Consider the following 67475-nt stretch of genomic DNA (forward strand, 5'->3'; position numbering starts at 1 on the left):
ACCCCAAGGAGCTCATGGAACAGATCCTCCATATCCTCCCATCGCGGGGAAGGGCTTGGGTCCTCCGGCACCGGCCCCCGACGGTAGCTGCTGCCGTCGCCCTCATGGAGAACTTCCTTGCGGCGGAAAACCCGGTCGGGCTGGGTCTGCGGGACCGTCCCCTAGGGCTCGAGCGCCCCAACCCCGAAAGACGAGCGAGCACCTGCGCCGAACCGCGGATGCTCCCGCGGAGCCAGAACCCCAGTCTAGGCGGCCCAACGGTCCCCCTCGGCAAACTCCTACAGGCCCCAGGCCCGGGGTTGGCTGCGTCCCGCGGAGCCCCGCTACGAGCCCGAAAGGTGGTGCGACCCGACCCGGACGATCCGAAATCGGACCCTGTTTCTCCTGTGGGAAGCAGGGACACCTCCAGCGGGACTGCACGGAGATGGATTGCAGCTTTGGGCACGTCTGCACCGGAGAAAACCGGGCCCGGGTGCCGCAGGCTACCAAAGTCACCGTGCCCGTAATCGTCAGGGACTGCCAGACGCGGGCCCTGATTGACTTGGGCCCTGATTGACATCGTGGACTATGCCACCCGCTTCCCCAAAGCTGTCCCGCTCTGGAGCATCACGGCGAGGATCATTGCTGATGAACTGGTCAAAGTCTTTGCCCGCGTGGGCCTGCCCCGGGAAATCCTTACTGACCAGGGCACCAATTTTACCTCCCGGCTACTGCAGCAAGTCTGTGAGCTTCTCGGGATCAGGCAGCTGCTCACCTTGGTGTACCACCCACAGACCGACGGCCTGGTGGAGCGGTTCAACCGCACCCTGAAAGACGTGCTACGCAAGTTCTCCCCGGAGGACCTGCGCCAATGGGACCGGTTGATCCCACTGTTGCTCCTGGCTGTCCAGGAGGTGCCCCAAGCCTCCACCAAATTCTCCCCCTTCGAGTTGTTGTATGGCCGGCATCTGAGAGGGCTCCTGGACCTCATGAGGGAGACCTGGGAGCAGGCCCCCTCACCCACGCAGGGCCTTCTACAATATGTCCTCCAGCTTCAGGGCCGCCTCACCCGAGCTGGAACGCTCTCTCAAGAGAACTTGAAGGTGGCGCAGGAAGCTCAGGCCCAGACCTATAACCGAGGGGCCCAGACTCGCGAGTTCTAACCTGGAGACCGGGTGCTGCTTCTCTTGCCCTCCAATGAATCCAAGTTACTGGCCCGGTGGCGGGGGCCCTATGAGGTGGTTCGGAAGGTCGGGCCAGTCACCTATGAGATTAACCAGCCCGACTGTCAGAGGAAGACCCAGAGGTACCATATTAACCTCTTGAAACCCTGGCGGGAACGAGAAGGCCTCCTGATCAACCCCTGCCCACCAGAGCTGGAATTAGGGCCTCGGGCTGCCCCGCCTGAGGACCCCACGACACCTCAGCTCGGGGAGTCGCTCACTGATGAGCAACGAAAACAGACCGGATGCCTCCTGCATGCATTCCGTAAGACGTTCACCACCCAGCCGGTCTACACGACCCTCGAGTACCATACCATCCAGACTGAGCCAGGAATGGTGATCCGAGGGGCAGCGAGGCCCTTACCTTATCGGATGCGGCAGGTTGTCGAGGAGGAAGTTCGGGCAATGCTAGAACTGGGCGTTATCGAACTGTCCCAGAGCGAGTGGCACAGCCCTGTAGTCCTGATTCCCAAACAAGACGGCACCCAGCGCTTCTGCATCGACTTCCGCTGCGTCAATTCTATTTCGAAGTTCGATGCGTACCCGATGCCACGCGTAGATGAGCTGCTGGATCGGTTAGGCGAGGCCTGCTTCCTTACCACCCTGGATTTAAGCAAGGGATACTGGCAAATCCCCCTTGAGCCTGCATCAGGAGAGAAGACCGCCTTCGCCACCGCTTTGGGCCTCTACCAGTTCACTCGGATGCCCTTCGGTCTACATGGGGCCCCTGCAACGTTCCAGCGGCTCATGGATCGCCTCCTTTGTCCACATCAAGAGTACGCGGCCACGTACCTGGACGATGTGGTCATTTACAGCGACCGCTGGGAGAACCATCTGGAGCGAGTGGCGGGGGTCCTGCGGTCCCTACGAGCCACGGGGTTGACCGCCAATCCGAAGAAGTGCCGTATCGGGTGGCAGGAGACAACCTACCTGGGGTACACTATTGGGAACGGACAGGTGAAACTGCTCGTGGGGAAGGTCCAAGCCCTAGCCGCATGTCCACCCCCTACGACGAAGCGTCAGGTGCGCCAATTCCTAGGACTGGCAGGCTACTACCGGAGGTTCATCCCCGACTTCACCTCCATCGCAGCCCTGTTAACAGGACTCCTGACTAAAGACTCTCCCCGACGGGTGGAGTGGACCTCAGAGTGTGACCATGCCTTCCAGGCTCTCAAAGAATGCCTCTACCGCAAACCCGTCTTATACAGCCCGGACTTTTTCCAGGGGTTCGTCCTTCAAACGGACACCTCCGAGGTGGGCCCGGGAGCGGTCCTGTCCCAAGAAGCGGATGGGGAGGAGCACCCTGTTATATATCTTAGCCGGAAGTTGTTTCCACGAGAAGGGCACTACACCGTGATCGAGAAGGAGGCCTTGGCGGTGAAGTGGGCTTGCGATGCCCTGCGATATTACCTCCTGGGGGCCCCCTTCATACTTGTCACCGACCACGCCGCACTTCGATGGCTGGCCCAAATGAAAAACAATATGCGGCTTACGCGATGGTACCTGGCGCTACAACCGTATGCTTTTACCGTCCACCACAGGGCCGGTAAGGACCATGCTAACGTGGACTTCTTGTCCCGCCTGGGGGAAGTGGAGGGGAGCCAATGGTGGTCGAGACCGCTGGTGATGCCACGACGACACAGGTACTCGATAATGGGGAGAGGGGAAGTAGCCCGGGGGTAGCCGACCCCAGTCTGGCTGCAGCACTGCCAGAACCAATGTCAGTGTGTTGTGGCCTGGATCCCCATTGACAGCATCTGCTGCTGCTAGGGCCCCGGGCTGGGACGCAGCGGAGTGGGAGGGCCTGCGTCCCCCCCTGCCACCCAACTCCTGGGTGGCAGACTCCCCCTTTTCTTTGGCCTGAAGAGGCCGAAACCTCATTACTGCTCAGCCTGAGGGCCTGAGCCCATTGACTCAGGGTTTGTTGACCCGCCCTAACCGAGGACCGAGCTTCAGGCTATTAGTAGCGAGGCTGTGGGGTCCCCCACAGGCCCGCTGAGGGACAAACCGCGGCCGAGCCGCGTCACAGTCCCCCTTTATTTTGTTTGCTTTGCTGGTTCCTTTTTAAGTTGTGGCCCACTGTTGGGCAAAGGTATCAGCAGTGCCCCTTGAGGTTTTTTCTTTGAGGGTGGCCCTTTCTGTATTTTACCTACAACTTTTCCTAGACTGTTTAAAGCAGTATATGAATTATTAAACATTACTGCTGTTTTCATTGTTAAGCCAAGTTGTGACACTAACGTTCCTTCAGACTGTGTTACATCACATTCTATGGTACCTTCCCATCCTGAGTCAACTCAGGATTTCCATGCACTAATTTCACCAATTGTTTCTCTACAGAATCAGAATCTCCTCCTGGGAAGAAAAACTTCATTTCTTTTCAGGTTATTGATATTACTTCCATAGGGAAGACCAGAAAAGTTTGCTGAACTTGTACGAGAGCTAACCCTGTTCTTTTCCTCCAATTTTCTGAACCCAACTTTCTTAATGCTCACTACAGCACTGCTTCCCTGAGCTGCACTGTTTACTACCTTCATAGCCTGCAGCTCTTCCTATAAGCAAGCTGCTTCCTGTTGGCAATATGCATGGTTAGCCAGTCTGCTGGTTCTGAGTGTTCAGAACCACTTTTACTGCTTGCTGCCTTTGTGGCCATTTTCCTTAAACAGCAATCTTGCTCCCTCAATATTTCAAACCATTGCTTATCACAAGTGCATTACAGCTTTTTAATCTTCAGCTCATCCTTTAAACCTCTCTCTTGTAATGGCTCAGCTTGAGAACTCCACTTCTCCCTAAATCAAAATTCCAGTTGCTACAAGAGCAACTGCTGAACCTGGTCTCAGGAATCTTCTAACCTTTTAGATTCTTCTAACTCAAACATGCAAGGGTTATTTAGTTCTTTTGCAACCATGGTTGAGACATCTGTTCCTGTTGTCCCAGGTATATCAGACATTTTAGCCAACCACCTGGATATTGTATTCCTAGTTAGAGGACCTGTGGACTTGCCAAATACCCTAATTTGTTCCATGGCGCAAGGTCCATGAGGGAACTCTCGGGGTTGTCTCGTGTATCACTCCCACTCAGCCCTTCTAGACTGTCAAAGCATCACCTCATTAACCCGTCCTGGGCCTTGGAGGTGGCCCGTTTTACAGACCTTCCAGGCACAGGGAGATAATGAGGCTCAGTGGCAGGACTAGGAATAAAACTCAGCTCTGGTGCTTCCTGCCCCATATTCATTCCCAGAGAGCGCCCCAAGGCTCCTGCCCGTCCATTCCTACCCAAGGGCAGGGGAGTCAGATCCCTGGCAGTGCAGCATCTACCAGGGACAGAGGCACCCACGCAATTGCCAAACACACCCTGCCATCACGTAAATGCCTGGTAAGAGAGGGACTGATGCAAACCCTGGTTACTGGCATGGCTGGGCAGAACTCCGTGGCTGCTGCCACATCCACCCTACACCCACTGGAGAAGGAGCAGCTCAGCCTCAGTGGGCATCCTGCCCCTCTGCTATGGGCTCCACCATTTACTATAGTGAACCTGGCCGGGCAGGCTCTTCTGCATGGGCCTGTTATTATGGCAGTTGCAAGACTCACCTTGTGGGACGGATGCAGCAGCTCAGCGGGTTGCTAGGCTGCTGGTGCAGCCAGGTGACAGGATGTGCCCGGCAGGGCTGGAGGCAGAAGTCCAGCAGCTGACAGCTGCCAACTGCAGGAGACAGGGTGATCTATTGCTACAGGCATCAGCCTGGCAGGAAGGATCAGTCAAAGGCCCTGTTATCTGATACATGTCTGGCCACCCCTCTAAGTGTCCCTCATGCCCAGCCTTAATCCTCACTACCATCCCCTTTCCTTTCACCTCAGGCCTACCTCACCACTCTCTTTCTTTCTTTTTACAGATCTATCCCTCACCCAACTCCATGCTGCCCCCTCCCAGCAATTCACTCTTCACACACAGGCTCCCCCATTCCTCTCTAGCCCCCCTGCTTCCTTGTCCCCTTAGAATTTACCTACAGCAGTGGTGTCCAATCTTTTTACGCACAAGATCACTTTCTGAATTTAAGATCAACCCAGGACCTACCCTGCCCCTCTCACTCCATCCCCCCCACACTCAATTTCACCGGGCTGAGGTAGAAGTGCAGGCTCTGGCATGAGCGGTTCGGCGTGAGGGAGGGGTCTCTGGGATGAGCCTGGGGCAGGGGTGCAGGAGGGGGTGAGGAGTGCAAGCTCTGGAAGGGAGTTTGGGTGTGGGCTCAGGACTGGGGCAGGACCTTGGGGTGCAGACTCTGGACTGGGGTTTGGGGTGCAGGAGGGGGTGTGAGGTATAGGCTCTGGCCAGAAGGCGCTTGCCACAAATGGCTCCTGGTTGGCAGTGCAACGGGGCTATGGCAGGCTCCCTGCCTGCTCTGGCCCCACGTCGCTCCTGGAAGCAGCTGGTATGTCTCTGCAGCCCCTGGAGCGGGGGTGGGAACAGGCAGGTGGCTCTGCGCATTGCCCCTGCTCCTCTACACTGACTCCACGGCTCCCATTGGCTGGGAATTGAAACCAATGGGAGCTGCATGGGTGGCACTAGTGAGTGCGGGCAGCGCACGGATACCCGCTGCTCCTTCTGGGGCCACAAGCCTTCTCCCCATGCTGAATGGCTCCTGGACAGCGTGTCTGGCTCCCTCCTGTCAGCCCCACCACAGTTTGTTGTGGACACTCCCTGCGCCTTACATTCCTCTGGATGAAAAGGAGAGAAGAGGACACAGACTTGGCTGGTATTTTCTGTTTCATTTTTTTGGCCAGAGCAATATTTCTGCATGGATCAACAAATCCCTTCTCAATTATAGCCCTGACATGGTTGGAAGCAATCCACCCTCATCATCCTCTCCTAGCTGTTGCCAGGAACCTCTTCAACGAGTTAGTGGGTCACCTCAGGCTGATTTCCAACAGGAGTCCAGCAAAATAAAAACCCACCCTCCTGTTGTCAGTCTCAGCAGAAAGGCCAAGGCAAGAAGGACGAACACCCACCTCAAACCTGGGGAAGAAGCAGATTGATGGGAGAGAAGCTTGGCCTATTCTAGGCAGCTGGGACTTCTGTCCTTTACCGCAGACCAAGGTGACAGCCCATTAAAAACATAAGACAGCAACAGACACAGCACCCAGCCCACAACCCAGGTCCTTACAAACCCAAATCTTTTTCCATGTGGTTCCTCCTAACAGAAGATCAAATTATTGAGGCACAGGCCAAGACAGACACCAGAAGCAGCTCCCTGCTCCAGCCCTGCTCCCACCAGCTACACAAGCAAGTGAGCGTGCGCTGATTAAGAGGATTCAGGCCCTTAACACCAGGGGCTCCAGTTCACACATTGGCTCAGTCTTTGGTTTATTTGCCCCAAGTCAGGCAATATGAGGACATCTCATCCCTGTCCCATCGGGGCTTATGACACCTCCCGGCGCCGTGGACTGCAGCATCCTGCCTCGCTGGTGCAAGAGAAGACAATGCAGGTTTCCATTTAAGAGCAGCCGTGCAGACTGTGGGTTTGTATAACCTCCTGCTCTTGCGTGTGAGCCAGCAGCGTGTACTCAGTGCAGTTGATCAGCCCACAGCAGGGAGGAGAGGTGATGGGGAGTCCCCAGTGAAGGCATAAGGAGGCGGTGGGCAGGATAGCAGGGAAAGCAGTGTCAGGACAGATGGACCCCAGAGAATCAGCTGCCCTGAGGCTTTATTACCCTTCCCCGCTGTAGCCTCACTCCTTGGCCTCTTTGCGCTGCACCTGGCGTTTCTGCAATAGTGCCAGCGTATCCCGCTTCTCAATCCGGCGCAGCTGCTTCTTCTTGGCACGCTTCAATTTGAGCGGATTCCGGATCTGCAGGGGTGGAGCAAGAGAGAAAAGCTGTGAACCTCAGCCATGGAGCAACACAGACCAAGGACAAAACAACTCTTGGGGACAGCTGGTCAGAAAAAAATGCTGCTGTGGTATCTCATGAGAGTTATAGTTCAAGTGCCTCATAATCCCACTTCTCCTCTATAGGCTGGGCTGCCTGGTCAGACTACATCTCCCATGATGCATCACACTGTCCCTTCATGAAGCTGTACAGAACGGCCAGTCCTGCCTGTGGTGCATTATGGGAAATGTAGTCTGGCTGGGGAGTCCAGCCTATAGAGAAGAAAGGGAGCATGAGGTAACTCAACTACAACTCCTAGGAGGCATGATGGCAGCTTTTCCAAAAGGAAACATTTCAGTTTTTCAAATGGAAAAAAAAAAGAAAAGACAGTTCTCACCCCCCACACTCCCAAAAGTTAATCCTCCAATTTTCAGTCAAAAACAGTTTCAGTGGAAAGTTTTCAGCCACCCATAGCACTGGGGCAAGTCACACATCTTGGAGCCAAAGCAGGGCTGTTTGCTAAAGCAGGGCTCTGCCTAGTCTAGTTCTGAATAGTTTTAGTGACAGGCTTCCCACACAACAAAAGGCTATTCCACAGGCTCATAGATTCCAGTATGAGGCTGTTTTTCCCACTATCCATCTGGATTTCTCTCTCTCTCCGTTCATTTTCACCCTCTTGTGCCTGCCGTGGGCACTCAACAAGAACCAGTCTCTGCAGAGAGGAAAAACTGGGCTGACCCCAGCAACTCACAAAAATCTGACATGAGTACGTGTCAGGCCTCAACACAAATATGGTTTCCTGAGCAGCAACCGGGACACAGTGAGTACAGGGGGAGGAGCCCCTCAAATGAATCTGTCCCATGTTGGAAAGGTGGGTTCTGGGTCTCCCTGCAGGAGAGGCTAAAAAGCCAGGACACTCACCACTTGTACGATCTCCGCCTTCCGCTCGTTCTCCAGGCGTCGTTTCAAGTTCTCTTCCCGGCGCTGTTTCTTCTCCTGCAGAAACAGCACAGTGAAGCTTTGATTTTATATCCTGCCATTCAGGGAAACTGCATTCTAGGGTCATGCCCAAGAATGGGAGCAGAGGGGGAAGAGGCAGAAAAGGTGAGAGAGGTCCACAGCAAAGATCGTAAGAGAGATAGAATCAGCGAGGCAAGAGAGCAGAGAGGGCAAGAACTGCAGAGGAGAAGGCTCTTGCACCAGGCCCAGTGAGGTTCTCTCCAGGTACTCTAATAATTAGTTGTGTGCCTGTGTGTAGAGATCCTTCTTGGGGGACAGGGGAGCCAACGCAACGAGTGGGTGAGAGCTCCATAATCTAGGGACCTCTGCTATGGAAGTTCTGACTCCTTTCATAAGCCTCTCCCACTGGGAGGTGCGTTCACTGCTTCAGTGGAATGCTGGGATCGGAGTTGCAGGAAGGAGAGGCGATCTCAGGTGGCCAGAGAGTCCTACACAGGGCTTTGAATAGCAGGACACACCCCTCACTTTGCACTCTGTATCCAATGGGGGGGGGGGCAGAAAAGACAGTAAACATCAGGAAACTGGGGTGATGAGTTTGTGGGGACCTGTGCCACTGAGCAGTTAGGCTACTGTGTTATGTACCAGAGGGAGCTTATGTATCAGCTGTTGGGCTTAATTCCTTGGAGTGGTTCCAGCAGGTGGCACTCTCCTGTACTCTCGCAAGTTCTTTTTCTTAGTGCACAAGTCTTATAGATTTAAAAGCCAGACAAGACCATTGTGATCATCTAGTCTGAGCTCAAATTTGCACTTTATTTCTAGTATGCATTTATCTAGCTTCAATTTCGTCACTGGATCTTGTTATGCCTTTGTCTGCTAGATTAAAGAGCCCTCTATTATCAAATTTCTGTTCCTTATGCAGGTACCTACTGACTGATAAAGAGAAGATCAAGGAGTGGCTTGAAGTATAGAATATTGGAATTGGAGAGCGTCCCTTTAAACAGTGTGACTCTTAGACAGATATGCTGGGTCATTTAGTTTTGGGTTATGCAGGGTTCTGAGAGCAGTGATCCTGGGAAGGAGGAAGCCACATCAATGGTGGGAGAGGTTGCTCACTGCTCTGTTCAGTCAATTCTGGAGGCAGAGTTGCTTCCTGGGAACCAGGCTCTAGTGCTGTTCAGAAATTCCCGGAAGAATAAATTTGCCCTGTATGCTGTTTGACCATCTCTGTTCCAGGACTGGTGTATGGGTAAGCTTGGAAGTATTAGATATTTATCAATAAATGTTTATTTCACCATACACACTGAAATTGATGAAAAAATATTTCTAGCAATAATAATTGAAAGGTACAGATGGGCAAAGTAAGAAAAGTGCTGCTTGAGAACTTATTAGGGTTTGATTTAAAGCTATTTACTTTGCATATTTTGACATGATGTTGATAATTTGTGTTTTAACAGCCATAAAGCTTTAGCTCTTTGAATTCCAGTGTTTGACTGTCACTAAATAAATTGTCTGACTCCCCCATAATTTCATACAATTGTGAAAATGTAAATAAAAAACAGAAAAAAATGTTTAAAAATAAACATTGATATTATCCATCAAAATGATAAAAAAAATTGAATTCTGCCAAACCTATGTATAGTATAAATACATCAAAGTCACACTTAGATTATACCCACACTGTGTCACTGATTTCTCCTCTACTGGAAAAATAACTGGCAAGGCCCCAAACATTTGCTACCATCCAAAAGAGGGGTGACGCTGGTGTCAGAAGAAGAGGTAATACAATTAAGTTGCATGGTGTGAAGGAAGAGAGAAGGCGGCTAGAGCAAAGAGGAGACAGTCCATGAGATAGCCTGGAGCTAGGATGTGACAGGTTTTTAAAACAAAACTGGATCAGGAACGGAAAAGAAAACCAGTGGAATTGTTTCAGGACAGAAGTGAGGGGATTGGCACATGCAAACTGCCACCCCAGATCAGAGGTGAGATCCATCCAGCCCAATATCCTGTCTCTGACAGCAGCCCGCACCAGATGCTGCAGAGGAAGATGCAAACAACCCACACGCCACATATGGAACAACCTCCCCAAACAGAAGTTTCTCCTGGAGCCCAGGGTGTTCTTAGTGGTCATCTTAGATCCTGACACAGCAGGACTGGCATCTCAGATTTGTATCCCTTCGTATTTATCATTATCCCACAAAGGGGAATGTGGAGAGATGAAACACAGGGAAATCTTAGGAAGGAGAGCCGAAGATCGGGGTGGAGCTGAAGCAGCAGCATGCACAAGCAATGCTGCAATGGAGGCAACAAGGAAGGTCCCAGACACTGGACAGGAGGGACGTGGAAAGGAGAGAGGTCAGGCTCAAGAATAACACTTAAGTTAGAGGCAAACAAGAGGTGAGTTGAGGTGGGAACTAGAGCTGGGGGGTCTGAGGGAGGCTTCTATAGCCTGAGAGGCACATTTCTGCACTGGAGACTTAGAGCTGAAGGAACTGAGACAGAACAGCAAGGTTACTTGATCATGACAGGCAGAAGGGTGGCAATTCCAAGGTCAGGATACCATGAAATCTTGGGGTTCATTAACCATTGCAGGCCTCCTCTTGGAGCCTAGTTTACCGCTGTGATAACATGTGGGTGCAGGGGAGGGGAGACACACATACACACACACACACACACAATAATTGGGCAGTGAGCTGTGCTGCTCCATCCCCTCCCTTTACCTCACGCTCCCTCTGTTTTTCTTCCTGAAGATGCCGGGCAAAATCCTTGACTATTTTCTTCTCCTGGCGCTCTTTCATCTTTCGCTCCCAGGAGGTGCGGAGCGGCTTGTCCTGAATCATATGAGAAAACCTAAAGAAGAAGAGGGGAGAGAAAGAATTCCCATCAGCCACCAACACACAGAGGGGAGCATTTACACTAAGACAGCTTCACACAGCAACAGGCCAGAGTCAGGAACAGATTCCAGAGCACTTTTACAAAGGGGAGAGGTGTTATCCTGGGTGCCCATTTAGCATTAGCGCCCATCTCCAATTCCATCTGTTTGTAATACATCATGGGGAAAGTCACAAGCCTTCCTAGATCCCAGCGCCATAAGCTTCCTTATGCCACCACAACCCTACCCTAGTCTCCCCCCTCTCCCAGACCCACACTCCATGGTCTTACTCCTGGCTCCCCCCACCCGTACCCCACCTTCTCGCCCGGCCTCCCCGCTCACCGCTTCTTGCCGGGATCCTTCCACACCCGCCCGGATTTAGGCTTCCCCTTGGGAATCGCCGGCGCCTCCTTGCCCTTCTTGGCCGGATTCCGCCGCTGCAGGGCAGGGGCCGGGGCCGGGGCCACCCCCAGGGTCTCGCCGCGGCCGGGCTCCCCGGGGGTACCCGCTTGCCCGTCCTCGGGGCTGAGCGGCGGAGCCCTGGGCTCCTCCTGGGGTCGCTCGAGCGCCGGCTCTATCCCCTGCGCCTGCAGCCTCCGGCTCCTCCGCAGCCGCCTGGCGCCTGGAGCCGGCTCCATCCCCACGTGTCCAGCTGCAGCCTCCCGCCGCGCCCCTCTCAGCGCGGAGCAGCTGCCAGCGACGTCATTGGCGCGCGCGACAGGAACCGTTCCGGACTCTACGCGTGCTCAGAATCAAACCAGACCGACGTCAGGTGCCATGTTTGTGAGGGGAACCATTGAAGAACCCACCCCCTGTCCGCCATGTTTGTGAGGGGCATCATAGGGCAAGGTAGGGCCAACTTTCCAATGGCAGAAACCTGAACATCCCGGCCCCGGCCTCGGCCCACCACGTCTTTGGGGCCCCGGCCCCTCCCTCGCCCTTCCCCAAACTTGCTCACTTTCCCATTTTCACGGGGGGGAGGGCTTTGGTTGGGGGTGTGGGCTCTGGGGTGCGGGGTTTGGGGTGCAGGAGGGGGCTCTGGACTGGGGCCAAGGGGTTTGGAGGATGGGATGGGGCTCAGGGCTGGGGCAAGGGGTGGGGGTACAGGCTCCAGGAGGGAGTTTAGGTGTGGGAGGAGCTCAGGGCTGGTGTTGAGGTGCTGGAGGAGGTCAGGGGTGCAGGCTCCAGGGATCAGGGAGCAAAATGAGGAACAAAGCATTTCATAAAATGAGAGCACTTTTAATCTGAAAAGGTAATTGCATGGGAAGAGGCTGATATATACTGAAATGATAACACAGTTGTTCAGAATGACAGCATTATACGGTTATTCTCTTCAGTGCTAATGCTAATATTGCCATGTGTTGGTTATATGCTGGGGTGGCCAACCTGAGCCTGAGAAGGAGCCAGAATTTACCAACGTACATTGACAAATGGCCACAGTAATATGTCAGCAGCCCCCCATCAGCTCCCAAACCCCACTCCCAGCACCTTCCACCCACTGGCAGCCCTGTGAATCAGCACCTTTCCCCTCCTTCCCCACACCTCCTGATCAGCTGTTTTGTGGCATGCAGGAGGCTCTGGGGGGAGCGGGAGGAAGAGCGAGGGAATGGCAGGCTAAGGGGAGGGGGTGGAGTGGGGGCATAGCCTGTGGCAGAGCCCGGGGTTGAGCAGTGAGCACCCTCTGGCCCACTGGAAAGTTGGCACCTGTAGCTCCAGCCCTGGAGTTGGTGCCTATACAAAGAGCCACGTATTAACTTCTGAAGAGCCGCATGTGGCTCCGGAGCCACAGGTTGACCACCCCTGTTATATGCAGAAAAGACATTAATTGTGTGATTGACATAATAAAAGGTGTGAGCTCTAAGCAGAATCCTGATGCTCACCCGTTTACCAGCTTAAACAAGGCAGTGTGTCCCATGGACCTCATTTTCCAAAGATTTAGATTCATAGTTTTTAAGGCCAGAAGAAGCCATTAGACCATTTTGGTCTGACCTTCTACATAACATAGGCCACATAAGTTCACCAGTTACCTCTGTATTGGTGTAAAACAATGTAAAACTGTTTAAGCAGTTCACATTGTCACCACTTTATTGATTCTTTTATGTTACAGTTCGTGGGCAACACGATATTGACTATTGATATGCACTATTCCAGAATAAAAGTGATTTCATTCCAGAATAGTTACTCCACTTTGGAAGCACATTCTGGAGTAAAGTAACTTTTATTCTGGAATAGAATGTCCAGATGGGGAGCTATTCTGAAATAGTTATTCTGGTCAGTTTCCTTATGTAAACAATCCCTTTCCTAAGAAATCAATGTCCAGAGTATTTTAAAGTGACATTTTGCAACAAGCCTTTTTGTTGACATTCCATAACTAAAGGAACATTTATTCTTTCATTTTTGACTTAAAATGTTGTTTTGATTCAGATACTGAAAAAGTTCAGTTTTCCTTTGGGTTTGGGGATGTTTTGGAAATTCCTCTTTTGGTGACTTTCTCCTCTTTGTTTTTTTCAATGGAGGAAGCAAAAAAGGTGGTTGAAATCCCCCCCCCCCCCTTTTAACTTCTTCCAACTCAGAAGAGTTAAACAGTGAAAAGTTCTTTTGAACTGAAAAGATGTGAATTTTTTTTTTACAAAAGTTATTAAAAGTGCTACTTTCTTTAATTTTTAATTTCTTTTACAACTGAAAAAAACTGTGAACAAGTGTTTCATTTTATTTTTACTTTTCTCAACTTGTTCCCCATTTTTCTTCACTGGAAAACGTGAAAAAAGGGAGTGGGGGGTAACCATCCCAATTTCTTCAGTTTTCAAAAGCTGAAATGAAAGAGTATAAATTGAAATACATTTAAATTTTTAATTTCAAATCTACATTTTGAAATGCAACAATATATCTCTTGTTTTGTTTCAAAGTGGCATTTCAAAACAAAATGAGTGGGTTTTTTTTTGTTTTGTTTTAGTTTTGAAATGCCCCACAGAAAACCAACGTTTTCCAATCAGAAAATTTAAAAACAGAATTTTTCCTTTGGAAAGATCCAGGGGACAAATTCTGGTATTCTGATCCAGTCTATATAACACTTTCTGCTGTCGTTGTCTAACAGCTGACCTTAAGCAGCACTGAATATATGCAATGCCCAATGCAGTGAACTAGAACTCTGAGTACTCAGTAGTAAAACTGGGTAGAAAACGGTTCCCATCTGGATAAAATTTTTGAGATTTTGACATTTTTCTTAGCCCAAATCGGGATGAAATGTCAAAATCTCAAAACATTTTGCAAACTGAAAAATTTTATTTTTTTTTCGTTTGGGTCGATCAAAACATTTCATTTTGATTTTTACCTTTTTAAATTAACTTTTTTTTGCTATCATTATCTTAAATTTCTGAATGAAAAGTAGTTTTGCACTGAAAAAAATGATTTTTTTTGTTTGAAAAATAAAATTCTAACTCTTTTGTCCCAAAATTTTTCTAAACAAGAAGTTCCTCAAAACCACCCTTTTCTCACAAACCGTTTTGGTTTCAGTGAATTGGCATTTCCACACCAAAAAATATTTTTTTTTGCTAAAAAATTCCTGACTAGCTCTGGTCAGAATCCAGATTCCACTCAGAATCCAAGACTAGTAAGGAACACTTCTCAAATTTGAGAGGTAAGCTTGGTTTTGAATGAACAGATAGGGATGTAGCTAGACATAACATTCTGTGGGAACATTTGTTATAATAATACTGTAAGCTCAAGTTAATATAGCAAAAAAAAAATGCATCTTTAGCGTTTGCACGGTACGCAGTAGAATGAACCTGGCAACCCACATGAGAGGTGGATTCTTGCTGGAGCTGTGAAGGGAACAAGGAAATCTGATACATTTATATTGCCCTAGAGGTGTGGCTTTCCCGTTGTGGCACACTGAATCCTTCCTGGTGGGTTACAGAATGAGACATTTTAAGATCCAAGCAATGGGAGCGGTGGGGTACTGGAAGGGAAGGGAGATCAGTGAGATCTTTCTTTTATGACATGATCCTCAGAATGAAAGAGCTGGATGACCACTGCCATAAAACCAAAGAAGATTTGAAAGAAGTTAGGAAGTGAGTGAATGCGATTCTAAACAGCAGTAACCCTGGTGGTCCTAAGCACTTTATTCTGCAAGTCCTGAAGGCTGCTAAGGATTTGACTTTCCCTTAGAAATATGTTGTTTGAGAGCATCAGCAGTAGCTGAAGAAATCATTCTAAGGACCTGGAAATCAGCAAAGAAGTCAAGTGCTAAGGGCCAGTCCATAAAACATGTGATCTGGATGGGATAATACAACATGAAAGGAGAACGAGTGAGGATTTTCTGGACGCAGAGTGGCCAAGTTCTTGGTGGAAGCCCAAGACATCAGGAGTTACTGAGGGCTGAATGTGGCATTTACATGGAGATCATGGCATCACTGCTCTGTTCTGGGACAATCAGGATGTCATATCTCTAGTGGGTTTTTTTTTTATATCACATGCTGCCCTGTATGTTCCATCATGTAACAGATGAACAGTGATTCTCTTATGTTACAGTTCGTGGGCAATATGATATTGACTATTGGCTACAGAATCTGTTACCTTCTATCCACAGCCCATTGCTTACTGCACTCCTTTACTGCAACACAAATAAAAAAAAATTAAACAGACCCCCACTCTCTGCCTTGGTGCAGTTAAGTTGTGTGAGGGGACCAGGGGGCAAAGACCAAGAAAAAGGGATGGATCAACTTCTACTCCATAATCCTGTTGGCTCCCACTGTTTTCCCCATCCGTCTTGTTTGCCTGTGCAGATGGGAGGGTTTGTGGAACTTGGGGAGAGGCGTGAGCAGGACGGAAGGATGGCTTTGGAGCTTGCTGTCTTGTGCTCCGGTTGCAGAGAGTTCCAGGGATCACAGGAGGATTTGGGGGTGGGGGAGAGCTGGGTTCAGTCTCATTCCAGCTCCTCCCCCTTTACTGACTGGTGAGTTTGAGGGGCCAGGGAAGGCGTGTGTGGGTCAATTTGTTTTCACCGTCCCCATACAGGCTGGAGCGTTTGGAAATCAGGCAAGGGTTTTGGGGTGCAGAAAGAGTTAACTCCTGCCTTCTAGTTTTGGGGGAGGAAGTTCAGGGATAAGAGTCCATGAGGGGATTCTGTGAGGAGGGTTCTGAGAGAGGTCATGGGCTGCAGTAGGTTACAGACAGGAGAGTTTGCAGGGAAAGTCAGAGGATACTTTGAGCGTTAAAGCTGCTCTCATCTCTCAGTTGAGGGACTCAGGAATAGTGGTGTCTGGCTCAGCATTTGCCCCTATCCCCTAGACACAGAAGAGTTGGGGGGGCTGCATGAGATGTTGGGGCTCAGAGTTTGCTCCCTCTGCCGTCCTGCCTGGGAAGATGAAGAAGTGGCCAAGAGTCCATGTCGCTGTGGCTCCAGTGCAGGAAATCTCCATCATGTTCTCAGTACACCTGGGGGGTGGGAGGAGCAGAGCCGGTCTCTGCTCCATCACAGCAGCTGGGGAATAATCAGAGAACAGAATTCACCTTCCCATCTCATCAGGATTACACCAAAAACCAGCATTTGGCCCTCTCCACCTCCACCTTTTCTGACTAGTTCATCCAAGGGAGGGTTAGAATCCATTGGTGGATCAACATAGAGGTAAAGCGCTGGACTGATCCAACATGGGCAATGAATTCCCCTTTCCCCAAGGAAAGGGGTCATGGGGATCTGATTTTGCTCCCACTGAAATCCCTGGACAAACCCTCATTGACGTCAACGGGGGCTCAGCTGGTGGCTCCATTGTCAGAGCGATGGGGCAGGAGGTCTCTCCAGGGCTAAGGGAAGGGGAGTCTTTCTGCTGATGTCAATGGGCTATGGATCAGGCCTGAGATGATCACTGTGTGTGAGCGATTGCTCCAGGATTGGAGGGCAGGGAGTGTGTCTGGGCTCCAGCCTCACCATCTGCGTGTAGTCCTGCTGTTTCAAGACCTTGTGTCCATACACCAGGGCAGTGATGGCCGTGCACAGCTCCAAGAAGCAAAGCAGGATGAATATCGAGTTAATCCCGTGATTCAGAATCTGTGGGGAAGAAAGCCCAGGGGAAGTCATCTGGCAACCCCAGTGCATGGGGCCACCTCACCCTGGGGGAGGCCTGTGCCCCATCTGAGAGGTGTCATTACTACACAGCGAGGGGGTGAGGGCTGCCTGAACTCTCCTCTCTGCCATATGCCCTGATAGGGGGCAGGTCATGGCAATGGGGCCCAGCCATCCAGTGGCCAGACATACTATGGGTTGGGTCCTGCGTGGCACTGACTAGGACTCAAATTGGCTGCATTAGGCAGTGACTTTCCCAGTACAACCAAAGGGAATCCCTTCTCCTCCCAGGGCTGAGCTGGGCAGAGCCTGTCTTGTTTCAGAGTCTAGCTCCCTGCCCCTCCTTCATCTCTGGCTCTTCTCCTGCCCCTTGTTCTCACTCGCTCTGTGAAGCTCACTAGAGATGCTCATTGCTTTGGCAGGGAGGGCCCTGGCCAGGTCACACCCATGGGGTCCCAGGTAGATTTCAGTAACCCACCTAGCATGTTTGAGGGAGGAGGGTTTGGCAACAGGGTGGAGGTCAGGAAGGGAGAAGTTGTGTTGGATCGGGGCAGGTCGAGGGCGCTGCAGCTTCTCATGGCACAATATGGGCCCTGCATTAAAGCATAGTTTCTGTACTGTTCCCCTCACTACGGCCATTGTGATGGCTGCTATCTTGGATGGCACACCAGGAACTAAGCTTGGAGCCTCTACAGTGTGGTGTATTGGAAATGGTGTTAAAATTACAAGCACTTACTTTATATTGTAGGGGATCAGCCACCATCTTAGCTAGCCCCTGGGGGAACTGAACTGGGGAACCCCTGAGAACTAAACAATGGAGTCTTTACAGGTTGAGCTAAAGAGCCACGCTCTCAAGTAGCTGCTGTGCACCAGGTGCTATGGAGACCCATAACAACCACACACAGCCCCTACACCCACTCCTAAGCTTCCTCCCATAAGGCTGTCCAGCTGAGTGATCCAGTCCCCAGTCCGGGCTACATACTGCTGGTATCATTATACCGGCTGGCCAAGGAAAAACTGGTCGCTTTAAATCTCAGGGTGCTGAGTTGACGCAGTTCTGAGTGTGGGCCCCATCTAGCCCTGGGGCAATGCTGCTGTTGTGGAGGCACCCGTTAAAGAAAGAGCCCATTCCTAACCTCTCCCTACTTATTGACAATTGCAAGCAAGCAAAAATTATGTCAGGCCTCAAAGAATTGCAAGTTTGGTGTAAAAATCATGAGATTTAACCCCCCAACACACAAATATGGGGTTCATTTTATTTGCTTTTCAGTTCCCCACAGCCAGAAGCCTGGAGGATCCTTTCTTTTTTGTTTTGTTTGTTTTAAACGGCAGCTGAGAGTCTCAACTAATCAACCTAATCCAGGAGCTGGGGCTTTAAGAAAAACACCAAATATTGTGCAACTCAAATAAATCTGCAAGAGTTTGCAGCACCACTTGCATCTGAGCCTCTCAAAGGGTTTCACAAACATTGTGACGGCCAACCCACCTGAGAGAGGCACTATTAGCCCCATTTCCTAGATGGGGAAACTGAGGCACAGAGTGGGGTTGCAGAGCAAGTCAGTGACAGAGCTGAGGTCTCCTGACCCACGCTGGTCTAGTGAATAACTACTACAGCTTCCTGGTCCTCTTGTTTAATTGAAACCCCCACCCCCAGTCAGGTGGACAGATGGATTCATTGCCCCTTGCTGAGCTTCTTTTCTCATGTTGCGGAGCCAGTGGGTCCTGAGAAGGTGATCCCAGGTCCCCTGGAGTGCTAGACCCAGTCAGGCCCCTGCAAAGAGGCTGTGGATTGCTGCAGGAGCAAGGGGCATGGAAGAGGTACCCACGTAGACATATTGGGCGCAGTTCAGCGGGGTCACTTTGCCGCCCTCATGTGTGCTGCACCACGGGATGTCTTGGCCGATCTCCAGGCTGTGAATGATCACAGCTGTCAGGGTGGCCAGGATGACCAGGCCGCTGATAATGTAGCAGACTTTCACCTGGATCAATCACAACCAATTAGAGGAGAGCAGGGCACAACATCTGTCATCGTTACAGCACTCACCGAGATTAGTGCCCCAGTGCGATGGCGGCCCTACAGGCACAGCAAGAGACAATCTCTGCCCCAAAGGTCTTACCGTCCAAACAGACTAGGCAGAAAGAGCTGTTATAACCCCCAGCCCCCACCTCCCGCTCTACAGGTGTGGAACTGGGGCACAGAGACATTAGGGCCTTGCCTGAGGTCAAATCTGTGGCAGGACTGGGAAAAGAAGCCATCTCTCCAGATCCCCAGGCGAAAGCCTTAACTACAAAGCCATCCTCATGGCACGTTTATAATAAGGGTGTAATCTCTAAAGGCTCTACTGTCTGCAGAGGCAGGTGGCCAGTTTGTGTCCAGTTCCTCTCACACAACACAAGTAACAGTTTGGAGGACGAGCGACTCTGTCACATCCGGGCCAATCAGCTGAGGCACCTGAGCTGACAGTCCATATGCTGAAACAGCTGGGGCTGCGTGACCTACGTGGGGGAGCTCTGGGGTCTGGCATGGACTCCCCATGCTGGTCTACGGAGTCTGAGCATGTTGACTTGGAGGATGCAGCGTATCTGTTCCAGCAGGGGGCGATGGGGCTATATTGTTATGCAGTTGTGATATTAAAGTCCTAGGACCCCATTTTGTGAGGCTCAGAGTCCCATCAACTCCCAGCAAAGTCCATGGGCTCAAATCTTCATTCCAGCGGATGCAGGAATGGAGAGGGTTGGGCAAATGTGGTTAAAGCCACCCTTCCACATCCCAGCCCTTAGTGTAAGGGTCCATCTACACAGCAGCTGGGAGGTGTGACTCCCAACTCAGGTAGACGTGCACATGCTAGCTCTGCTCGAGCTAGCACCTAAAACTAGCAGTGCTGGCCGCAGCGGCGTGAGCCAGGTAACCTGAGTATGTACCTAGGATCCTGGACAGGGTTGTACTCGGGACCACCACCCATGCTGCCATGGCCACGCTGCAGAGCAAGCACGTGTTCGTCTGCCTGAGCTGGGAATCCCACCTCCTAGCTGCAGTGTAGAAACGGCCTGAATTAAAGCAGGCTCAGGGCTTCTGAAATTTGCATCCAGGCTACATAGGGCCTCCTAGGTGCCATCAGCCGCTGTGGCTAGCTGGAGTGCAGCCACGCACCAGTCCCACTCTCATGAACAAAAATGCTTGGAGGATATTTACCAGCCGGATGCTTTCTCTTCTCTCAGTCTCCACCAGCACGGATCCTGAGGACACGAGCTGCCCAGGGAACAGCAAATGGGGAAGAGTCATCGGCAGGTTCCCATCCCACTCAAAATCACACACACGTTGGAACTGGGTGGAATGAACCCCACAGGATTATGGGCCACGGAAGTCCTGCCCCAAAAGATGATACAAGATTGCGGGAGGGATAGCTCAGTGGTTTGAGCATTGGTCTGCTAAATTGATGGTTATGCATTCAATCCTTGAGGGGCCATTTAGGGATCTGGGGCAAAAATCCATCTGGGGATTAGTCCTGCTTTGAGCAGGGGGTTGGACTAGATGACCTCCTGAGGTCCCTTCCAACCCTGATCTATGATTGTCACTAGGATCAAGGTGTAAAGAGACCCAGTTTCAGGAGATTAAGGGTGGGATTGAGGTCTCACAGGTTCTCAAGTCCCATCTCATGGGACTCTCACTGCAGAGCAACCAAGAGGAGCTGGGATTTTCCCAAGTTCTCAGAAGCCAAAGGGTCATTGTCTGGCACCACAGTGCAATCTGCTGGGCATTTCCATATGGCAAGGTGACTGTGAAGTTTTCCAGATGGGATTTGCTTTTCCTCCATGTCACCATGGATCCATCGCTTCCATGACAGATGGACAGGACCTTAAAGCCTATATGCACAGGTAACTGACCCTGAGCTTGGGACTCAGAGAGAGAATCACATGAGCCTCTTGATCTAAGAATAAGGGCCAATTTATTCCCCTGCTGATGGCTGCATCAGTTTAAGTAGTCTTATGGGGCGCTGCCACTAGAGAGGGGGCAAAGATCTACCATCTCCCAGACTGGGGTGTATACACAGTGGAGCCTGACTGAATGTAGGGGTGAATTTCCATCATATCCCAGAGGAGTTCTTCCCTGCCAGAGCTCGGACCTCTCTGTCACAGCGGTGATTGGGGGGGGGTGAAATCTAGCAGACTGAACCCCTCCCTCACACCAGCCTGGGGGATGGATCTGATCTGGGGCACGATTGGGGCAGAGCAATGTCATAAGGGTAGAGTTGCCAGTCTGCCGCAGCATTCAGGGGTCTCTCCCATGTTTCCATGAGCCTCATTTGCAGGCCTGCAACCCAAAATATTTGTGAGTGCTGACGATGGCATGCTGGCCCAGGATGGTGCACATCTGCATGCTGTGACCCTGTACCATGGGGGGCCCGATGGAGTTGCCACAGGTTGAGCAAACGGACCCATCCTAGGGGGAGTGAGTCCACCCTGAAAGCATTTGCAGGGTCACCACCATCTTCTCCTCCCTTCCCAAGGGCTCAGTGCATAGCACACTCCCTTTTATTCTGAAAGCCTGCCTGGCTATGCTCACTGTCTTCTGTGCCGGAGTCCAGGGCATATCCCAGAGCAGATTTGTTGAGACATGCCCCTGCTCCCCCCGAAACTGGATCAAAGGGCTGAGCTCCTCACTACCGGAGCTGGCTGTGCCTACCAGCAAGCCGATCCAGAAGTAGACTCCGCTGGCTACGGTGAGGGCTGGGGCTGAGGATTCAGTTATCATCAAGGCAATCCCAAAGGAGATCTGTGTGAAACCAGATATGATCTGTATGGCCTAGAGGGGAAGAGGAGATGGAGCTTGGTGTCACTTATACACAATATGTGCGGCAGCATTACCATGATCTATGGCATCACTGTTATCACCATAGCCACTACCACTGACATCATTACCTCCATCATCTGCCATCACCCCATCACCCTGCCAGCATCATCACCCCCACCATCATCATCCCACCAACCCCATCACCCTGCCAACCTCATCACCGCCATCACTCTCACCAACCTCATCACCCCCACCATCATCATCCCCACCAACCCTATCACCCTCGCCAACCCCATCACCCTGCCAACATCATCACCTCCACCATCATCCCCATCATCCTGCCAACATCATCACCACCATCAGCCCAACCAACCCCATCACCCTGCCAACATCATCACCCCCATCAGGCCAACCAGACCCTTCATAGAATCATAGAATATCAGGGTTGGAAGGGACCTCAAGAGGTCATCTAGTCCAACCCCCTGCTCAAAGCAGGACCAATTCCCAACTAAATCATCTCAGCCAGGGCTTTGTCAAGCCTGACCTTAAAAACCTCTAAGGAAGGAGATTCCACCACCTTCCTAGGTAACCCATTCTTCACCACCCTTCTAGTGAAAAAGTTTTTCCTAATATCCAACCTAAACCTCCCCCACTGCAACTTGAGACCATTGCTCCTTGTTCTGTCATCTACTATCACTGAGAACGGTCTAGATCCATCCTCTTTGGAACCCCCTTTCAGGTAGTTGAAAGCAGCTATTAAATCCCCCATCATTCTTCTCTTCTGCAGACTAAACAATCCCAGTTCCCTCAGCCTCTCCTCATTAGTCATGTGCTCCAGCCCCCTAATCATTTTCATTGCCCTCTGCTGGACTCTTCCCAATTTTTCCACATCCTTCTTGTAGTGTGGGGCCCAAAACTGGACACAGTACTCCAGATGAGGCCTCACCAATGTTGAATAGAGGGGAATGATCACGTCCCTCGATCTGCTGGCAATGCCCCTACTTATACAGCCCAAAATGCCATTAGCCTTCTTAGCAACAAGGGCACACTGTTGACTCATATCCAGCTTCTCGTCCACTGTAATCCCTAGGTCCTTTTCTGCAGAACTGCTTCCTAGCTATTCGGTCTCTAGTCTGTAACAGTGAATGGGATTCTTCCGTCCTAAGTGCAGGACTCTGCGCTTGTCCTTGTTGAACCTCATCAGTTTCTTTTGGCCCAGTCATCTAATTTGTCTAGGTCCCTCTGTATCCTATCCCTACCCTCCAGCGTATCTCCCACTCCTCCCAGTTTAGTGTCATCTGCAAACTTGCTGAGAGTGCAGTCCACACCATCTTCCAGATCATTAATGAAGATATTGAAGAAAACCGGCCCCAGGACTGACTCTTGGGGCACTCCGCTTGAAACCACCTGCCAATTAGACATGGAGCCGTTGATCACTACCTGTTGAGCCCGACGATCTAGCCAGCTTTCTTATACCTTATAGTCCATTCATCCAGCCCATACTTCTTTAACTTGCCAGCAAGAATACTGTGGGAGACCGTATCAAAAGCTTTGCTAAAGTCAAGGAATAACACATCCACTGCTTTCCACAGACCCAGTTATCTCCTCATAGAAGGCAATTAGGTTAGTCAGACATGACTTGCCCTTGGTGAATCCATGCTGACTGTTCCTGATCACTTTCCTCTCCTCTAAGTGCTTCAGAATTGATTCTTTGAGGACCTGCTCCATGATTTTTCCAGGGACTGAGGTGAGGCTGACTGGCCTGTAGTTCCCTGGATCCTCCTTCTTCCCTTTTTAAAAGATGGGCACTACAGTAGCCTTTTTCCAGTCATCCGGGACCTCCCCCGTTCGCCATGAGTTTTCAAAGATAACCCTGTGAATCCCATCACCGCCACCATCATCACCACCATCAGCCCCACCAACACTATCACCCTCGCCAACATCATCACCATGCCAATGTCATCAGCCCTACCAACCCCATCACCCCATCAATGTCATCACTGCCGCCAACCTCATCACCGCCATCATCCCACCAACCTTCTCACCCCTATGAACCCCATCACCCTGCCAACATCATCACTGCCATCACCCCCACCAACCTCATCACCCCTGCCAACAGCACCACCATCAGCCCCACTAATCCCATCACCCTGCCAATATCATCACCCCATCACACTGCCAACGTCATCAGCCCCATCACCATCACCCCTGCCCACCCCATCACTCCGAAATTATCAGCATCACTCTCACCACCCCCACCAACTGTATCATAATCACCCCATCACCCTGCCAGCATCATCACCGCCATCACCCCACCATCAATGCTAACCATCGTCTTTATCATCCCCAGTACCGTTATGAATAGCAGCTGCATCCCCACTGCTGCCATTGTCATTATTTTCTGTTTTCTCCCTTTCCCCTACCCCTGGGAACAAATTGCGACTTCCGTTACATCGCCACTTCAGACCTCTGTTCCTGGAGGAGCTCGTCTCCTGATGACCCACAGTGTCTGAGACACACACGCTCAGCTGCAGCCCTTAGGTCAGCCCCAGACCCTAAACTTATCAGCAGAATGAGAGCAGATGGGGGAAATCAACCGGGTTGAGGCACCAAAATCCTCCCATGGAGATAATCCTCTCTGCCTTACATTGCCTGGCTGGGCAGCATTTTCTGGGCACACGGGAGATGTTTATGCCTTTGGATGCCAGGGAGCTGTTAAGCTAGGAAATCCTGCAGCTGTAGCACTTCATGGTGTGCTCTTGCCAGCTCTCACCAGCTAAACAGGGTTCAGGCTGTGTTAATAGCACCATGGAAGGTTGGTGATTCAATAGGGGTGTTCTTCACTTGGGGTTAGCTCCAGACCTGCTCCTAGGGAAAGTGGGGCACTTGCCTTTTGGAGCAGCGATAAAACTGAGGTCACTCCTGGTCTTTTAAGATGCCAAAGGGGGAGGCTAGATCTGGCATCCTGGCTCATGTAATTACACACTGCCTTCCCCAAATTTCCCTCCTGCTGTTTCACTTGCATATGGCTGCGGCACAGTTGCTGTGCGTCACCCCAGAGGTGGCTGCATTTCAGTGGCTGGAGGAGCTGCAGCGTGGAATCTTTAGGGATGCAAGGGGCTATGTGACCATCCAGTGAGGGGGTGATGCTTACAGTTCAGCTGGCGCTAGCTGGGCCCCTTGTTGGGCCATCTCAGCAGCCAGGCAAGGGCTGAATGTGCAGGGCGCAGATTCCAGTTCTAAGCCACCCCCCACCCCAGTGAAGGGTTAATTCCTGCTTGTCTAGACCTCACCCACAGCATCCTTGCAAGTGAAGGGAAGGAGAGTCCATTAGTCTCCCAGAGAGCTGAGGGGAAGGGCCCAGCTCCCCCTCGCTAAGTGCACTGTGGGGGGGTGTCACTCTCAGTTCCCCTTCTTTTGTCCAGCAGAGATGTCAGATGTCAGATCCTCACCCCCAGTGCCTTGGGCTGTGCCTTCCTGAAGCCTTTGACCTGGGCTGAGCTGGGATGTGGTGCCGTTGAGTCCAGCTGTGCAGCCCGGGGATCGGTCTGCGGGATGACCTCTGTGACGACCTTCACCCCCCCGGATTCTGTCACCGTTGCTGCCATTTTGGTGCCAGCTGTGGAGAGAACGGGGAAGTTGGGGTCAGCAGCAGGACAAGACTGGGGCAGGGGAATGGCGGCTCCCTGCTGCGGCAGTCGGGCAGAGGGGAATCCTCTGCCTCCTGCCAATGGAATGGGACAGCTGGGGAATCCCTTCAGACAAATAGCCTATAGGGGAAGGGTGAGCTTGCTATGGGCATCCCAGGGGCCTGCTCACTAAGGGGATCCAGAGGAGAGACCCCAGGGCCTGCTGGCTAAGGGGATCCCAAAGGAAAGACCCCAGGGGCTGCTTGCTAAGGGGATCCCAAAGGAGAGATCCCAGGGGCCTGCTCGCTAAGGGGATCCCAAAGGAGAGATCCCAGGGGCCTGCTGGCTAAGGGGATCCCAAAGGAGAGACCCCGGGGGCTGCTGGCTAAGGAGATCCATAGGAGAGACCCAAGGGCCTGCTGGCTAAGGGGATCCCAAAGGAGAGATCCCAGGGGCCTGTTCGCTAAGGGGATCCCAAAGGAGAGACCCCGGGGGCTGCTTGCTAAGGGGATCCCCGAGGAAATGTCCCATGGGTCTGCTCTCTAAGGGGATCCCAGAGGAGTACCCGGGGGCCTGTTGGCCAAGTAGATCCCAGGGAAGAGATCCCAGGGGTGAGCTCACTAGGGGGATCCCAGGGGAGATCCTAGGGGCCTGCTTGCTATGGGATCCCAAGGGAGAAGTCCCATGGATATTTGATGTACAGTGATCCCAATGGTTTACCCCTTAGGGTTTCCAGAAGGAGCTGGGGAAGGGGGTGACTCCCAGGCTCCACTGAAAGGCAGTGCAGGGGCTAATGAGGCCAGTCCTGTGGCTGCATTCTGTGGGGACACAGGTCAGATCCTGGCCCCTATCACATCCCAGGCACCTGGAAGTTATGAGGCTGCAGGCTTCGGGGAGTGGGGAAGGGGTCATGGGGCGAGTAACCCCGCCCTGGGTAGACTGCCGTGAAGGCTGGTGGACTAGCAATACGAGTAGGTCCCTAGGATCCAGGGCAGGCGTGGACAGCTCACATTGAAACCTGCCACATCTTCACTGCAATTTTGTTCCACGCTAGCTCAATGAAAGCTAGTGCGGGTATGCCACAGTGCTGCAGCCAGACCTCTGAGAGGAGCATGGACACACTCAAAGATTGCTTCATGCCAAGCACGTGGGTTACTTCCCGTCATTCCCCTCGCCCTGGCAAAGGGAGAAGAAATTCCAGAGAATAAAGATAAGGGAGTGGACGGGGGTTAGAGAGAGGAGGCCAAAGCAGGGAAGGAGGACACCCCCCATTTGCTGGGAGAAAGCAGGACCTGGGGAAGAACAGAACCAAACAGAGATCTTTCAGGATGTATACCCTGAAGGATGTTGCAGAAATAAACTGGTGTAAAAGCATTAAGCTTACAATAGGAAACAGAGATGAGGGGGTGTGGGAGGGGGAGAGAAATGAAACAACAGGAAGAGAGAGAGCGAGAGGGAAAAACAGAATTGGTTTGGAGGGGAAGATACAGTAAAAAAGCTATACGGAGGGAGACGGAAACAAAGGGAAGGACAAAAAGTGAGGAGGAGGGACAAAGTATTTGGGAGACCAGATCCCAAGGCTGTGCTCACCATGGGGATCTCGGGGCGAGCTCCCTAGGGAGGGAGGGATAGAGTGAGAGATGCAGAGGAGGAGGAGGAAAGATAAGAGAAAGAGGGAGGGGAAAGAGAGAAGCACATAGGGAATAAGGAAGATGGAGGAGAAATGAAATGGTGGACTCAGAGAGACACAGAGAGGGAAATCGGCAGAGACACATTTTGATTCCTGCTGTTCAGGACTCTTGATGGATTCAAAACTACTACGATGCAAGTCCCCCTTACCCCCCAACCTAACAATCACCCCCCCCAGTTCCTTAGGGATCTCCCCAGGGCTGTTCTTAGGATTTATGGGGCCCTACACAGTATTATTAAACTGGTGCCCCTATGCCCAATGGCAGCCCGGGCTCTCAGCCTGGGGGTGGGAGGGTGCCGGGGGGAGGAACGAGGCAGCAAAGGATAGCAAGATGCCCGACCTGCCTCACGGTGGCAGAGAGTCACAGTTCCCCACAGAGACCCCCATACCCTCTCTCTCACACAGAATGGACATGCAGAAGGCATGGGTGGCATGTTTGTAGAAATTTTGGTGGTGCCCAGAACCCACCCCTGCCCAAACTCCGCCCCGCCCCCAAACTCCGCCCCCCACCTGCCCAAGGCTCTGGGTGGGAGTTTGGGTGAGGGAGGAGGTCTGGGGTGCAGACCCTAGGCTGGGGCAGGGGATTGGGATGCACGATGCAGGTTCTGGGAGGGAGTTTGGGGATGGGAGGGGTGCAGAGGGATGGGGTGCAGGGGTGAAGACTGTGGCTGCAGATGAGGGGTTTGGGTTTGGGAGGGGCTCGGGCAAGAATAGGAGTGTGGGGGATGAGGGCTCTGGCTGGGACTGGGGATAAGGTGTTTGGGGTGCTGGAGAGGCTCAGGGCTCAGGCAGAGTGTCAGGGTGCGGCGGGATGAGGGCTGTGGCTGGGACCAGGGGCGGCTCTAGGAATTTGGCCGCCCCAAGACCGGCGGCATGCCGCAGGGGGTGTGCTGCCGGTCGCCGGTCCCGCAGCTCCGGGGGACCTCTTGCAGACGTGCCTGCGGAGGGTCCGCTGGTCCTGCGGCTCCGGTGGACCTCCCGCAGGCATGACTGCGGAAGGTCCGCCGGAGCCGCCTGCCGCCCTCCCGGCAAAATGCCGCCCCAAGCGTGCACTTGGCGTGCTGGGGTCTGGAGCCGGCCCTAGCTGGGACTGGGGATAAGGTGTTTGGGGGGCTGGAGGGGCTCAGGGCTCAGGCAGAGGGTCAGGGTGCGGCGGGATGAGGGCTGTGGCTGGGACTGGGGATAAGGTGTTTGGGGTGCTGGATGGGCTTGGGGCTAAGGCAGAGGGTTAGAGTGCTGAGGGATGAGGGCTGTGGCTGGGACTGGGAATAAGGTGTTTGGGGGGCTGGAGGGGCTTGGGGCTCAGGCAGAGGATCAGGTGCGGGGGCCTCTAGGGTGGGGCAGAGCTTGGGATGAGTTTGGGGTGCAGGCAGGCTGCTCTGGGACAGGGGCCAGAGGACTCCCTAGCCCTTTCCTGCCGGCAGCACTAAGCTCTGGGGAGGATCCTTTTCCCACCCCACCCCCAGCAGCACACTGTCACTGTAGCCTCACTGGGGGTGAGGATGGGGCTGCCTTGCATGGGGCAGGAGTGGTGACTGCGGGCAGAAGGGGGCTGTGCTGCTTGAGGGTCCTGCCAGAAAAGGGAAGGGTTTGAGGGGCAGGGCAGGCTCAGAGTCAGTCTGTCCTGGCCATGGAGCTGGGAAGGGGGCACTAGGACCCTGCAGCAGCAGTTGCTGGGAGGCAACATGGAGCTGCTCCGGAAAGAGAGACAATCAGTGATTCTCTGCTCCCGGGCCCGGGAAAGGGGGGGGGGGGGGGCAGGGCCTGGGGGCAGCAAGTCGGGGCCGCGGAACACTCGGGGGAGGCGCGGTGGGGGCACCAGGCTCCACATATTTCTTGAGCTGGGCCCCTGGCTTTGAAAATTGCTGGTGCCCGAGCACCATATGGGTATGGAACTCGCTGCATATGTGCCAGAAGGTACCTAATTAAAAGCACTAAACTTGGGAATAAAAATGTGAGTCACAGTTTTTTTATATGCCTTGAAGTTTGTCAGACATTTATTTGCAAAAACTTTGTAGTAAGGGTGAGTTAGCTGGCTTGCTGAATACAACATTAGATATTAGGGAACATTAAATATTAGGGAATACATGATGCAGCTCTTCTCTGTTTTACATTTTCTTAATCAGTATTTCTAAGCTGATTTTATATTTTAAATGTACTCTTAAACCTTCATAAAGTAATCATTCCAGATTACTATATAGTTAACTCACTGAAACAAAGGCATTATTTTAAATTAATCAGTCACAGAGGTTTTGTGTGTTCATAACAATGTTCATTGCTTTTAGAAAAAGGGAACACTAATTTACTTTGCGTGATCTCCATAACAATACACATGTTTATGAAATTTTACCAACTTGAAAAAAATGTTTCCAAAGATTTTAGGCATAACAAAGTATTTTATAAGGTACTGATTTTGCTGGAGGGTTCTCTTAAAACTAGTTCATCAGATAGTCAGAAGTAAAGAAAGGGAAACTCTTTGTCCAGCTATCTGGAAGGAAAAAGGTGTTGTCTCTTTAAGGGCTTTCTTCAAGATGGAGTGGGGCGGGGAGAGGGAGAAAGGGATGGACAGTAAGATTTTGGAAGCGAGGTTTTTTTACTATAGTAATTAAAATTAAAACGTGTATTTTAGATAAGGGTGGTTTTTTGAAGGATTTATTTAAAAAACTATATATCTGAAGATCCAAGCATTTATGGCTAAAGATGATTGTGCATCTAAAAGTCTATGCAAGGATTTTTTAGAGATGTGATTTTATAATCTTCACCAACTCACTAATGAAATATTTTTAAAGCAAATTTTAAACTAACTGACATGTTCTGAGTAAACATTACAGTAACGCACAACTGTTTTTGTCAGTAAATTCAGAAACTGACAGTATATACCTGGGGGTTGGCAAATGCCTGTTCAATGGTTTGAATGGCTCTGTAACAGTTTCAGTGTTGTGCTAACAGGTCTGGCAGACTGCAAGGCATTTTCACTTTTAAGTTACTAGATCCCCTCCGGCGGAAGAGTCACCAGGCTGCTGCAGCCAGCAGAAAGGGTCAGAACAGGGATAGGAAGAGCCAAGAGGTGGACACTAAGACCCAGTGGTGGCCAACATTTTTAGGTGCCCTACGCAGCCATGTATTCTGCCTATGCCTAAGGATGGTCCTGGATCTCCCACTCCCCACCCCTCACCAACCTAACAATCACCCCAGTTTCTTGGGGATCTCCCACTCCCACAGCCCCCACCAATCTAACAATCACCCCCAGTTTCTTGGGGATCTCCCACTCCCCCCATCAATCTAGCAATCTCCCCCCAGCCCCTTGGGGATCTCCCACTCCCCACAGCCCCCCACCCCCAAGGTCTCCCTGGCTCAGCGGGGGCTGACCCGCTGCCTTCACTTACTCTGCCTAGCTGTCTGGCTGGTGGGATGCCGTGTGTTGTGTTGTGCAAGCCTCAGGGTTCTCTCTGCCTTGGCAGCTTTCCCACCTCCTTGGCCAGAGTCCCGTGGTGGGCGGGAATGCAGAGAGCCTGTCAGAGGAACTTATTGCCATTCTGGCAGCTCAGCAGGGACAGGAAGTTTGTTTGTGGACATTTGTGAGGGTTCCTCTTTCCAAAGTCTCCCATTCTGGCCTGTTTCCCAGAGCCGGGGAGGGAAGGTGGGGTGGCGAGAGGGAGGGTCAGTCTACCTCTGTGGATTTGGGTGCCTGTAAGAGAGACAACATGGACCGGAGACAGAGACCGTGTGCAGGGAGAAAATAATGTGAATTACTCTGTATCTTCATGAAATATGCATCTGTGGTGCCCACAGCACAGTCCTGGGCACTTGAAGGCCCCTCTGTATCCCCAGTATATCTTCTGTATACAGCATGGGCCCTGTGACCCAGGGAGCCCTTGATGCCAGCTGGTAGAGGGCACAGGGGAGCATAGGATTTTGCGGGGATCCCCTAGGTTGGCTACCTGCATAATAGCTCACCGAAGGGTGGCCTGTGAAGTCTCTAGCGAGAGCCAGTAGCCTACTGGTCGTCATGGTCATTGTGCAATGTATGTACAGGTAATATTTAAAGAATCACCTATCTATAATAAAAATGATGTTCTTAAGGTCTTGGAGTTAAAGCTGGTCACCAGGCAGTGACATACCTCAGAGATGTTCCTTTCAGACAGGAGGTAATAGACGCCTATTTCCCTGTCTGGCCATTTGTGTGTTGTGTGCCTCTCAGTGGATGTCTATTTGCAAACTGAGCCAAGTGTGAATTGAGAGGCTGTGAAATCTACAAGAAAGGAAATCTATAGGGCAAAACAAGCAGCAGGGGTGGGGGTGGCCTGTTGAGGAATAAAGATAAAGGATTGGCCTGGTATATCTTGGTGTGTAAGAGACACAGTGAATTCTTCACCAAGGAGGCCAGCTGACTGCGTTCTTCTCATGAAAGGAGGGTCCTAGCCAGCCCGGCTGTAAAACTCTGCAAGGATTTCGGGCAAGCAACATTCTACAAGACACGAGAGTATCTTGTGAATTAAGTCTAGGTTCTAGAATGCATGTTATGATTTTGTTTTATATGTAGCCATTTGTTTCCAGTACTTCCACTTGCTACTATTGGGATCTCTCTGCTTTGGTAAATGAACTTGTATTTGATTTCACTATAAACAAATTGAAGTGGTGTGAATTAAACAGAGTGGTGGTCTGAGGTGGAACTGGTAAGCTGGGCCATATGGCTTCTTTGGAAGTAGCACATTGGTGAAGTCTGTGAGTGTCTAGAGGGTCGGGGGTGGGCACTCCAGGAGGATGCTTGTTGCTATCCTGTAGAGAGATTGTAGGGCCTGGAAGGCCTAGAAGGGAGTGATTGTGTTGCTTGTGGCTAATGGAGTTGGGGAGCTGACACCCACCAGGCACAGACAAGGCTCCCTCATGCTAAGGGCAGGTGGTAGCGAGATGCTTTCAGCCCTGGGTGACAGGCACACTTCCTTCACACAGCCCTGGCAACATGCCTCAGCCCTGCCTTGGAAGGAATGGCTGCCTCGGGGGGTGAGCGGGACCCCTGCATGCCCTTCTCTTCAGCCTCATCTCATAGCACCGTGGCACCAGCGGCCTATGGTTGACAATGGCCGGAATCTCCAGCAGAAGCTGTGGGATTTTGGGAAAGCTGCTCGGGAACTTTCCTTGGGAAAATGCCCTTTTTGCATAGTCCTGAGTTTTCAGCAGGATGGCTCCCAGGCTGGCCGGCCTTGAAGACTCATGTCAGTTTCACTGCCTGAATTTCATCTGAATTTCAGAATGTGAAATTGACAAAAGCCATCCCAGAGGGCCTGCCCAATTGTAGTGCTTTGACTCTGTGCTGCCCCAGCTCTCAGCCTCCCCACCTCCTCCCCAGCTCTGGAGCCGAAGAGGCTGAATGCCCTGGCTGACTCTCTGCTTCTCCGGCTCTCGGAAATGGGGGAATCAGGAAGGTTGAGTGGCCGGGCTCAATCCCTTTCTGGCTGCCAGAGCCAGGGGCCAGGGTGAGTGGTGGGGCTCTTTATCTGTTGCAGCTGGGGGAAGGATTTTGTCAGTTTCACTTTCAGAAACTAACAAGTGTTTTCCAGGCGGGCAGCTCAAAAACTCCAAAGGAATTTTACTTAAGATCCCTCCCTGCGAACAATGGCACATATTTGTCTTTTCCTCCTCATTTGGAAATTTTTCAAAAATGTGACATTGTCCACGGAAAGGGATTTCCATTTTCCAGCCAGCTATAGGGAATATGTCTGTGTCTAGTTACCTTTCGCTTGGTGTTATGGCCACGATTTGTGACTGTAATGGTCCTTGCGAATTAGATCATCCATCTGGTGTGTGAGGAGGAAGCTACGTTTGGGAAATGGGGCAATCAAGGCTGCTCTGGCCCCATCAGCAATGAGTGGCTTTCCCTGTTTGAACAATGGGGTTTTGAATGGACTTCTCTCTTCCCAGAGGAGGGGAGAAGAGGGGAGGCTGGAATTCCTTCCTTCTCCCCGTTCCCCAATCTTGGCCCATGTTTTAAAGAGCTGCAATTTTTCTCCAGCTGACCACCTGACATGGCGTCAGGAAAAGTCTGCTTTTAAAGGAGACATGCTCTCTAAGGAAGGAGAGCCTGTTCACTGCCAGAAAGACAAGACATTGCTGGAGTATCCGGACAAGAGGCACCTTGCTGTTCCTCTAGGACACTGGCCAACGCCGCAAGGATTCTCAGGAGCAGGGGCTGCTCTAGGAATTGCGCCGCCCCAAGCAGGGCGGCACGCCGCGGGGGGCGCTCTGGCGGTCGCCAGTCCCGCGGCTCCGGTGGACCTCCTGCAGACGTGCCTGCGGAGGGTCCGCTGGTCCTGCGGCTCCAATGGACCTCTCGCAGGCATGCCTGCGGATGCTCCACCGGAGCCACGGGACCAGTGGACCCTCCGCAGGCATGCCTGCGGGAGGTCCACCGGAGCCGCCTGCCGCCCTCCCGCGGCGCGCCGCCCCAAGCACGCGCTTGGCATGCTGGGGTCTGGAGCCGGCCCTGCTCAGGAGGGATGAGAACTCCAAGGAGGTAAAGGTGATGAACTGCATTTAGATGTTCATTGTTTTGTCTACGTCTGAATCTCTCCTGTGCTGTCTAAGACTACAGGGTCTGTGTTTAAGAAGTTCCTTTGCAAAGCTTGTATTCCTTGCTTTATCTGCCATGTGTCCTCTAAGAGTTAAACTTCTGAGTGTACATAGGGGCAGAACTCTGGGGACAGCATGCACAAGCTACTGGTGGGAGGTCTGGGGGGGCTCAGCACTGCTCTTGGGGTGGAGGGCAGTAGGACTGTGGGATCTCACAGGCCAAAAGGGGCACCAGAGAGGACACCTGCACCCCGGGAGTGTGCATGAGAGCTCAGAGCTAGAGACAGTATCAGGAGGCTGCTCAGAGCCAGCAGGCTTGAAAGCACAGGGAATCCTGACATTGGGTCCAATAGAGCTGACTGGTGATCAGCCACTAGAAGGGAACTCAGCCAAGGCTGTAACAGAGGCCAGAGATGATTTCTTTGCCTCCAGCAAGCCTTGGTGGAAATCCCAGAGGGAGGGCTTGACCTGGGGACTGGGATAATTCAGTTATCTCCATCAGGCTAATCCAGTTGTGTCCTGCTGAGAGGATTTTCTATGTAATATGGTGGATAGGGTGGCTCTGATCTGGACTGAGAAGTCTCCTGGCATGGGGCAGAGCAAGGTCTGGAGGGACAAAATGCCAGGTCTTCTCTGCTTGAGTTTCAGCCTGTGCTGGGAAGCATTGGGCTATGATCTAGGTTGGACTCAAGTTTCCTGGCTGGTGAAGGACAGCAGGCAAAATCCAGCGCTTGGGGAGAAAGTCCTTGGGCTGCTGCCCTTTGGAAGACTGTTAGGCCTGTGCTCTAGACACCGACCATGTGATGTGAACAATCAGGTTTTGCTGAGAACACTGTGGTGAGGCAGTTCTGGCAATGCCTGGGGTCCTCAGCTTTCTTAGTGCTGGATGTGAAGACTCTGGAGGTCAATAGGAGCCTTTCGATTGACTCCAACAGGCTTTGGGCCAGGCCCTTTGACTGTCAGTTCTGTGGAGCAGGAACTGGCTTTTCAGGTGGGTATTTGCACAATGGGGTCCCGCTCCTGTTTGGGGCCTATGGAGGCTTCTGGAATGCAGTAATGCTAATTATTTGCATGACTCCAATTCCTCTGTCTGGAGGTCAATATAAGGCTGAGAAGTTGCACTAATAGCTGATGATCAGGGATCTGAGATATGTAAGATGTCTTTGTTGACACTGATCATGAGTTTCCGGTGGTGCATCTGTGGTCCTTAGCAGTCATTGGAGTGGCTCTGTTCCCCTCTCTCTGGAAGTGCCCAGTGGATCCTATCAGCTGATAGTTCATTGCTTTGCGGGTCTCTCCTGTAGGGCGTCCTTCAGTTTTCTCTCCCCGTCTTTCTGTTTGATATATGTATAAGGCTGTTATGAGGATGCAATGGTGCAGTGGATATGCTGATGACACCCACAAGCTCTGTGTCTTTATTTTTTTCCGAGCAGGCTGAGCAGTTGAGTGACTCAGCCGGTTGCTGGCTGAGGCTGGACCCAGATCAGACTGAAGTTGTACTCAGAGGGTGGGGAAAGCATCTGTTGGAAGAAGTGAAGCTTATATCCCCCTTTGACTGGAGGATTGTGGCCACAGGGGGAACCTGTGGGGTCTTTAGTTGCTTAGTCTACAGCCCTTTCTCTACACTGGGTGGGAAGAAGGCAATGGCTACTGATGCCTTTATCAAGGCAAGACTGGGCTATTGTGATGTATGCAATGTGGGCCTGAGCCTTGGGACCATTCAGAAACTGAATTTTAGTGCAGAATGCAGCTGCCTGCTTATCAAGTGATGCTTCATGCAGGCATCCCAGCACACTAGTGTGCAGGATGTACTGGTTTCTGACTAGGGTCCAGGGGGAGTTTAGGAGGCTGTGTTTGACCTCTAAAGCCGTATGTGGTTTGGAACCTTCCCCTCTGATATCACTAGCCACTGGTCTACGTGGGAAGGGGGTGTGCACAGAATATGTCCTTACTTCTGGGACATGCTCCTCCTTCCTGGATCCTCAAGCCCCCAGATCTGTTGATCTATTTGGATCTATGTCCCAAGGGTTCTCCCAAAAGGGGGAGTGAGGGATGTGTGGAGGCTGTTATAGATGGGAAATATATGAGCCTTTCATTAGGGATATCTGTTTCATTTGCCCATCGCCACTCTGTTACAGGCACGTAGAGCCCATTTCTGTTTGGCTTGCATTGGTTTAGCTTCATCTATTTCAAACCAATATCATCAAATCAGTGCAATCTGCTTGTATAGATGCATTTAAACTGGTTTAATCCTTTGCTTTTAACACATTGTTAACCTGCATGGGCAAATCACCAACTTAATCCCAGTGTGAGTGTTAAACTGGTTCAAGTGGCAACCACCAGCTTGGCCAACATGCTGAGGACTGAATTGGGAAACCTCCAGAATTAAGAACATCAGCTGCTATAGTTTAAGTCAGGGGTAGGCACCCTATGGCACGGGTGCTGAAGGCGACACACAAGCTGATTTTCAGTGGCACTCACACTGCCTGGGTCCTGGCCACCGGTCTGGGGGGCTCTGCATTTTAATTTAATTTTAAATGAAGCTTCTTAAACATTTTAAAAACCTTATTTACTTTACATACAACAATAGTTTAGTTATATATTATAGACATAGAAAGAGACCTTCTAAAAACGTTAAAATGTATTACTGGCACGCGAAACCTTAAATTAGAGTGAGTAAATGAAGACTCGGCACACCACTGCTGAAAGGTTGCTGACCCTGGTTTAAGCTAACAAGGCAAGGCTCTCACACTAGGGCTGTGTGAGGCTCATAACCTTTGTTGATCAGGCACCGTGTCGGGACCCTGTAGTACTCTCATCAGTGGGTTACAGCTGCATTAGGGTTTGTTCTGGTTTAGCTAGATTGATTTAAAAATCAATATAGTTTGTGGAAGCAGGGAAATAATTAACAAGGATTTGAAGGGATCTTAATGCATGTCAGTTAGTTAGCATGAGTTAGGCTAACTGTGACCCTAATGACGTGAGATTTGTAGAAGCGAAGATAGTGTGAGGCAGAGAATAAACTGTGTGAAAAGTGATTACGACCTTGCAATGATAACCAAATATGCAGGCTTGCTTTTTCTAGTAGTGAGACAAATAAGATAGCAGAAAGGCTTATGTATAAACAAATGCAATTGTTTCTCTTTACTGTCTGTATTATTGTTAGTTATTGTCTGTAACAAAGGTATAAATGCTTGCTGTAATTGTTTACCAATTGAGAGAGACCTGTCCGGGACAAGGGGCAACCCTGTTTCCTAGGACACTCCCTCCCTCTATTGTAATTACTAGAGAAAGAATAAAGTATTTGATTTTGCTGCACCCAAACAAAAAGCGAGAACTGAGTTTTTCTCCGACAAGTTAAACTTGGTCAATTTTTCAAATGTCAAAGTGGGATTAGAGCCCTGAGTCCAAGCCTTAGCGACAGAGTTAAACCAACTAATAAAATGAGTAATTAGGCAGATTTATCAGAGCACATTAGGACTCATCTAAAAAGAAGATGTTCAAGAGCAGTTTCCTTTCCTGCAACTGTGCTGCAATGTCTTGCAGGGTTAAGACGCAACATGGTCTTTAAAAGTTGGCAATATTGCCACATGGGTCTCTTGGGAAAGACTATTAGATCTACGGATGTTTCCCTCTTCCTGTCATATGACTGGGCTCATGGTAGACAGGTGAGGATGCACGTACTATTTCTTTAACTCTGCAGGAGGAAGCCTAGCAAGAGAGTTGAGGCTAGGGAACATAGATGCATTGCAGTGAAGCAATGGGAGGGGACAGGGTAGCTGCAGGGATGGTATTGCCTCCCTTAGTCTAATACAGTTCCTTGTTCAGTGTTTGAACCTAGCAACTCTTTCCAGGATTCTTTCCCCTCGTCACATGACATGGTGCCAGGTGTCAAACTCACTTTGAAGCAACATAAAGAAGAGGTGGATGAAAATGCAAATCCTCCACCAGACTTTGATGAGTCCCTGGAATGACATGAGTGCAAGGAGCTCTTCCCTGGATTCCAGACCCCATCAAAGAGCAGCGACCCAGAGAAGGTGTGACTGGAGCCCTAGTGGGGGCCAGCTATGGTCACTCAGTTAGGGTGAACTGCAAAGAATGGGGCAGCCAAACCCCCAAAAGTTGGTGGATATTTCAGTACTTAGCATAAAACAGCTTCTTTATTATCTTACTGGTTACTCAGAAGTCCAAACAACACAGTTCCCTTAAAGTGATCCAGCCTCAGGCCTCCATCCAGGTACCCATGTCAAACATGATGAAAATTTCTGTAAATCTTATTTCATCCTATAAAAGAAAAGGTTCTACCAACCCCAAAGGATCAGACACATTACCTCCCAGGTTAACGAATGTTTCAGATCTTACCCAAATACACGCTACAGCTAATTCTTAAAATTTATTAAAAAACAAAAGAGACAGAGTATGGTTAAAAGATCAATATACATACAGACGAGTTCAATCCATTGAGGTTCAGATTCACAGCAGAGAGGGGGAGCTTTGCAGGTGCAAAGAGTTCCTTTAGAATTCAGTTCATAGGTCATAGTCCAATGTCCAAATCTCATATTCAGGGCGTACCAGCATAACTGAGACCTCAGTCTTGCGACTCAAACTTCCCCTAATGAAGTCTAAGCAGATCTGAGATGACAGAATCAGGACCCAAGGATCTTTTATACAATTTCATGTCTTTTGTCAAGTTGGAGTTCCTCAGGGAACAAAAGGTAATTAGGATGACTTTGAAGGAGGTCCATCACGGTACTTAGCTATACATAAGGCTATTTGCTTTTTCCTCCACCATTCACAGTACATTTCAAGAGAGATGAATACCGAGATATCCCATGTTTACAATTAATTTAAATGCAAAGATCTTCTTTTGACCTCTGAATTATCAGAATACAGCATAGACAGGGACCGTTGATTACATTGTCAGACCCTACTCATACATATGTAAATACACAAACATTATCTCCCAGGTGTCTTTTGAGGTTATTTATTTTGCAGGATGTTTAACCCTTTCTAGCCACATCACAGAAGGGTAACTCTAAGATCAGTTTTAGCATATGCAATGGGAACTGAAAATCATTTGCCTTTGCCAAGGAAGGAAATCAGAATATGTGTCACATCCTTCTTCAAAAGCATGACAAGCATTTCATTCTCTAAAAGGAACACTGTACGCAAATAGACGAGCTTTCACAATCGGGTGCAGAGAAAACATGGAAGCCTTTGCCCAAGCTCTGCATGAACAAGCAGAGCATTGTGGCTTTGGTATCCATGATCAAGGACATTGTGCAGCAGAGATTGTCTAGTAGCTGGGGTTTTCAGCAAAGAGCTTTCAGAACAAACATGCATCTGAGCTAGCGCTGGACCAGGCAAATCTAGCCAGCACAGCAACCTGAGCTAGTGAAAATTAACTGCCAAAAAACTTTGCTATTCCGGTGTTAAGGTTGCCCAGTAGTGCCTTGTGCCCTTCAAGATTATGGAGAGATTAAATTTAAACCTCTGAAAACTAAGAAATTAAGAGTTATGGTACATGGTACCCTCCCCACACAACCTTAACTCTGCCCTCCTGGAACTTTCAATAGCCACTAGAAATGGCTCAGTCAGGGTGGTGCCACAATAAGTGAATGCAGATCACCCAGCAAGAAAATAGTGGAAGCACATGTGAAAAGAAGGAAAGAAAACATTCCCATTGGGAAAAGGGAAGCATCATCTTAAGAGCGCTGAGTTCCCATGGGAAAAAGGGGTAGGTGAGGCAAAGGCAGACTCAGAGCAAGTTAGTTCTGCTCACCTAGTAGAAACTTGCAAGAAAACCAGAAACAATGACAATGTAGACCTGTTTGTACAACAAAGGAATTAAGGAGGTGGCCTCACTCACTTTCCCTTGGTTTTTTCCCCAGAGATCTGTGTCCAGAGAAAGCATCATGAACAGGTATCAGAGGGGTAGCATGTTAGTCTGTACCCACAAAAACAACAAGGAGTCCGGTGGCACCTTAAAGACTAACATTTATTTGGGCATAAGCTTTTGTGGGTAAGACCCCTACTTTTTCAGGTGCATGGGTGAAAATTAGAGATGCGGGCATAAATATATTGGCACATGAAGAGAAGGGAGTTACCTTACAAGTGGAGAATCAGTGATGACAAGGCCAATTCAGTCAGGGTGGATGTGGTCCACTCACAATAATTGATGAGGAGGTGTCAATACCAAGAGAGGGAAAATTGCTTTTGTAGTGAGCCAGCCACTCCCAGTTCCTATTCAAGCCCAAATTAATGGTGTCAAATTTGCAAATGAATTGTAGCTCTGCAGTTTCTCTTTGAAGTCTGTTTTTGAAGTTTTTTTGCTACTTTTAAATCTGTTATTGAATGTCCAGGGAGATTGAAGTGTTCTCCTACAGGCTTTTGTATGTTACCATTCCTGATGTCCGATTTGTGTCCATTTATTCTTTTACGTAGAGACTGTCCCGTTTGGCCAATGTACATGGCAGAGGGTCATTGCCGACACATGATGATATATATCACATTAGTAGATGTGCAGGTGAATGAGACCTTGATGGTGTAGCTAATGTTGCTGGGTCCTCTGATGGTGTTGCTAGAGTAGATATGGGGACAAAGTAGGCAATGGGGTTTCTTACAGGGATTGGTTCCTGGGTTAGTGTTTCTGTGGTGTGGTGTGTAGCTGCTGGTGAGTATTTGCTTCAGGTTGGGGGGCTGTCTGTAAGCGAGGACTGGCCTGTCTCCCAAGGGCTGTGAGAGTAAGGGATCATTTTCCAGGATAGGTTGTAGATTGTTGATGTTGTGCTGAGAGGTTTTAGCTGGGGCTGTACGTGATGGCCAGTGGTGTTCTGTTATTTTCCTTGATGGGCCTGTCCTGTAGTAGGTGATTTCTGGGTGCCAGTCTCTCTCTGTCAATCTATTTCCTCACTTCCCCAAGTGGGTATTGTCGTTTTAAGAATGCTTGATAAAGATCTTGTAGGTGTTTGCCTCATGAACAGGCTGGGCTGTTAATCTCAAAATCTACAGTACTATTGTTAAATTTAAAATTGATTCAGGGCAGAAGGATCTGTGATTTGTAAAGAGACTTTTAAGAAGAGCCCTCTTTCTGACTCAGAGTAACTGAGGCGGAGGTCAGTAGCCTAGAGGCACAGGTAAATGACCCAATCTTCAGAGCTTGAGAGAGTAATTCTAGATGGATGGACTATGTAAAAAACCCCAGGCCCTTCCAAACACAAAATCCAATTGGGAATACAGTGATGGAATTTCTGCATCTCATGGGATTCTGTCCAAAGGACATCATTGTCATGATGCCACACAGTGTGAGATCACAAATTCTAAGCATTATCCACAGTGCTCTTCTGAGTATGGAGAAGTGTAAGAACAAAGCCCAAGATGCCATGTTGCAGCCAGGCAGGAATGCTCCTTTGAAGATAAGATATCCTAATGTGGAATCTGCAGTCAGCTGAGGAAACAAGAACCTCTGTTTGCCTTTAGTTTAAAATTGGTACGGATCTGTTTGAATTAAGTGGGAATGATCCTCCATTATTAGTGGACAACTACTGAATTAAAAAAAATGAGATGTTGCACAACACATCAAGTAGCAATGTAATAACAAATACACTGTGAATTGCAGGTAGCTCATCATGTGATTCCAGAAGTGTCACAGATAAAGGTGCCCACAAGTCACAAATTATTTTTATTATAATAGCATGTAGGGGCTGATTGTGGACCAGGACACTATTGTGGTAGGTGCAGTACAAAACACAACAATTGGTTCCTGCCCCAGAGAGCTGACAGTATGAGTATACGACAAGACAAGAGACAACAAATGGATACAGACAGATAGGGGAGTACAAGGAAACAATGAGAAAATATTGGTCAGCATGATAGGCGTTGATCTCAGCACAACAATCCTGGTTTTCCAGTTCAAAATTACTTGTTTTTTAAATGTAAGCTAACTGGACTGAAAAGAAAAGAAAATAAGTTAAAATTGCAATGAACTGTTTTAGTTTTTCTGTCTGCAATTTTTTTTTGAGATTACAACTTTTCGTCCTGATTCAAGATGGGGAAAAATTTCTAACGCTTGAAAAATATTTGCAGGGTGGAAAAACAATTTCCTGCCCAGCTCTCACAAGTAACAATGGCCCACTCAGGCTGACATCTTATTCTTCATGGACTTCGACCTGGCGGCCACCATCTCCACCATCCTGGCTTCCTATGGCTCCATTACTGCTGCTGTGCTAAAGATCTCCCCACTCAGCTGGGGTCTGCACCCTGCCCTCTCTACCTGGGCTGCCCAACTGACAGCTGTGGAGTTGCTGTACAGCACCCTAGCCTTCATGTACATGCGCCCCGCTTCCAGCTACTCGCTGGGCACCGACAAAGTGGCCTCTGTGTTCCACATGGTGGTGACCGCCATGCTAAATCCCGATCTACTGCCTGAAGAACACCTTGCACAGGGCTCTCTTGGGAAGGAGGCCGCTTGGCTGGGCAGGCAAAGGCCTTGCTGCAAGGCGCATGTGGGACAATAACCTGGGAAGAGGATGGGACTGCAGTGACCTTGGAGATAATGACAGCAGTCCACTCAGGGGCTGGAGGCTGCAGGCCTGCTGGGGCGTTCTCTTCCCTTTTATGTCTGTGCCCCACCCTCCATCTTGGCCAGCCTGTTTGTGGTTTGTCGGCGGTCATGCAGTGCAGTGCTCCTCAAGCAGAGTGCGCATATTCTGAGTAGCCACCTCCGAGCTAGCTTTAATCTAGCTAGATTGGGTGCTGAAGGTGGGAAGCTGCAACAGTGCCTGCTTGGAACCCTGGGTAATAACTCATGGGGCTGCCATGGCTTCACTGCTCCAGTACCCACGCTAGCTAGGCTAAAGCTAACTCAGGTGTGTCTATAGTAACTGGAATCACAGCCCATGGTTGCAGAGGTGCCATACCCTGTGTGTCTCTGTCTGTTCTCTCCACCCCCGCCTCGCTGTCTGTGCCTGTTCCAAACGTGTTTCACAGCATACACTCAGACAAATTAGCTAAAAACATAAAATACTCTTGCTGGAAGGTTGCAATGTAACCATAGGTGCCCCTTCCTGCCCCTATTCCAACTCCTTCCCCAAATCCCTGTCCTGGCCCCGCCTCTTCCCTGAGTGCACCACATTCCCGTTCCTCCTGCCTCCCAGCATGCCGCCAAACAGCTGTTTGGCAGCGGCTGGGAGAAAATACTGGGAGGTAGGTGAAGGAGTGAGTAAGCTGCGTGCTCAGGGGTGGGGAGGAGGAGGTGGGGAGGGGGTGAGGAGCTTGGCTGCCAGTGATTGCAGAGCACTCTTTCCGCCCCTTTCTGCCCCTCCCAGAGCGTGCCATGTCCTCGCTCCTCCTCATCTCAGCAGAGCCTCCTGTGTGCTGCGAAACAACTGATTGCAGCAGGCAGGAGGTGCAGGAAGGAGGAGGCGCTGATTAGTGGGGCCTGCTGGCGGGCAGGAGACACTGTGGGGACGGGGAGGTTCTGACAGGGTGGCAACTAGAGAGAGGATTCTCTGCACCACCTCAACCACCAGCCCACCCCAACCAAGATCCCTTCTCTAGCTGTGGCCAGACCTCTGATGCTTCAGAGGAAGATGGAAAAAATTCCTAGATTACAGTTGAGCATCAGTGGGGGAAAAAATCTTTCCTGACCCCTTCAGGTGCCTGGCTGAAGCCATGCAGCTTGAGGGTGGATTATAGTCATTAAGGTTTCCAGTACGTGTCCCCAGAGCTAAGCACTGTGCTTGGAAGAGGAAGCTTCTGGGTGTCTTGCCCACTGCCCATATTCAGAAAGTCTCTAGCTGTGTTTTCGGTTGGGTTGGGGAGGGGAGGGGATAAACACTTGCTATGTGTCAGTCATAAAGCCTCTCATGGTGGGGTGGGGATACCCTGGCCCTCAGACAGGGGCCAGTCACAAAGAAAAGTGCCTGTATCCTGGGACCAGGGTTTCTGAATGTCCCGGTGGGCAGTGGCTGCCAGAAACCCAAAGAGAATGATTAAGGTTGCAGTGTAAAGCTGTGAGTCGGAGGGAAAGTGCTCACTCTGCGATGGATGGGGAATTCTGATTAATTCCTGCAGGAGCGGCCCTGAGCACCTGGGACCTGTTTAACTCTGAGATCCATTTTCTCCAGTAGGACTTGCCTCTGCTTTCAGCCTCTAGTCTAACCATGGGGTCCCTGCACTCCTGGCCTGTGTCTCTTTACACGGATTGAACGAGTGTCCCTGCTACAGGAGTCAGTGTACACACTGCAGCGCTAACACAGCTGATCACTCAGGGTTAACCCTGCCGTGTCTGGTTGCGGTGCAGCCAGATTAGCTCTTGAGTCCATCGTCCAAGCATTTCTCAGCTCAAGTCTGCATCATCCCAGTAGAGGTGATGTGTGGGGGGGCATGTGGGGTCAAGTGCCCCCCATTGGCTTGCTGGGGCAGGGAGGGAGAGGGGCTCTACCTTCTCTCCTGTGCTGCCCCTCTCCCCACCATTGGCTGCTCTCTGGGAGCCAGGAAGGAGCAGAACAGAGACACATCTGCCTGAGAGAGCCTGGCTGGGAGGCAGCGGCTGCCTGCTCTCTGCCTGGGCTCGGCTGCGCGGGGGGAAGAGGGGACTCCAGCTCACTGGGCCCCTGTCTTTGCCCCTTTTAAAACCCTCTAAAGAGCAGGCAGCAGAGTCTGAGCCCTGGTCTACACTATGAGTTTAAGTTGAATTTAGTAGCATTAGATCAATTTATCCTGCACCCATCCACATGATGAAGCCATTTTCTCGACTTAAAGGGATCTTAAAATTGATTTTGGTACTCCTCCCAACAGGGGATTAGTGCTGAAATCGACCCTGCTGGGTCGAATTTGGGGTAACATGGATGCAATTTGACAGTATTGGCCTCCAGGAGCTATCCCAGAGTCCTCCATTGTGACCGCTCTGGACAGCACTCTTAACTCAGATGCACTGGCCAGGTAGACAGGAAAAGCCCGCAAACTTTTGAATTTTATTTCCTGTTTGGCCAGCGTGGCAGGCTGATCAGCACAGATGACTATGCAGGCTCATCAGCACAGGTGACCATGCAGAGTTCATCAGCACAGGTGACCATGCAGTCCCAGAATGTAAGAGCTCCAGCTGATTGCTGAATCTGATTGCTGTTTGGGAGATGAATCCGTGCTATCAGAACTCCATTCCAAAAGACAGAAATGCCCAAATATTTGAAAAAATCTCCAAGGGTATGAAGGACAGAGGCTATAACAGGGACCCGCAGCAGTGCGCATGAAACTTAAGGAGCTCAGGGAAGCCTACTAAAGAAACAGAGAGGCAAGCGGCCGCTCCGGGTCAGAGCCCCAGACATGCCACTTCTATGATGAGCCGCATGTCATTCTAGGAGTGCCCCTACAACTACCCCACCCCTGTGCATGGACTCCGTCAATGGATTCTCATGCAACAGGGATGAGATTTGGGATGAGGAAGATGATGATGAGGAGGAGGACACTGAAGATAGCACACAGCATGCAAGTGGAGAAAATGTTTTCCCCGACAGCCGGGAACTGTTTATCACCCCAGAACCCAGTACCCTCCCAACCCACCCAAGGCAGGCTCATGGACCTGGAAGGCAGAGAAGGGACCTCTGGTGAGTGTACCTTTGTAAATATTGTATATGGTTTAAAAGCAAGCATGTTTAATGATTAATTTGCCTGAAGACTTGGGATGCATTTGTGGCCAGTACAGCTACTGGAAAAGTCTGTTAACATGTATAGGGATGGAGCATAAATCCTCTAGGAACATCTCAATGAAGCTCTCCTGGATTTATTCCCAAAGCCTTTGCAGAAGGTTTCTGGGAGGGCAGCCTTATTCAAATCCACCATGGTAGGACAATTTACCACGCCAGGCCAGTAGCACATAGTGTGGAATCATTGCATAACAAAGCCTGGCAGCATATGGTCCCGGTGTTTGCTGGCATTCAAGCAACATCCGTTCTTTAGCTCTCTGTGTTATCCTCAAGAGAGTGATATCATTCATGGTCACCTGACTGAAATAGGGGAATTTTATTAAGGGGACATTCAGAAGTGGTTGTTCCTGCTGGGCTGTTTGCCTGTGGCTGAACAGAAATCATCCCCACTGTGCGCCACGCGGTGGGGGGAGGGGTGAAGTGATCATCCCAGAGAATAGGGTGTGTGTGTGAGGGGGTGGGTGGGTTAGTTGGGTTTGTGCTGCATGTTAATCCGAAAACCACAGCCCCTCCTTTTAAATGGCCAACCCAACAGGTGCTTGGTATGGGACACAAGGGAGCTGCTGTTTGAAACCATGTAATGTTAACAGCTTGGTTCACCGTGAAAGAGACTACCCATTGTTCTCTAAAATGTGTCTTTTTAAATACTACTCTCCCTTTTTGCCTCCCACAGGTGCAAACGTTTCAACACTCCCTGTATCAGCTGCGTCCCAGAGGCTAGCAAAGATTAGAAGGCGAAAAAAATGCACTCGCAATGAAATGTTCTCTGAGCTCATGCTGTCCTCCCACACTGAAAGACCCCAGCAGAATGCATGGGGCAGACACTGTCAGAGTGCAGGAAAGCACTAAATGAACGCAAGGACATGTGGCAGGATCAAGATGATAGGTGGCGTGAGCGTGATGAGAGGAGGCAGGATGCAATGCTGAGGCTATTAGAAGATCAAACTGATATTCTCTGGTGTATTGTTGAGATGCAGGAAAGGCAGCAGGAGCACAGACCGCCTCTGCAGCCCTTGTGTAACAAATCATCCTCCTCCCCAAGTTCCATAACCTCCTCACCCAGATGCCCAAGAACGCGGTGGGGGGGGGGGCCTCTGGGCACCCAACCACTCCACCCCAAAGGACTGCCCAAGCAACAAAAGGCTGGCATTCAATAAGTTTTGAAGTGCAGTGTGGCCTTGTTCTTCCCTCCTCCACCACCCCACCTGGGCTCCCCTGCCCCTCCTGGGCTACCTTGGCAGTTATCCCCCCATTTGTGTGATGAAGTAATAAAGAATGCATGAAGTGGCCACAACAATGACGGTATTGTCTTTGCAAGCGGTGATCAAACGGGGAGGAGGCGGCTGGCTTACTGGGAAGTAGAGTGAACCAAGGTGGTGGGTTTTCATCAGGAGAAACAAACAGAACTTTCACACCTAGCCTGGCCAGTCATGAAACTGGTTTTCAAAGCTTCTCTCGTGAGTGGCACGCCCTGCTGTGCTCTTCTAACACGCCCTGGTGTCTGGCTGCGTCAGTGATGACCTCTGCCTGACGAGAGTGGGGATGGCGGGCAGAGTGAGAGCAGCTGGCTTCAGCAGTGTTACTGAGCCTGCTCAGTCCATGTGAGCCTGCTGAGTCCAAACCTAGCAGCACCTCGCGGGAGGGAGGCATGTGACACTAGATGCCTCTTCCCCCACACAATGCCTCCGCCGATAACCCTCCTGCAGTAACACAAGTGTGTGCTCAGGGGAATGCTGTGCTCCAGTGTACATGCCCTGCAAGATACTCACTGGAAGCGTGAAGGGAAATGCGCTGCTTTTAGCATGGGAGTCTAGGCAAGAAGGAAGAAAAGCTGGAAATTCTCATTGAGGAGGAAAGTGGATAGAGCAGGGAAACCTGGTGGGACGATGTGTATTACTGGAATGTTAGTGTCACTGGTTACAACCCGACTAGGAAGGGGAGAGATGATAACAGTGGTGGGCTTGGAGGCACTTGACATTAGACACGCCATTACCTGTTGAAAGTTCTTGGTTCTAGAGAACCCCAGGACCTCAAATGAACAGGGCTCAACCTGCTAACTAACAAGACCTAGCAGGGGAATCAGTAGGGGGCTGGTACTGTTCACTGAATCCAAACCAGAGAAGGTTCAGTTTCTCCTTTAGCACCTGTTTGTGGCTTGTGGGAAGACAATTGGGTTTGCATGGGGGACTTCCTATTTGGAGACAGATGGGTGAGGTCTGACGTAGCCATTAGTAAATCATCCTTGGAGATTTAAAAAAAATGACAGATACTTTTCTAAGCCTCTATTGTGGGTCTCATTGTGGTGGGTAAAGATGAATTGATCACTGGCCTGCATGTTACCAGTTGCTCTGGGGCTACTGATCGTGACTTGACTGTATTCAATAAGGACCAATAGAGGACAGCTCCAAGCAGCCATATTTACATTTGGTGCATCGAAAGGGCTAACTTTTCAAACAGCTCTCTCCTTCTTGGGTGGCAGCTGCCTCCTCTCCTGACTTGGTCCTCCAGCCCAGTCACTTCCAAACTTCTCCCCTTCCAGGGTCGTCTAGAACTAAAAGCCAAGGAATCAACACCCAACCAGGGCTAGTAGGTGTGAGGGCGAAATGCCTCCTGTGACAAAGTGTGGAGTTTTCTTGGTTTTTCTGTGTTTTCCAGTGGGTTGCATGCAGAGGGAGTGGGACTCAGTGTCCCCGGGTGTTACTGGTTTAACAAGAGAAGGGGAGAGGGAGTTTGTTGTTACAGAGGACCGGAGAGGGAACTTGGGACCCCAGCTGATGGCCTGGAGGATGGATACCCCAGCGACTGGTGACTTGGTGTCCCAGAGGCAGCTCAGGAGTCACAGCTGGTTCTGGCCAGTGGGAGGACAATGGGCTGCGGAGAGAGGACGATGACCTAAGCAGCTGGTTCCAGCCAGAGGGCCAGAGGAGGGCTGAGAGGAGAGGAGACCCAGGCCATCCTGTTTACGACCCTGTTTACCTGGAGAGAAGACAATGAAGAGAGGCGGGGCTTGGGGCTGGGGATATCAGGTGCCCAGCTGGGAAGCAGGGGGGCTCTGGGCTGGAGAGAGGGAGCAGGCAGAGCCCACCGGGATGCAGGGGGACTAGGATGTGCTGTGCTGTGCTGAGGGAGGCCAGGCTTGAGGCCCTGAGAGTTTCCTGCGCTGTGTTCAACCCTCAATAAACCCTCCTGTTTATGCTGGCTGGGAGTTGCTCGGTCTGAGAACAGGGTTGCATCAACCCCTTCAGGGTGGAGGCCCTGGGGAGTCCAGAGTGAGTGGACTCCCTGAGGGGGCCCACAGTGAGAAACAGGTGTGCTAAGGCTCAGAGAGATGCAGCTCCAGGAGGTGGAGGGGCCTGACCCCGAGAGAGGGTGATCCCCGAGAAGGGCTGTCACACTGGAAGGGGCACCCCCCATAGACCGCACGGGGCCACGAGTTGGCACGATCTGTGAGTCTGTGACACCTCCATCTCTGGGTATAACAGACGCACGTCCTCTCTTCCCTCAGGAGGACCTTCAGGCAGTTGCTGAGGACAGAGCCAGCCTTCCCTCAGGACCTGCCAGATAAAGGACCTTCCTCTTGCCAGGTCTGCCCACAAGTGAGCTGTTCTGCTCCCTTTGAAATCCTCTCTCTGCTCTCTGCTGACCCTGCAGCTGTGTTGGGGTGGGGCTGGTTGAGGCCAGAGCAGCTCCTTGGCTTTGATGCCCAGTGTGAGATTTGTATTCCTCCTTACAATTCCAAACAGAGAAACAACCTTGAAGGTACAGCTTTCCATACTGCTACCGGCTCACAAGCTTAGCAGGTCTGAGGTCTATTTTTGCAAGTCGAGCTTTTTGTTCTATTGGGAACTTTTATCAAATCGTTCAGCTGGCTCACGGTGACAGTGTGGGGGAGGGGCGGGGGGGCGGTCAAGTCCACGGGGTCGGGGCCCCGTGGTCATGTCTGGAGGGTCGGGGGTGGAGGGGGGGTGGGGCGTGCCCTTTCGCAGGACCCTTCCTGGTAGATGCTGTGCTTTCATTCTTGGACACTGCCAGGAGGCCAGATTCCATTCCTAGCAGCTTGGCTGTTCCATCCCCTACTGTGAACCTAAACTGCCTTTAAAGGACTATCAAGCCCCTCCCAGGTCTGCTCCCGTTGGGGTCTCTCTCCTGGCTGAGCACAGGCTGTCCTTATGTCACCCAACAGGCCTGGATCCTAGTTACATGCCGCTCCTTCTCATGTGAGCCCTGCACTTATTCCCTTCACCTGGGTATAGGTTCAGTTGAGCTGCAACCCCTTTCATGGCCATCTCACGCTGGGGCAGCCTGAAACTGGAAACCTGTGGGCTAATAGTAACTGTTTCTATGAAAGGTGCTGAAGACACAATGGAAGAGGAAATCCTTTGGACTGGATTTAAATGATTCCAAAGGAAAGTGAATGTGAGAAAATGTCCAGCATTATCCTCCCAACAAAAGAAAAAGTTGAAGGTCCGAAAGGACCTTATGTCCATCTTCTGTATAACACAGGCTTTAGAACATCACCGAGTGCTTCCTCCAGAAAACCTATGGCATGTGACTGAGCCAGAGCACATCTTCTGGAAAGACATCTACATGCATTGGAGCCAGCTGGTAAGAAAAGTCCTTCTTCTGCAGTGATGTGAAGTTAAAGAACATGGAGAAGAAGAAAACCTCAACTTGGGTTTGACCATTAGCAAATCTCTTTGCTTCTTTGTGCCTCAGTTTCCACAACTATCAAATAAAGCTAATCAAGGTTCTGTTTTTTTTCTCTCCTCTTTTGCAAGGCGAGAAACTTAGATACATTTGGGGCCTGTCTACACTACCGGTCTAGAGTGTCTTTGTAAGCTGATGACCCCACCTCTTTCAGACCCTATGGATAACACAAGCTCCTAAGTTTGTTCTGTGCTTAGCCCCTATGGAACAGCTGGGCTGGGCGGCCTTTTCTCGCTGGGCTGTGAGGAGCAGGTTCTGGGTACTAGGGATATGAAGAGGCTCTCAGGACTAATGCTTGAAAATAAATATCAATGAACTGCCACACAATATAAAATCACTGCTGCTAACATTGCTGGGTGATCAAATACTAGCAGAGTGGTAATTAATGCTGAGGACAGGGCAGTGACACAGAGCAATGGGATCCCTTGATAAGCTGGCCCCAGTGAAAGAAAACAAGTTTGAAAAGAACCAAATGAAAGGTCCTCTACCTAGCAACAAAGCATGCAGGCCACACCTCCACAATGGGAAGTGTCTCAGGAAAGCGCTAACCATGAAGAGGATTTAGGGGCCATGCTGGACAAGCCATTCAACATGAGCACCCAGTGTGATACTGTGGGGAACAGGGCTAACGCCATCATTAGATGTATGAAAAGAGCAGTGAGTAGCATAGGGAGGTGACATGCCATCAGTAAGACTGATCCTGGAATACTGCATCCAGTTTTGGCATCCACCTTTGAAAAAGATTTTGAAATATTGGAGATGGGGCAGCAAAAAGCAATGAAACATTTTGAGGGCTGGAGACAAATGCCTGCTAGTGAGCTATTGAAGAGCTCAGCATGTTTAGATTATCAAAAAGATCGGGAGGTGATGTCATTGAAGTGCTGAAGTGACTTCATGGAGGAAAAGATTGGGTATTAAAGGGCTCATTAATCTAGCAGAGAAAAGAAGAACAAGACCCAGTGGTTGGAAACTCAAAGAGACCAATTCATATTAGAAATAGGACACAAATATTCAACAGTGAGGATGAATCACCAAAGGAAGAAACTAGAAAGGGAAGTGGTGGGAATTCTCCATTTCTTGGTGTCTTCTAATGAAAACTAGGTGCCTTTCTGGAATTGTTTAGTGAAAAACTAGTTACTATTCTATCCAGAAAGCATGCGCTATACAGGGTGTCAGATTACATGCTCTAATTGTCAATTCTGTCCATAAAGTCTGCTCATTTATGAACAATTGGCGTAGTATGGGGAAGAGCATCTCGTGTTCTACTGTGTAGTCAGTGTCATCCCCACAATGAAGAGTCACTGAGTGGGGTGATCCAGGAAGCAGCTCAAACATCCAATGGGGCTGGACAGGGGCAGGACATCAGCACTGCAGGGAAGGGTGGGTGTGGCAGTGACATCACAAGGGCCTTTGGCAGGACCTTAGCCTATTGGACAAAAGTGGTGGGGAGGATGATCTCACAGGGAATCTTGACATCAGCCGGGCAGGACAGGGATGCAGGACAGGGGCAACCTTGGAGATCCCTGTGGCTTTCCTTCAGCACGTCTCCTTCTAGAGGTCTCTCCTTGAGGACTGAGAGAGAATTCACTTTCGCGTACGTGAGTGCAAGGAAGACCCTCTTCAGAGTTTTTCTCCTTTTCCTTGATTGATTTTGCCAGAAAACAGACGTCCCTTTATAGAAGGTAAGAGCCTCCGAGAGGTTTGGAACCTGTTCAGTCTGATCCATCAGGTGCCAGCTGATTTTTAGGAAAGGAAAACACTAGATTGTGGGGGCAGCATTTGATTTCCGACCTAGGATTTTGTCCCTTAGAATCACTGGGGACCGTGGGGTTTCTCCTTTTTGTTTCCCCTTTCCTCTGTCCCTCCTACCTTTCTCTTCTTGCTTCCTTTGTCCTTTTCCTTTGCTCTCCTCCCACCACCAGGAGCTCTGTGTGTGCACTGGCGGGGGTGGGAGGAGGAAACTAATGGGGAGGCTTGTAGGAAACCCTCACAGAGAGGTGAGACTGGAATAGTGCTCTGAGTTGATCCCCGAGTGATGACCTGCGCCATTCTTTAGGATATTTGATGAGAACCCTTAGCCTCTCACCCCTCAAAGTCTCAACCTTGATTGGCTGAGGAGGGGGCTATTGACAGGGAGGAAACTCTGGTCTTTGTTGTTCTCTTTTATGACCAAGCACAGAAGTCACAACCAGTTATGCGTTTGACCAATGGTGATGCTGCTCTCCATTCATTGTCTCGGAGCAGTTCATGATCCTCTCTGACCTTCCAATTCTTCTAAAAGAATTGCTGAATAATTCAATGAACAATTGTTGGTCTGTAGCTCATTTGGCATTGCTTTTTTGCTTTGAGAGCAACTCTGCTACTGACCACTTGCATCCGAAGAAGTGGGTATTCACCCACAGCTCATGCTGCAAAACATCTGTTAGTCTATAAGGTGCCACAGGATTCTTTGTTGCTTTACAGATCCAGACTAACAGCTACCCCTCTGATACTCTGCTACTGAATGGCTGCATCAGCTAAGACAAATCACTGCTCCTTTCTCAGCCTAGTTTCTCCTTCCATCAAGTACAAATAACAATCCTCTCCCACCTACCTCGTGATGGGTGGATGACGAGATCCATTGAAGAGTGTCACTAGTGGCAGTGTAGAATAGGAGGTGTCCTATCACATTGAGCCATATCAGATGATGACATAATATTCTATTGTATTGGTATTTTATTCTTTTGAAATTGTTGAGCAGCAGCTCATAGAATCATAGAATCTCAGGGTTGGAAGGGACCTCAGGAGGTCATCTAGTCCAACCCCTGCTCAAGCAGGACCAAGCCCAACTAAATCATCCCAGCCAGGGCTTTGTCAAGCCTGACCTTAAAAACCTCTAAGGAAGGAGATTCACTACCTCCTAGGTAACCCATTCCAGTTCTTCACCACCCTACTAGTGAAAAAGTTTTCCTAATGTCCAACCTAAACCTCCCCTCTGCAACTTGAGACCATTACTCCTTGTTCTGTCATCGTCTACCACTGAGAACAGTCTAGATCTATCCTCTTTGGAACCCCCTTTCCAGGTAGTTGAAAGCAGCTATCAAATCCCCTCATTCTTCTCTTCTGCAGACTAAACAATCCCAGTTCCCTCAGCCTCTCCTCATAAGTCATGTGCTCCAGCCCCCTAATCATTTTTGTTGCCCTCCGCTGGACTCTCTCCAATTTGTCCACATCCTTCTTGTAGTGTGGGGCCCAAAACTGGACACAGTAGTCCAAATGAGGCCTCACCGGTGCTGACGAGCGGGGAATGATCCCATCCCTCGATCTGCTGGAAATGCCCCTACTTATACAACCCAAAATTCCATTAGCCTTCTTGGCAACAAGGGCACACTGTTGACTCATATTCAGCTTTTCGTCCACCATAACCCCTAGGTCCTTTTCTGCAGAACTGCTGCCCAGCCATTCGGTCCCTAGTCTGTAGCAATGCATGGGATTCTTCCGTCCTAAGTGCAGGACTCTGCACTTGTCCTTGTTGAACCTCATCATATTTCTTTTGGCCCAATCCTCTAATTTGTCTAGGTCCCTCTGTATCCTAGCCCTACCCTCCAGCATATCAGCCACTCCTCCCAGTTTAGTGTCATCTGCAAACTTGCTAAGGGTGCAGTCCACACCATCCTCAGATCGTTAATGAAGATATTGAATAAAACCGGCCCCAGCACCAAGCCTTGGGGCACTCCATGATACGGCTGCCAACTAGACATGGAACCATTGATCACTACCCGTTGAGCCCGACCATCTAGCCAGTTTTCTATCCACCTTACCGTCCATTCATCCAGCCCATACTTCTTTAACTTGCTGGCAAGAATACTGTGGGAGACTGTATCAAAGCTTTGCTAAAGTCCAGAAATAGTACATCCTGCTTTCCCCTCATCCACAGAGCCGGTTATCTCATCATAGAAGGCAATTAGGTTAGTCAGGCATGACTTGCCCTTGAGTGAATCCATGCTGACTGTTCCTGATCACTTTCCCTTCCTTTAAGTGGTTCCAGGATTGATTCCTTGAGGACCTGTTCCATGATTTTTCCAGGACTGAGGTGAGACTGACTAGCCTGTAGTTCCCTGGATCTTTCTTCTTCCCTTTTTAAAGATGGGCACTACATTAGCTTTCCAGTCATCCGGGACCTCCCGATCGCCATGATTTTTAAAGATATTGGCCAGTGTGGCTCTGCAATCTCATCGGCCAACTCCTTTGCACCCTCAGATGCAGTGCATCCGGCCCATGGACTTGTGCTCATCCAGCTTTCCTAAATAGCCCCAAACTACTTCTTTCTCCACAGAGAGCTGGTCACCTCCTCCCCATACCGTGCTGCAGAATGCAGCTGTCTGAAACTGACCTTGTCTGTGAAGACAGAGCAAAAAAAGCATTTAGTACACTAGCTTTCTCCACATCCTCTGTCACTAGGTTCCCTCCTCATTCAGCAAGGGGCCCACACTTTCCTTGACTTTCTTCCTGTTGCTAACATACCTAAAGAAACCCTTCTTTCACACCTGCATGCCTGAGCAATACTTTTATACTCCTCCTAGTTGTTGTCCAATCTTCCACTTCTTGTAAGCTGAGTTTTTGTGTTTAAGGCAGGCAAGGATTTCACTGTTAAGCCAAGCTGGTCGCCTGCTATATTTACTTTTCTTCCTACACATTGGGATGGTTTGTTCCTGCAACCTCAATAAGGTTTCTTTAAAATACAGCCAGCTTTCCTACTTAGCTCTTACTGAAGCATCTCATCAAACTTTCTAGATCAGGTGTCTCCTCTTTGTGTATGAAGAGACAGTTTAATGCACTGTGACAAAGAGGACATGCTCTTGTTTTGCAAACAAATATTTTTGCAAAAAAAAAAAAGAATTGTCATCCTACTTGTTATGATTTCAAGAAACAAGTGGTTTAGTCATTCAGATTTGGATTTTCTGACAGAAAACGGTTTCCATGAAAATGTTCACCCCTTCTTTCCTGGACTCCTCCTGCCTCCATGGGTGTTGATGTCTGTTAGTTAGAACAGAAGTCAGGACTGGGCTTCTCTTTCTGGCTCTATCACCGCTTGGCTGTAGGACTCCTTAGGTGAGTCCAAAGGGAATAGGAGTCAATTCTCTAACTGCAGGCAGCAGTGAGCCTGGGTGAGAAGGGATGCTCAAGCTGTCTGCGGAGGAAAAGATGTTTCGAGGTGGTGAATGTCAAGAATTCTAAACTTTGCTAAAATGGCTAGTGTGAAACAAGAAAGAGTTGGGGCCAAACTTGAACTATTGTCTTTTTAAGCCCATTGGGGCGTGAGTGCCAGAGAGCCATAGAGAGAGACAACTTGCGATCCCAAAGATCAATAGGCAGCAATGGAAGCAGGAGTGACACTTCCTCTCAAAGGCAGGGGACTGGACATTAGGGCCTGGTTGCAATTGCCAGGTGTGGAGGGAGTGTGCAGCAGCGGTTGGTGAGAGGTCCATCCATGGCTCCTGACTCTCATTGTGACCCTGAGGCGGTAACTGAGTCCCGTTTGCCATCATTAGGATTGGGGTCCCATTGCTGCAGCCCAGGGGGTTGGGAGGCTCAGGAAGGTGTGTAAAGGGCTGGGATGTCAGGATCCTGGAGCTGCTGTCACCTCACGCACTAGGGCAGTGTTCTGCACCTGCTGCTGCTGGCTGACTTTCTCTGTCCCTGGCAATAAGACAGACTCTTGTTTTCACAGCCAGTCGATCGCCCTAGAGTCATCACCCTGCCTGCTGGCTGGGCAGGGTAACTCCTCAGGTCGCCACCCTCTCCAGCCTGCCTTGGGCTTGGAGAGTGAGGAGGAGAGCGAGGGACATCTGCTGACCCTGAACATCCGCCATCCATCAGACCATATCCTAGAGCAAGTGAGTGGCATTAGGGTTCTCGGTGGCTTCCCCTGTCTGTCTGGAGAGAGGCAGAAGAGGGGAGAGAACATCTCAGAAGGGGATTTCATTTGCAAACAGCTCCCAAGGCCCCTCACTCTCCAGACTGGGCAGGGGCCTCTCCCAAGCCATCTCCAGTGAGTTTGGAAGGTACCAGCCCTTCCCTTGTGGAGACTGTTCCCCAGGCTGAGAGTCTCTGAGCTGGGCCAGACCCTGTCAGCTGCTGAGCATGGGAATCAATGGGGAATGAGGGAGGAGGGGCCCTGGTCTTCCTACCCCATAATGCCTAGGGTCTTTGTGACTCTGACGTGGGAGATGGTTTCCCCAGGAAGTCCGGACTCCTGGGTTCTGTTCCTTCTCTAGCCTGGGCAGGGGAGTATGGCCTGGGATGACAGGAAGGGCTGCTTGTCCAAGTAACCGATGGCCTTTGGGACTGACCCCATTGCTCCGAAAGGATGAGACTTCCTGGATATTGCAGCAGCAGCAGCAGGGATTCTGAGAGGAATGTTGGGAGCAGACCATGCAATGAAGTCCTGCCAATGTGTGTAGCTTGCACTCCCTGCACTCGTGTGGGGAGAAGGGCTGCTCTGGTTGGAGCAGGGATGAGGAGAGAGCGAAAAGGCCCATGAGTGAAAGGCTGCCTTGAGCCCAGACTCACACCTGCTCCCTGCTCAATTCCAGGATGGCCAGGCTCCTGAGGATGTTCAGGAAGAGGCTCTGCAGGTGGTCCCAGAGCCTGAGGAAGCAGCTGCCATCTTCCCAAGGGCAGAGTTGCCTTCTTTATCTGAATAGCAGTGATAAATTGTATTCTCTACTTGTTCAAAGTAAAAGATTTCCTTCTGGGCAAATATCTCGACGGTTAACTGCAGCGGCAGCCTTGAGAGACCATCCGCATTGCCGTGCAGAGTGGATTTCCTACATTTCATTTCAAATGTGTGCGCGGAAAGCAACAATGCCCCACCATTGCATACGACTAGCGGCTAATGGAGGAATGCCTGTGTAGGGTCCAAAATTGAAGTCGAGGTCGATGGTCAGTGAGAAGAGTAATCTTCCATCCAAACAGAGTACTGATGAAACTTTGGAATTCCAGCGATTCCCAATGCCTCTTTGTAGGGTAGCCTCTAAATTCTTTGAAGTGATCCTCCTCATTCCTTCCAGTGACCAGGATGTCATCCAGATGGCACTGGACTCCTGGCAAGCCACACAAGATCTGGTCCATAGCCCTCTGGAACAGGCGGGAGCAGATGTTATTCCGAAGGGTAGGCGACAGTATCGATAAAGCCCTTTATGCTTCACAATAGTCAACAGCTCTTGGGACTTTTCATCAACGTGAATCTGTAAATATGCTTGACTCAGATCAATCTTACTGAACTTGCTGTAGCTTTTCTTTATACACAGTCTCTGAAACCAGCAAAATCCTGCACCGGTGTCCAGTTCCATGCATATAGGTTTGCCATCCAACAACAGGGTTGTAGTATTCATGTGAGCTCACTGCCAAAGACAAAACGTGGAGTGGCTCTTCTTCTTGTGAGAAAGTATCTCCTTGGTCATCCTGGGTCTGCTCTAGGCTATGCAGATTTCCCTTTTTGGTTAGCCAGACCACAGGCCTCTTTTTCTTTTGTTTACAGGCACACTTGATGTGTCCCTTTGCCACAGTGTCGACACTCCAGGTCCTTACACCAGCATTCTGATGCAGGGTGACCTGGCTTACCACAGCAGTAACATTCCTGACTCCCCACAGTTTGTGGGTAGGTTTTAGTGACACCTTATGCACTCTAGGGATGCACCGATGGATTGTGCCTCCTTTGTAGCCAGTTCCATGGAGAGCAGCAATATCAATGGCCTTCTATAAGGTAAGCTGAACCTCTGTCAATAGGTGCTTCCGTTCATAGCTTCACTGTGCAGGCCACACACTAACCTGTCACATGGGGGCCTCATTTAACACCTCCTTAAATTCACAGTGTTCTGCAAGCTTTCTCAGAGTTGCTACAAATTGTATAACTGTTTCGTCTTCTTTCTGGTCTCTTTTGTGGAACCTATATCTTTCAGCAATTTCAGTGGTTTTGGAGAACAATGATAGGACTCCAGGATTTCCACAATGTCACTGTAAGATTTAGTCTCTGGCTTCACAGAAGGTGTAGTAAGTTCATGTGTTAGCAGGGGTAGATCTTAGCCCCTACAACACTTAAGAATATTGGCACCTTCTTCTCTTCTGTAATGTCATTTGCAATAACAAACAGCTCAAAATGCTCAGTATATACAGGCCACTGCACTAAATACTCCTCAAAAAAGGTTCCAGTGGCCCTGTAAAGTGTAACCATGATTTTAGTTTCAATTTGCACAGTCAGAGCAATAAAGCCAGTTCTCACCCCCTTCCAGCAGCAAACAAGAGTTTGTTGTTTGTTTTATTACCCCTTAACTTTGCTTCCTTCTGTTGCTGGGAGCAGCTTCAGAGATCCCATCCTAAATCGCCTTACGTTGTTATATCCTTGGGCAACAGCTTTAGGAAGAAATCACTGGAGACACAGAGAGGCTGTAAACCTTGGAGCAGCCATTTATTGTGGCTACACACAGAACTAACCAACAGCCAGCCAAACAGGCTGGGCTATCCCCTAATAATCTGACTCAGTTGCCACTTAGCAACACAAAGATTCTAATACCACAACAACCAAATACACAATGGGAACCGGTTCCACATGACCACTGGTAGCAGCCCGGGGCTCTGTACTCAAAAGCTGGGCTGCTCTTTTCTCTTTGCTGCAGGTTTCCCTGGGCACATCCTACATCTCTTCATCAAGTTTCTTCTAGGCTTTCCTTGCTGCTTTCCAACTTCTTACCTAGTTCTCATTCCAGTTCATAGCCCATCTAGGCGATCGCCGCTGAAGTCTGTGGTTCTTTCGAGAGCCAATACACTTGGTCCTCTGAGGCAGGATTAATTCTTCTTAACCAGTTTAGCTATGCCCAGTTTCTGCAGCCAGGGAAATCACTCTCCTTTCCCTGTGTTACAGACCTGCGCTGCCCCAGGCCTGCACATTAACTCTTATTGGGTTGAGGTGAGTCTTGTACCCACATGCTCAGGGTTTAGCTGATGCCATGTATTTGGGCCTCAGGAAGATATTCACACCTCCAAGGGCAGGTTGCAGCAGAGTCAGCTTGGGGTTTCACCTTCCTCTGCAGTATCAGGGCATGGAGATGTCTCTGTCCCAGGGATGAGGAAGCTCCCAGCCAGGCTATGCAGCTTGAGATCCATTTCTCCCCAGGAGACCCATATGCCCAAAGAAGTCCAATGGCTGCTTACCTCCATGGGAGCGGGGTCTTCCCTCTCCCAGCCTCTTTGAGAACTAGCACTGCTCACTGGATTTGATAGGACAAAGTGACCTGTCCCCACTGCTCGCTAGGAGGCTTTCAACGCTTCTGACTCTGCACCCATCTGGGAGGCTGTCCACACACCCAGGAGCCTAGAAGACGGAGGTGAGGGGAGGTTCCTATTCTCTGTCACCCTCTATGAGAGCCCATAGAAAGGCCAAAAGGGGAATAAAGGGCCAGGAGGTGAAGCAGGCCTGAACACTCTGTCCCATCCTCACCTCACTCAAATGTGGAGCTTCCTGTGTGAGCTGACTGGTTGGGCAGACAGTCTGTAGCCCTGACACAAAGGTCAGCTTCTGTGCCATAACCCAGGGGGGCAGGGGATCTCTGCGATGGGAGCTTTCACGGGAATCGGGATGGGGGTCAGAGCAAGGAAAGAGGGAGGGTATGGGAGTGAGGGGAAAGGCTCCTGCACCCCAGATGAAGAGGAAGTTTGGGGTCAGAGGAAGGACCTGGTCCACAGAGGGGAGAGAGTTTCTGTCAGTGTCAGGGGCCCCCATTTCACTCTTCCACTAGCCCCCATTTACAGTGAGACAGGCAAAGTACCTGCAGCAGGGAGCAGGAGTTGCTGAACATGGGAGGAACCTTTAAGGGCATCAACAGATGAAGCGCATGGCCCTTGCAGAGCCTCAGGCACCTGGTGCAAGTGCCAGATGATGTGCAGCTGACACATCACCTTGGCTGTGAGCATCCTCCAGCTGCAGGGAGCCAGAACATGTCAGAGACTGAGGGCCCACTGCCCAGAAATCTGCCCAGGGAGGATTGGGCACCTGGGGACCAACACCATTTCCACCCAACAGCTCCTCATGTCTGAGTGGTGGATTCACCCTCCTGATCCCCAGGATGGGAGGCTTGTTGTCCTCTCTAGTGACCTCAGTGCCAACCCCCTTCTTGTGAGGTTGGCTCCTGCCATCTCCCCCCTCAGTGCCCCTGGCGCTGTTGCACCTCCAACCCACCTGGGAGGACACTGCTCAGGTTTGTGAAGACCCTCTCCTCCCACCCCTACCTCCATCCCCACCCAAGTAGGGCCAGGGGAGGGGGCAGGAGGTCTGAAACCAGCAGTAGAGAGTGGGATGTGGGGAAGTTGAGATCTGTCCCCAAGTCACTCCAGTGACAAATGCTGAAAGCCACAGGATGGCAGCCACTGGTGAAAAGCGGGGGCAGGTCAGCAGCCCTGCCTGAATCCTCCGTTCTCTCTAGGCCGGGTCCAGCCCTGCCAGCAGCAGGACAAGCTTCCCCCCCACCCATGTGCCCCTCAGAACTGCCTGGCCAGTCACCATCACCCATCAGTCCTTGGCCTCCCAGGCTGCCAGTGATGGGAGCAGCTCAGTGCTGGCTCAGGTGACAGGAACACTGGGCCACCGGGAAATGGAGTGCACAGACTCTGTGGGGCAGGAAAGGTTCTGAGGAGCGCCAGGGGACCTCTCCTGCCCTTCCCAGGAGTGACAGCAGAACATCACATCCTAGGAGCAGAGTCCAGAAGAGAATCCCCACTGGGCTCCTATGCTCCCAGGCCAGCCCAGAATGGTGATAGGATGGGAGCGAGGCCTGGGCCGCCCCAATCTCCTGAGTCTGAAATGCAGCTGCTTACCTTGTCCCGCATCCGCTGCTGGGCTTCCCCCAGCGCTGGGTATGTGAGGAGCAGCCCAGCCTGGCTGACCTGCGGAGCAGGGAGTCTGCGTGAGATAGCCAACATTGCTGTCTGGAGGAAGAATTTTCTCTGCCCCTCGGAGAAGAATTTTCCAAAGACCTAAAACCAACAGGACATGAGTCTTTAGCAGATTGCCCAGAGCCAGCTGCACCAGAGTCCTGGAGATAGAATGGCCTCAGCGTCTGGTGCCCCAAAGGGAGGGTAAGAAGGCTGCTGTAGCCAAGGCAGTTCACGTTCCCCAGGAGGCTTTCAGGGTCCCATGGCTCCAGGAAGCCCACTTGGTGATTAAAAAGGTGGCAGATGCTTTGGGACCAAAGCCTCCAGTGAAGCTCTTTCTGGAAGGCAATTGATTGCAGGGGCCATGATGGAGAAAGGAAATGGATCTCTCTAATGTGGGGAGCATGGCCCCAGCCTCTGCTGGCTTGCAACACAGAGATGATAGGGGACCCTGTATTGCTTCCAGCAGAAGAGATCTCCTGCACCTCAGTGGCTCAGAGGAGGTGTGCGTGTGGGGGAGGGGGTTGGAGCTGACAGACCAAGGTCTATTCCCCTAAATTAGTGATTTCTGGGTAAGGCCACTGCAGCTCCTTGGTTTCTTCAGGGCTCAATCTGCAACCTGACAAGGATAAGGAGACTCATGCTCCCTGTCCCCATCACCCAGAACCCTCCTAGGAAACTTTTCTTCTGCTGCAGCTTAATTCGAAAAGCTTTGTGGGAGGCAGGACAAGCTCACACAGTCTTTCTCACGTGGCGTCTATGAGAGCAGCTTTCTGTGGGAGATGCACTTGTAGATCAAGGAGTCATTCAAGGCCTCCTTTGTGAGGTTGTAGAGGAAATCACCCATTTCACCTTTGACTCCAATCAAAAGGGGCACTGGGTTGTAATAGTGTCTTCCAGGAAGGTTTGGATGTTCTCCCCCACAGTTCTGAGACAGGAGGCGGTGGGAGGGGAGGGTCTTTGATTTTCTACTTGTGCTGCAAGTAGCTGCAACAGCCTCAGTGACAATGTGCTTACTTTGGAACAGTGGCTGAGGTGAGATGCTCTGCCATTCCCTGGCTGGAGTCTGGGGACCCATGAAGAGGGCACATGTGGTCCATATTTTGACTTTGGAGCTCACTGCATGTCCCCTACCCAGATGTAATCAGGTTTGGGAGAAATTCTGCTTCCTGACTGGCAAGGGAATTGGGCAAACCCCACCTCCTTTTCTCTGCTTCTACAGGGTGCAGAGAATTAAACAAGGGTCTGATCAAGCAATGAGTGCTGGCCTGACTGACCCAGTGCTCTCCCCTCTCCCGGACACTTGAGGATCAGCCAGAGACGAGGCAGAGAGACACCCAGGAGGTGCACCAATCCTCTATTAGCTAACCCACCCGGGATTCTCCTTATGCCTTACGTAGCAATGGCTCCATAACCAAGACACTCAAATCACACGACCTTCGCGAGGTTCCAATGTGGGACCTTTAGCACCAACCTGTCCCACAGAAGTGCTGGATGAGGAGACTCCTGAGCTGGAAATAAGGGTGGGCTCTTGTCCTGTCTCCCAGGAGGCATCCACTGCAGTGACCCTGCCCAGCCCCACTCCCTAGGCTGTCTCATGCCCCTGCCACAGTGTCATACCTCCCCACCCTGGCAACAACATGTTCTTATAGCCCAGAAGCCTGCACTGTCCCAGGGCCAGTCGTGGCACCACAGATCTTCTGTCTTGTGTATGGTCTCAGCCCTGGAAGAGAAAGAGAAGCGATAGAGAGACACTTATGATCCTTCTGTCTTGCAATTTCTGTGTCCTTCCAATCCCATTAATTTGGCTGCACAGTGGAGTGGAGAAGAACATAGGCTGAGAGAGACTTGTCCTCCAGCTGGGGTCAGGCTGAGAGAAATTGTCTGGGGTCCCATTATCCACCTGTGGTCACTCTCAGTCCCCTATGTGGGTTCACACGTGTACCGAAAGCGGGTTTCTTACTCCTCTGGCCCGGAGCAGCAGCTGGTACAGCCATTGAATCCCCCTCCTGGCCTGCTGGCTGATGTCCTTGTCTGGGTCATTGACAAACAAGGCCAGCGCTGTGCCACGTAATTGGTGATCCATCACAAAGGGACTCTCTGCTGAGATCTAATGGAAGGAGAGAGGAAGCTCCATCAGCAGTTTCCTTGCTGGCATGTGAAGGGAGTCACTGAGTGCACAATGTCCCACAGGAATTTCAGAGCATATCAGAGAAGAAGGAGCTGATTCACTGAAGGGTCCCTCCTGTTTCTCTAAGAAGGAGCATGTGACTCTTCTCCTGAGAACCATCTCCGAGAATCTCATGGGAGTGTGTGTGTGTGTTGTTGAGGCAGAGGTGGGGGAAGGGGAGGGTTTCAGACTCTCACTCCCCAAGACATCCAAGGGCCCTGTGGATTGAGTGCTCCAACAGAACCAGAGCAGAGCTCTGGCTTGAAGTTTCAGCTTCTTCCTCCTGTCCCTCAGAAAACCAGGGACCTGACACTCCATTGCACTGACCTCCCCCAATAAGGAGGCGCCCCACTAGGGACCCAGCTAGGAGGAGAGAGAGTAGAAAATGGATCTTCCAGTCTCTTTTCTTACCAATCCCCAAAAAGAGTTAAGAGTAAATTTGGTTCCCACCCCACTCACCTTATGGGGCTCCACCTCCAAGATGAAGTGGAGCCTGTCTGCAAATCCTGGGGACTCTGCCAGCAGCAGGTTCCCCAGCATATGGCATCCAGGCTCCTGGCATGACTGTGCAGAAGCCTGCAAAGCATATGGGTCAAAGTTAGGGAAACTAATTTCTCACACCTGCCACAGGATGGGAAGAGAGGGGGTCTCCTGGGAAGCACTGGGAGACTCACAAGCCTGTCCTGGCCTCATTCCACATCCCAGTGCTGGGCAAATGGCAAGAGTTGATGACACCTGGATCTTTTGATCCATGAGCTGCTGAGTCTCTGCAGAGGCCTTATAGGCAGAAGAGTATAGAGCAGCCAAATTGCTATGGATGGGCTGGGCTGCTGGTGCAAAACACGGCACATAAGAAAGAAGAAGAGAGAAAGAAGAAATCCCCCAGGAGGATAATCCTCTGGAGAGAAGGATCCAGCCCTGCAACAATTTCATCTCTACCCCACCCCTAAAGCTGGAGCTCCTGTGAATCAAAGAGCCGAGGACCAAGGACCACTCTGGAAGAGGAGGAGGAGGCAGGCGGCTCTAGGATTTCAGCCACCCCAAGCAGGGCGACGCATGCGGGCTCTGGCGATGCTGGTGCAGCCAGTGAACCTCGCAGCGTGCCTGCGGGAGGTCGGAGCACGCCTGCCATCCCTCCTGCAGGATGTAAGCTAAACACCGCTTAGTGCTGGGAGTCTGGGCAGCTGGGGTAGGATGAGGAGGAGGATATGCCTGGCTGTTGATGTCCTTCTCCCGTGCCCAGGGTGAAGAACGCCAGTGAAGGAACGCTTCGCAGAGGTGGGTCTCTAGGTCTGGCTCAAGGGCAGGTTTCATGATGCTGGCAAGAGAGGAGCTGGTATTAGACTGTGATGCGGGGGGATGGGACTGCTTCGCCAGCTGCGGACACGAAACCACAGGATATAGGCCCAGGTGGCGAGAATGAAGTGAGGCCTGAACTGGGAATGACAAGGCCAGGCGTCACGGAACCAGACAGTGGCAGGACGGAATAGCGCCTGTTCTCCTGGAGCCTGCTGCCCCTCCTGTATGTGAGCCGGGGTAGGCCTCCCAAGGCCCCTGGAATGTTAGTGGGTGAAAGAACAGCCCAGCCTGGAGGGCTGAACCTTCCCCCTCCATAGCTCTGCCAGAGGAGCCACTCCTGCAGGAGGTGACCTGGGGTGGGAAGGACAGTGACTCTCGGCCTTGCGCCTGAGTAGCACTGAGGTTAGGGAGCCAGCGGAGAGGCTGTCTCGGTACCTGAGGTTGCTCACTGCAACCAGGGGTTGGTGAGGATGGTGCTGGGAGGAGAGTGCTGGGAGGCTCCTCAGCAGGCTCCTGTGAGGCTAGGAGACAAAGGGGCGTGGGAGATTCGCGCCCTACTGACACCTCCCAAAGAGGACATTACACAGCCAATGCCCACGTGGCCAGCAGGATCCCCCACTGCCTTCTGCTCCTCCCATTTCTTCCTGCCATCAAACATCCCCCTTCCAGGATTCCTGCCCATCCAGTCCCAATCCCCTTCTTTCCTCCTCCCTGTCAAAACTGCCCCATTCAGCACCATCCCAACTACCGAGCTGGACCATGTCATTCCTTGTCCCCCAGTCTCAGCCTCAACCACAATTCCCCACTGCCCAATCTCACAATTACTCCTTCTCTTCTCACCCTTCAGCTCAACAATCCCACTGCCCTCTGCCTTACCTTAGCACCACAGCCACCCATTAGCCGGCGATACTGCCAATCCATGTCTCCTCCCTCCAGCTGCTGTATGGCGGTGATGTCTCACTCTACAATCCTCTCCACCACAGCCACGCCTTGCAGCAGCGCGGCTCAGCGTGTCTGTCCTCTGTCTGTGCAGCAAGACACGCCCGGGTAGATAACCTGCAGGAATGTGAGCTGCTTCCCCTCATCCCTGTGTACCCACCAGGAGTGGGGTATGGCGAGAGAAGAACCTGTTAACTAGGGTTATTCACTGCCCCACCACACCAGCTCAGGGCTCAGGCCTCTGTAAGAGTTGTGGGGACCTACCTGTGTCAATCCCCCACCACTCCTACACAAGCAGGATCAGGAACAGGGACAGTGTCTGTAGGGAGAAGACCTCGGCCGTTGTGGGACAAACACTGTCTTAGAGGTCCAGCATGGATGTCAAGGGCGAGGCCCCCATTGGGGTGGTGAATCATCAGGACAAGACCCTCCGGTAGGGGTGGGGATGCTACTTGAGAAGGACAGGATGTTCTTAGTTCCAGCCCAGGTGGGCTGTTTGTACCCGTTCCCTGCACTGGAGCTGTCTCTGATGACCTTGAGAGCAGCTTCATCTGGACATGTCAGCCATTCCTCCTCCCTCTGAATCCTGGTGGTCTGCCAGGAAAGAAACAGGGTGATGCCTGCCCCTTGGGGAAGGACAGGGGGCGTGATGGGAAACGAGGATCCTCAGGCACCCAGGGCAGATCCGTTTATCTCCACTCTCAGGTATGTCTTTAGCCCCCAACAGCTTGCTAGAAGCCCAGAGCAGAGAGCCCCTCTCCACTGTCCAGGACTCCGTGGGAGATTCCTGCCACCAGCCAGGCATCAGGACAAAGTGGCAGCATCTCTTGATGCCCCCCAACCCCAGTTCCCCTTGCTGCAGGGGCAGCTGGGTGACTGCTGCTAGTGTCAGTAGGGTTCACATGGCTCAGACCAGTCACCTGGGCTGGACCTCCCCACCCGCCATTTCACTGGGAGTGTCTGGGCCCAGGGTGTTCACATCATCCTCACCCCTCCCCTGAGCCCAGCCTGGCTCTCACCTGGAACAAAGCAGCAGCGTCCAGCCAGCGCTCGCTGCTGCCAAAGTCCCAGGTGCTGCTGCTGTCTGTATGCTGAGCTGCTGGTGCTGGGACAGGATCATCCTCCTGGCCTGAGGGGCTGGAAGGTCCTCAGTGACCAGGCAGAGGTGTGCCTCCTGTTGAGAATGAGGCTGAGCTCCTGGGGCATGCTGCCCACACAACAAGCCCCAGAGAGCCTCCCTGCTCGATGCCTCTCCTGGGCTGGGTCTGTCTGCGAGCCGCATCCTGAGCCAGCTCCATCTGCACCTGGTCAAAGTTCTCTCCCAGCTCGGCGCCTGCGCCGGGAGCTGTTTATTCACCAGAGGCTGGGCACTTCCCCTCCTTCTGGCCTGGATGAGCTGCTTCCTGCCCGGGGATGCAGAGATTGCTCTGCCCCTTGGGAAGATGGCAGCTGCTTCCTCAGGCTCTGGGACCACTTGCCGACCTTCTTCTGAAGCATCCTGGGAGCCTGGCCATCCTGGAGATCGAGGCGAGAGCAGGTGTGAGTCTGGGCTCAGGCATTTTCACACTCATGGGCCTTTCCTTAGAATCATTGAATCATAGAACTTAAGATGAAGGGACCATTATGATCATCTAGTCTGACCTCCTGCAAGATGCAGGCACAAAGCTGACCCACCCACTCCTGAAATGAATTCTCTCCATGACTCAGCTGTTGAAGTCCCTTTTAGGCTGAGGCGGTGGAGTTGCTGCGTGTCTGCCGCCCATGCTTTCTTGAGGCTGTCGCCGGCTTCCTGCTCTGCTTGGAACTGTTCCTTGAGGCGGGAGACACCAGTTCCTCTGGGAGCGATGTAGGTAGTGAGTTGTTTCGTTGACTGTGAACCGCTCTCAGCTGGTGCACAAGGTGTCATTCAGGCTCAGCTGAGCCTCTTGAGTAGGGTGTCTGCTGGTTTTCCAGTTCCAGGCCGTTGTCGACCTCTGGTGGTGGAGTTGTAATAGCTGGCGCCGGTGCTGGCGCTAGGTGCCCACTTCAGTTCGGTTCTGGGACTGGATGTACTATAACATATCGGTGTTGGCCTGGGATGGACACCACCTCTGGCACAGGTCTCTGGTAACAC

At 51.0% G+C, this 67475-nt stretch overlaps 2 protein-coding genes and 1 long non-coding RNA gene across 4 annotated transcripts; 1 reads left to right on the forward strand and 2 right to left on the reverse strand.

Annotated features, from left to right (window-relative positions):
• Positions 1–5458: 5458 nt before the first annotated feature.
• CCDC86 (coiled-coil domain containing 86) lies at positions 5459–11565 on the reverse strand. Its single transcript, XM_039537802.1, has 4 exons — positions 11235–11565; positions 10741–10870; positions 7985–8059; positions 5459–7044 (listed from the first exon to the last, which is right to left on the reverse strand). The coding sequence occupies exons 1-4, from the start codon at positions 11528–11530 to the stop codon at positions 6925–6927; spliced, it is 621 nt and encodes a 206-aa protein (XP_039393736.1). The 5' UTR covers positions 11531–11565; the 3' UTR covers positions 5459–6924.
• Positions 11566–11593: 28 nt separating this feature from the next.
• LOC120404806 lies at positions 11594–15126 on the forward strand. Its single transcript, XR_005598185.1, has 2 exons — positions 11594–11741; positions 14903–15126. It is a non-coding gene; the product is annotated as an uncharacterized LOC120404806 (long non-coding RNA).
• On the reverse strand, positions 12116–30526 carry LOC120404800. 2 transcript variants are annotated; one of them, XM_039537796.1, is made up of 7 exons: positions 30451–30526; positions 25198–25364; positions 21638–21757; positions 20147–20203; positions 18780–18932; positions 16819–16938; positions 12116–16374 (listed from the first exon to the last, which is right to left on the reverse strand). In XM_039537796.1, exons 2-7 carry the CDS (start codon positions 25351–25353, stop codon positions 16366–16368), a joined length of 615 nt encoding a protein of 204 aa, XP_039393730.1. In that variant the 5' UTR covers positions 25354–25364; positions 30451–30526; the 3' UTR covers positions 12116–16365. The 2 variants fall into 2 exon arrangements, with proteins under 2 accessions (XP_039393730.1, XP_039393729.1); XM_039537795.1 differs by lacking the exon at positions 30451–30526 and adding an exon at positions 26474–26576.
• Between the last annotated feature and the right edge of the window lie 36949 nt (positions 30527–67475).

Source organism: Mauremys reevesii, linkage group 4 (genome assembly GCF_016161935.1).
Source record: "Mauremys reevesii isolate NIE-2019 linkage group 4, ASM1616193v1, whole genome shotgun sequence".
Lineage (NCBI taxonomy): Eukaryota > Metazoa > Chordata > Testudines > Geoemydidae > Mauremys > Mauremys reevesii.

Coding starts and splice junctions, on each gene's coding strand:
- CCDC86 (XM_039537802.1), bottom strand. CDS start 11,530: ATGGAGCCGGCTCCAGGCGCCAGGCGGCTGCGGAGGAGCCGGAGGCTG. Junction 8,060..10,740: donor AAAAACAGAGGGAGCGTGAG/GTAAAGGGAGGG, acceptor CTGTTTCTGCAG/GAGAAGAAACAGCGCCGGGA. Junction 7,045..7,984: donor AGGCGGAGATCGTACAAGTG/GTGAGTGTCCTG, acceptor CCACCCCTGCAG/ATCCGGAATCCGCTCAAATT.
- LOC120404800 (XM_039537795.1), bottom strand. CDS start 26,540: ATGACGGGAAGTAACCCACGTGCTTGGCATGAAGCAATCTTTGAGTGT. Junction 25,365..26,473: donor TGTCCATGCTCCTCTCAGAG/GTCTGGCTGCAG, acceptor TTCTCTCCACAG/CTGGCACCAAAATGGCAGCA. Junction 20,204..21,637: donor ACTTCTGGATCGGCTTGCTG/GTAGGCACAGCC, acceptor TTCCCTGGGCAG/CTCGTGTCCTCAGGATCCGT.